This window comes from Tiliqua scincoides, chromosome 2 (genome assembly GCF_035046505.1).
Source record: "Tiliqua scincoides isolate rTilSci1 chromosome 2, rTilSci1.hap2, whole genome shotgun sequence".
In the NCBI taxonomy this organism is placed as follows: domain Eukaryota; kingdom Metazoa; phylum Chordata; class Lepidosauria; order Squamata; family Scincidae; genus Tiliqua; species Tiliqua scincoides.
This window is the reverse complement of record NC_089822.1, coordinates 140876710-140936917: the sequence shown is the minus strand read 5'-3', so window position 1 is coordinate 140936917 and position 60208 is coordinate 140876710. Positions and strand designations below refer to the sequence as shown.

At 45.0% G+C, this 60208-nt stretch overlaps 1 protein-coding gene across 1 annotated transcript; it reads right to left on the bottom strand.

The window, feature by feature from the left end:
* Window positions 1-12824: 12824 nt before the first annotated feature.
* On the bottom strand, window positions 12825-40464 carry C1QL4 (complement C1q like 4). Its single transcript, XM_066617565.1, has 2 exons — window positions 39880-40464; window positions 12825-13004 (listed from the first exon to the last, which is right to left on the bottom strand). Exons 1-2 carry the CDS (start codon window positions 40441-40443, stop codon window positions 12825-12827), a joined length of 744 nt encoding a protein of 247 aa, XP_066473662.1. The 5' UTR covers window positions 40444-40464.
* Between the last annotated feature and the right edge of the window lie 19744 nt (window positions 40465-60208).

Below are 60208 nucleotides of genomic sequence, written 5' to 3'. Positions count from 1 at the left end.
TTAGGCCGCGTTTCATGCTGCTCTGTGTGTGGCTACACACAAGGAAGCTTTTGCACAACAATGAATTATAAATTTTATACCCACCAGTGGCATGTCTTGTGGAACATGTTCTGTGTTGTGGAATGTGTTGTGAATTTGAATGTGATGTGCACATGCAAAGCCACTTAATTTGGCTTTCTGCGCATGACAGCCTTGCACTATTACTCTCATGTGCAAAATCCCCCTTATGCAAGAGGAAAAATTACTTGGAATCCACCTCAGGGGGAGTTACTTTGAGTAAAGATGAGCAAAATTGGGGTGTTCAATTTGCTTATGGGAAGTTTGATAGCTTAGAGTTTGTTAGGCACGTCGGATTTAAGAGAAATTTGCTGGAGTCATCTGGTGTGTTTGTTAGCATACTTAAGAAGTTATTGGCCTAGCCAGAATAGTCAATTTTTAATCAGAGGATAGTGAATTAATGTATGCTGGCCATACCTATGTTGCTTTGAAAAACACTGTATAACTATGCCTTGAAGGCATTCCCCTTTCCCTCCCTCTCTCTTTCTTTTAATTGCTGCATATACCTATTGGTTTGTGGCTTTAATTTTAAAACAAAAATGAAAGACATTGGCTGCGTGATCCTTGCGTGAGGTTTGGATGAACAGGGAAATAGCCAAACTTGAAAACATTCCAGTTTTTGGATAATGAAATGTAAAGCAGATATTGACAGATTTTGTAAGAATAGTTGAAGGAGTATAAAATGGCACGGAATGTGGGAGTTGAAAAAGAAATGCATGTTACAGGGAAAATAATCCAAGCCCTGAAGACATGCTCCAGAGTTGTGGGAAAGGAGAACGTGTGTGTGTGTGTGTGTGTGTGTGTGTGTGTGTGTGTGTGTGTGTGTGTCTGTGTGTGTGTGTGTGTGTGTGTCTGTGTGTGTGTGTGTGAGAGAGAGAGAGAGAGAGAGAGAGAGAGAGAGGTGTTTCTTTTGTGAAACATAAATGTGATCATATCTTTGAGTTTCTAGTCAACACTTTCTCACTCTCTCTCTCTCTCTCACAACACACCCATTCTTCCTAGTCAGTGATATGATCACGTTCATGTTTCATAAAACAAACAGCATCTATATTAATGAAGCAAGCAACTCTTCAGTTGAACTCTCTTATTCTGTTTTCTCACTTATTGGTGTAAGCAGATTTTGCATTGAGGATTGGAATTTCTCTGCCAGCTCCACCTGTTTGGATGAATTATTTCTTGTGGAGCATTTCTGGAAGTTACAATGAACAAATGGACCTTAGGCAGCAATAAATCTAATAGAAAATTAACAAATTGCCTTTTGCTTCATGAGACAGAAGCTAGTAGCCAGAATTTTTCTCCCTCCCCTGATCCCCCAGAACTGCAAATAGTAGGACACCCCTATCCAATGTATACGCTTATTTGGGTGTAAATCTCATTGAACTTGGGGCCACGTATGCACACTGCACAATCTTTATGCATGTCTATTTTGAAGCAAGTCCCACTGTGTCATACTCCCAGGTAAGGGTATTTAGTATTACAGTGTAAGGGCCAAATCATATCCAACTTTCCAGTGCTGGCGCAGCCATGCCAATGCGGTATGCCCTGCATTCTGTGGTGGTGGTGGGGCAATCACAGAGGTCTCCTCTAGGTAAGGGAATGTTTGTTCCCTTTTGGGGGGGCTGCATTGCTACAGTACTGGCACTGGCAAGTTGGATAGGACTGGGCCCTAAGGCTGCAATCCTAAATAAACTTATAGGGAGTAAGCACCATTGGACAATACGGGACTGATTTCAAAATAGACACGCACCAGTTCTAACCCTGGTTTTAAACCTCTCTTCATCTCTCTTCTGTCCCTGTCAGGAGTATTTCTAGCCAGTCATGCAAAAGGCGAGTGCTTGCTGAGTAAGGCAAGCCCCCTTGACAGGGCTCAAGCTTTTCTTGACTGGCTCCCAGGCTGCCAGCACCCTGCCTTATGTTGGTGCTGTTGAGGCTCCTCTTGGGACTTGTCCCAGGCCCTCCCCTGGCAAAAGCATTCTTGCCAGCTGGGGGACTCAGGCCCTTGCCATAGAGAGGCATGTATGCTTATTCCGCCTGGCTACCCTCTTCCAAGCTCTTTCTCCCCTTGCTCTGCTTAAAAAGGTATTCCTTGGTGGATGTGTGTATCTGTGTGAGTGGAATGACGGGTCTTGAACTCTGGTTGCAAGGGGTCCTAATAGTTCTTCACTTTTGTCCCTTTGCTGCTGATGCCACTGTAACTCTTGTAGGGCATGGGGGTGCCGGGGCATCCTTATGTGGTGTGTGGGCATGTGTGTGTATGCATGGTGTCATGAGGTCTCTCCCCATGGGCGGTGCTGGTGACTATTGCTCGGTTAGTCATTCTTAGGGGCTGCTGGGAGTGGTAACTACTCATTGGACCTGCTCCTGCCCCTCCCTTCTCCTTGGTTCACCCTGAGAGTGCTTCTCTGGCCATAACTGGGGCTGGGGAGATGTGGCATTTGGCTCCTTGCACATCGGGCTGATGTTACACTCATGTCAGGCTGCCACAGATGATGGGCTGTGCTGAGGTTTCCACGGATTCTGGCAGCATTGCTAGAAGGGCTGCTCTGGCATTGCATTGTCTGGGGTCTGGTGTTCCTCCTCCCCCTTTGTACAGGATGGGCTTTGGATACCTGCACCATTGTTGCTGTGCTGTTGGCATTGTACAGGATTGGGCCACTTGCCTCTTTTCCTTACAATTTAAAACGCTATCAAGCTGCTTGGCAGCCTCTGTACGAAGCCCTTTATTCAGTACCACACTGAACTGGTCTGTGTATTTGTCTTCCGTAGTGTTCATTTAAAAGTCTCCTTTTTGTAGGCATAGGAAGATTGGCCAAATACAGAGAGCTGTATTTTACTTTTTTTAAGTGACTGCTTTTATTACTAATATAATGGACTCCTCAGACCAGACATGTTGATGTAAACTCACTTTATCCAGTTTAAGAGATAAGGTAATATATTTCCTGACCTTGGCAATCGGCATTAAAACGGCAACAGGAAAAAGGTAACAATTTTTATTAGTTTGCAGGATAAGCTGTTGTCTGCTGCAAGCACGTACTCTGCACAGTGCATGAATGTGATGTAAAACCCATATGGGCCATTATCTGCAGCTGATTAGACTGGATATGGGCAACTGGAACTCGGGGCCATGGCTCAGTAGTAGCACGTGGAAGAGCGCTTACTAGGGTACAGTTCCTGGAATCCCTGGTTACAAAACGGAATCTCAAGGAGCAGAACTGGGGTAGCACTCTGCCTGGGATGCTGGGTTGGAGATCCATCACTCATTCTGCAGAGCTAATGATGGTATGATTCAGGTTGTGGTATGTACACTAGTCCCACTATCACCACTTGTAAACAGGTTTTGTGAGTCTTCAAGATGAGATTGAAGGACGTTACCTGAAGTTTCCATGCCAGAATATCCAAGTAATGGAAACTGCTTGAGCGTTTATAGACTCAGCCTATGAATGTTGAACAGGTGAGAGGAAGGAGGAGGAAACATGTACGGTACATCGTCAAGCGCTCCCTGCTTTTCTGAGCAGCAAGAAATCCCACAGACAGTGTTCCCTAGCTTTGGTCTCCTTTTGAAGACAGATCACTGGAGACTTACGCTGTTTTAGTAATACTTGTAGTTGGTTTATTTACAAAAGTAAAGCATCAGGTGGAGGCAAGAAGCACGTTCTCTTCTACAAGGCAACAGTGGCCCCAAAGGTTCCTTCAGCCAACACTTGGTGTGTATGCGCTCTCTCTCTTTTCTATTTCGGTCTCTCCTCAGAATAGCCAACTTCTCTTTTCTTCACTCACACCCTTTCCATACATCAGTCTCTCCCTTAGTTTGGGGAGAGGGGTTCACCTCCTCCAGCTCTGCTGTCTTTATCATTCCATGGAGATCTCTGGAGATCTCTCAAACAGCTTCCAGGAAGAAACAAATACTAGCCTGGCCATGAACGAAATGAACGAGGCATCCTGGTTCTTAACCAGGAATCCCTCTTACAAACAGAGTCCTTGGCCTTCCACTATAACAGAACAACTTTTCTGATAAGGGAGAGGGGCCAAGTCTCATAGCACCAGATCTTTGGGTCCTCTGGATGTTGGGCACCCTCTTCTCTGCACTGTATTTATGCACTCCAAGTGTATCATGTGACATGGAGGTGGTATGCTTATGAGAATCAGATGGCTGATATAAACAGCAGGGGAAGATAATTATGTTAGTGTCCTGCTGGGAGCTTACAGAGGCACCTGGAGAACAAAATGCTGCACTAGGTGGATCTTTTGATCTGATGCAGCAAGACATCTTATGTTCTTAATCTGACGTTCTCTGGGATCTGCTGCTTCAAATTTAGAGAATTGGGGCTTTTCTCCTATTCATAGGACCAGGTCCCTTGTGGGGCAATGAAAAAAAACCCTTCTAACATTGGATCAACCTTGCTGAAATCTTAGAAGGGTGGCATGAGTGAACCCGCTGATATGCAACTTGGCTTAAAGGTGTGGTACAGATGCCACAAGGCTGTTGCATGCTGGAGTCAAGCAGGTCCGTAGCCCCTTGAAAAAACATGCATTTAGTTCAGGCCTGCACAACAAGTGACCCACCAAGCTGAATGCAGCTTACTAGTCATGTATTTTGACCGACTAGATGCGTAATATTCTTTCTCTTGTTGCAATTCCAAACAGACAGCGAAACCAGGGCATTTCCTGAATTCAGCATGATGGGTCCAAACTATGCAGGCCTGATTTTGTTTGAATACATCTCGGGATGAAAGGGAGCAGGGTCAAGTCTGTACTGAGTTTTAGTTGTTCAGTACTATATTTGACATTGTGGTAGACCGCTCTGGGCAGGGCTGACAACTTAACAGTAAGCAAAAACTCTGGTTCCGGGATGAGGGTCTAGGAATGAAACCCTCTGAGTCGGGGTGGAGTCTAGAGGTGGAACCAGGACACTCAGCGTTTTTTACAGGGTTTGGTTGGACAGACTGGCACAAAAACTATCTAGGAAAAAATCACCTGGTCTTGCCTGTTTTTCTGGTGACTGGTCCCAAACTGGCAAAAAATGGGTATGCTGAGGTTTATCTGGTCAGTTGGCAATAATAATAATAAACTAAACCATGGGGCTCCTAAAAAGCATTTACTTTTCACGTACAATTCACTTTCATCATTCAATAATCCCCAAGGCTCATCTCCCCTTTGGTTGTGGCATGATTAATGGCTGAGGACCCAATCCTATCCAGTTTTCCAGTGCCAGTGCAACAGTGCCAATGGGGCATGCACTGCATCCTGTGGTGGGGAGACAGAGAGACCTCCTCAAAGTATGGGAACATTTGTTCCCTTACCTTGCAGCTGCACTGGTGTGAGAAAGCTGGATAGGACTGGGCCCTAAGTATCCTCAAACGAGTTTACACATAAGCACCACAGTGCGCCCACAAATGTTCACAGACTGTCCATCACACTGGCACAGTGTCACAGAGGCACACTGCCCTTTGCTTTCACAGTCTGTCCTGGCTGCCCTTCTGTGTTCTTTAAAGCCCATGTTTCGCTTCTGCACCCTCTTTTTGCACATTGTCATAGCCCTTCCCTTCCCCAGCATCCCGTTTGCCTAATGCAAATTCTGGCCATGAGACTGGCAATGTCTGCAAGTGGGAGGGGGGAGGAGGAGGAAAGAGGCAGGGATAGGTCAGGACTAGAGGGAGTTCTCTGTTCAGTCTTATCTCCCTCCCCCCCCCCCCCGCTTCTGCATTGATGAATTCTGCTGAATTATTCTTCCCAGCAGGCACCACATGACTCCCTGGCCCTTGGCTCCTTCTCCTAGCCGCTTCCCCAGTCTGATCAGTCAGGAAGTTTAAATCCCCAGCTCCCCACCTCGGCAGGGCTGGGGAGCTCATTACGGCAAAAGCGCCTCTCATCAGCTGTCAGTGCAGTGACAGGGGCCAGTGCACAGCACCAAAGAGCCATTGGTTGCAGTGGAGATGGAGAGTGGGGGGAGGGAGCACTCCACATAGATGGGGCCAGGGAAAAGCGACATCCACTGGGCACAGACACCCTTCCATGCCTGGGCGCTCCACACATATGAAGCGGCACAGCAATAAAAACAGCAGGGCGCATCTCCCTACAGCACTAATTGGTTACAGGCGTGTGTTCAAATGTTGACATACTACATGCGTGTGCATGCACTAAGGTATTCATTATTAAGCAGGCATTTCAAGGTAAGGCATAATGCCATGCCCAATTAACACCACTCTGATGCTCCATATGGAAGGAGACACTACATGAAGTCTGCACATGAACTTGTCAAACATGGATGGTTCAGTGCGCTGGTTATTCAGATGTGAACTAAAATGTGTTGAGTGTCGACACGCATGGGATGCATGTGCCTACATTGTGTCTTCTAATTGGAGTAATGCGTGTGAAAATGTGTGCATTTATACTGCCTGCCTCCTCAAAGCAATTTAAATGAAAGTCCTTGGTCAATACTGGTGTCCCCTGAAGGGGAGGAGAAAGTAACTGAGAGCAATCATGGAGTCAGAGAGAAGAAGTTGGTTGGTTGGTGCATGTGTGCACTGCTGTAACCAGTCCAAAATGCAAAGGGTTCCCGGACATGTCTCTTTATATATGGCATGGGGTGATCTGATAGTATGAGCCAGGATGAAGTTTGGGTGAGGCAGGGGGTGGGTTTTCCCATTATATCTCCCAATCTAGGTAGGTGGGGGTGTGCATGTCTATCTATATCTATAGACATATATATCTACCTTAGGGGATAACTTCTTGCCTCTGACAAAATGGGCCTGGCCTGTGAAAGCTGATGCTCCTTTCACCTGCATGCATATTCTACACATTTGCAAATGCCTATTTCACTGCATGCATATTCTGAAAGCCACCTGAAATGAGATTGTGTCCATGGTCCCCACCTCAAGGACTGGCTTCAGTCCTGACCACTGTATGTGTGTAGAGCTCCCCTTCATCCCTTCTTTCTACACACACGGAGGCAGCAGGCATCGCATATAGCGTGTGCTTGAGGCAGGGTCAATATGTTTGTTAGTCCTTACAGTGCCATAGGACTGGCAATAGACCAGTAGGACTGTCCCTCAGGAATCTGACCCCCCCTTTTCAGTTGTGAATTTTCCTTCTATTTTATTGGTCACTCCTAACATATCACGAGACCTGGTTGATACAAACAGCAGGGAGAGGTGATAGAATGTGCTGTGGTGGCTTCAGGCTGCTGGCAGGACTCATCTTTGAGTCCTCCTTTGCAGAAAACAAAAGCAGCATCAAAATCTGCCTTGCAGAAAACAGCGTGGAAAGAGAAGAGACTGGGTTAGAAGAACACTTCCTTCCTGCTGGGCTTGGTTTTCGCTTTTGTGTTTTACAAGAGAAAATATCCAACAACGAAACATTCAACCAGGCTTCGTGACGTGTCCCGGGGTGGCCAGTAAAATGGAAGGAGAATTCACACAATTTCTGAGGGATGAAGAAAAAAAGGGGGGATGAGATTCCAGAGGGGCAGCCCTATTGGTTCATTGCCATTACTTCAATCTAGTGACTCGCAAACATAATAGCCCTGCCACTCTCTGTGTTCTCAGTGCTCTCATCCTCTCGACTGCCTCAACTGTACTACCTCGCTCTGTTGTATTGATAGAGCAGACCTGGTTTTGTTTTTGTGTGTATGTGTGTTTGGATCATTGAGGAATGTAGTATATATGTATTCACAGAGAGAGAGAGAGCAAAGCCAGGAGTTTTCAGGATGCCCTCAGCTACCTGCCATCCACAAACCCTCTCTACTGGGTGAACCCCAAGAAAGTCTCTCCACCACCACTACATAAAGACTACAGGTGCAGAGATGATGATCCCTTGGGAGGGATCAACAAGGGACCCTTCAGGGAGCTCTGGGCCATCAGCGGCTGCCCAATGATGCTGACCAGGGACAGCTAAACCAGATCTGATGCCTGATTCATCGTCACTGTAGCCAAAACAAGCAAGCAACCAAGCAAACACCAAACTGCAGTCACTTACCCTGTTCTTCCTGCACAACTCTTTTAGTCAAAACAGGAAATGCAGGGAGCTTCCAGTGTGCACTGCGCTTCCTGTTTTATTTCATGGAACCACTAGGAAGGAGGCAGGTAAGTGGCTGCTCCCCCCCCCCGTTACTTCACTCTTCCCTCAGGTGGACCTTTTAAGTTTACAGGGGCCACAGGAGGGAAGAAGTGAGGTGAGTGAGTAGGGAAGCTGGATATATGCTCCCTGTTTGCCAAAAACAAGCTGGAAGCAGGTTGATGCAGCTCAGTTCATGGAAGGCTGGAGGGAGGTGGTGGTAGAGACAGGGTGAGGAGCACCCCAGATCTGCTGTTCCCTATGCTACCAGCTGCTGATGCAAGCCTCACTGTTCCATTTCATGCCTGGGCCAGTCCAGATGCTGGTCTTTGACACCTGCCCTTGAAGTGATGCTCCAAAGCACTTCTTTTATTTAAGAGACTGAGGGCCCGCCCAATCCTATCCAACTTCCCAACTCCAGTGTAGCCACAATGAAACCTCATGGTAACGGAACACGTTCCCATACCTTGAGAAGGTCCCAGTGACTGCCCCTCCACCACAGGATGCAGCACACACCCCACCGGCACAACTACACCAGCACTGGAAAATTGGATAGGATTGGGCCCTGAGTTGTGAATAGGGCTTTTCCTAATTTGAAAGAATCTCCCATTGGTCATGAGCTCATAAGGTGACCTTGGGCAAACCACTCCCTCTCAGTGTCAATTCCCTAGTTGGAATACAGGGATAATAATAATCACCTTACAAGATTGCTTTAAACGTTGGTGTTTATACACCAAGATAATACACATGAAGTACTTTGCAGGCTCAGGAAACACTATACCAGTGCCAGTGGTTCCCAAAGTGGAGGGTCACGGCCGACCATTGGGAGCCAAAACTGGGCCATTCCCCCTTAAGGGGAGTGACCCAGTAATGGGTGTCCCAACAGCACCACAGTGATCATGGTGCTGCAGGAACCCAGAGGCTTCCACCTTACCCGGGGGTCCTGCTGGCCTTGGAGAGGGTCCGGGAGGGCTGCACGGGCCTGCCCAATGCTAAAAATCGCTCTGTTTGGGGATCAAAGTGCATTATGGGCTTTTGATTGCTGCAATGTCATTGGGACACCTCCCACCCCAGGCCCTGCCCCTGTAAACACCCACCTGCGGTCCCAAAGTCTGAGTATCTTTGCGAACTGCTGCACTATACAGATGTTCAGTGTTATGATGATCCTTAAAATCAAACAGGATAGGATTGCTTTTTTGTGTATTTAAAAGAAAGCGCAGCTTCTCAAGAAGCTGAATTCTGCACCTAGTATCCCTTGGATTTTTTGCCCCCAGACTGGTTGTGCCTGGCTCTGCCACAGAGCTACAGGCATTTGCCCCCAAGCAAAGAGGCTTCTTTTAAGAGTACTCTGTGGCATGGAAAATATGAATGTGTGCAGATAGTGTGTGATTTTCTGTGCTTTATCGGGAGAAGCATTTGTATGCGTGCCAGGTGCTTCTGGGATTGTGTATGTATGTGCAAATATATGGGTTAATGCTTGGTAAATACAATATTTGCATTCAGCTAATGAGATGTCAGCCAAAGATAAGATATGAGTCAAAAACCAGAGTATCTTTATTAACGGATAAAACACAGATTCTGATCATTTTAAAGACACAGAGTCGAGCGGTCCCAGCGGTATTCGTGTCCTGGCAGTAAAACCATCCTGATGCTGAGTTTACGGCCAATGCCCTGGGGCCTCTCTGGCAGGTCTCTGCCTGTGTAGTATGTACCAGGCACCGTCCTGATCCTCAGTGGATTTGAAAACTGCTAACGTAAGGGCAGGCATGCAGTGGGGGCTGTGCAAAATAGCAAGGCTGCAGTGGGGTTCGGACTGCAGCCACCGGCAACAGAGGAAGTCTTTCTCTGTCCCTGAAAGGACAAGGGATGAAAGAGGCAGATGGGGTGAAATAGCCACAGGGAAGAGAGAGAGAGAGAAAGAGAGGTAATAAAAAAGCGCAGATAAATTGCACGTGGCATGCTTGTGCCCTAATACATGCGCACTCACAGGTTTGTGTGTGGGCATGTTTGTAAATTATTCTTTACCTACACATTTAGGTGCCACAAATAATTTACGGCCATGCTCAAATAAATGTGTGCCCATGTTGTTCCTCATAGGTTACGATGTGTAATTGGCTTGTGCTCAGGTATGATCTTCATTTCACATCTTCATCTGTGTAGTTTCACCTCATGTGTTCTTCCCAGACATGTACAGCTTCAAATTCAAATGTGTACACATGTACACCAGTTTGGAGATATGTGTATTTGTGAGTGCCATTACAATTAGATGCACCTTTGGGAACTCTCTGGACCCCAGTGAATGAATGAATGAATCCCAGATTGGCCGCAGAGAAATTTGTTTTGGCATGAAAATTTGAAATTGAAATACAAATTCAACCCTTTGCAGGGCTGGTGTGAAAAATCCGGTTCTGGCCATGAGGACTAGGGTCTTTTTCAGGCCTTAATTTACACACTTCTATCTATACTCTATCCATGTTTTATTCTTTGTTGTAAACCGCTTTGAAATATTAGATAAATTGGTTTATAAATCTTTTAAATAATTAAAATTAATATTGGCACTCGCATGTACAGCTATGCTAGGACTGCCAGATGCCACATGTAAACTACAGTTTCACAGTGGTTTGATCTGGCAACCTTAAGTATGCGCACATCTGCATGTATGTGTACACCCAACAGGTGAAAATGCATGCGTGTAGACCTCAATACATGTACACGGTTACATGTGCAAATGCCCACACACAGGGGAAAGAAGCTTACATGAATGTAAATGGGTGTCATGAAAAATCATTTCTTTTGTGGTACGGTACACTTTGCGGTACACTTGGCAAACCTAAGGGAATGTACCTCCGCCATGTGCAAGTTCTGTACCCTGATGTAATGAAAGTCTTGTGTGATTGTGCAAGCTGAGGGATTAGGGATGCACATGGGTGTGCTTTGAAAGGAGAATGTGGTTGTTGGAGTAGTAAATCCTGGAGTTAGCACTTGGAATGTAAGAGATGCGGTGATCTTTGAGGTGGCATCTAAAGTTGTACTGGTGCTTATTAAGGTGCTTGTGATCTATCGGTGTGGGGCTTTTTAATGGGGGGAGGGAATCAGGCATGATTTGTAATGTAGTAGTGTTGGTGATGCAGTATTAGAGTGGGGCAGGACTGTACCACCTGCTTTGCATGCAGAAGGTCCCAGGTTCAATCTCTGGCATATCTCAGTACAGTTTCTCTGACATCTTATGCTAAAATGCATTGGAGTGTGTGTGAGTTTCAATGAGGAGTGATATGCACTCAAAAGTTGATGATGATGGCGCATAGCGGGGTAGTGCAGTAGTATCTGAGGAAAGGTGTGGTTGATATGGCATATATTGAGATAGTGGGGCATGAATGGGAAAATGTCATTCTGATCATGCATCTTCAAACAGTGTTGTTATTGTGCATGAAGAGTAGTGATCATTTGGGGGAACAAACCTAATCCCACCATCCATCTTCCTCTTAATAACCTCTCCTGACTCCAAGAACCATGTCTGCTGTATGAGAATCACCTTTTGCAGTACAAGGACCTATGCCATGAAGTGGAGCAGGTCCCATATATATTTCCCAGATGCACGGTGGCCGCAATGAGATATTTACATACAAAAGTGCAGTGGTTCCCATAGGGTGTGGGCCTCCTCTGTCCCACTGTAATGACTATATGGATATCTATATATCATCATGCATGGAACTGAAGATCATCATGTGGACAGTAGCCTCACCGACCTGTGGATAAATGTACAAAGGCAAAGGGGGAATTGGAGTTTTAAAACCCCAGTTTTGCACATCTAGGGTTAGTTGAGCACCCATTCAATACAGAAGAGGTTATCGATTAGTTAGAAAGGATGGTTCTCTCTGACTGCTTAAGTGGATCAGGCTCAAACTGTAAAACCCTCAACACACACACACACACAAACACTCTCACACACAATGTTTATTCTGGTCTCTTCCCCCTGCTCTTATACAGCGCCAGAGTCGAGGGGATATTCCCCTCATATATGATTCTGATCTTGCTGGGGGGGACCACAGACTCCTACACGGGATGGATGGGCCTCCTCCCAGAGGGCACTTTTCCATTGGTTTTTCTGTTGTTAAATAATGGACTAGGTAGTAATGATGCCCACCTTTGCAACAGACGAGTAGAATATATATGTATATATATCTGTATATGTCTATGAGGCATCTTTGCTGTGAAAGGTGATGAGGGGGCACTAGTAAAACTGTCCCTCTCCAAATCATTGCTCCTTATAACTATCTAGGGAGGGGCTGATACAGAAATAGGACCCCACCTTCAATTTGCTGTGGGTTTGGACCCCATCCTGCATTCATCGCCCCATCTTTCAAGAAAAGGGGACTTCAGACCCAGATTTTGCCTCTCAGGGATGTTGCTTGTACTGTCCAGGGCCTCACCCATGATGATATTAGCTAACCCTGTATCCACCCCCTCCCTGTTTCCCCATGCACCCTAAATCCCTTAACTCACCCACCCTCCTAGCAGCATAGTAACCCAAGGGGGGGCAGCATCACCACCTCCCCAAAGTTTCAGTTCCAAACCCTTTTGAGTGGAACTTGACAAAGGGCCCACCTGGTTGGGGGGTCCAGGGAGATGGTAAAGCCAAGGAGAATAAAAGCTGACCCAAGGGGAAGGGTTTAGGTAGGCATAAAAGGGGGGACGGTAGGAGCCAGGAGGTGGGCTCAGTCTGGGTAAATGATGAACCCAGAGAAGGTGCTGTACTTGTTGGTGTTGCCCCCATGCACCTTCCCTCCGTCCAGCTTGATGAAGACTTCGTCGCCCACGTCCAGGTGGAGGATCACGCTGTTGCTGGCATAGTCGTAGTTCTGGTCAGCATCCTGGGCAATGGCACTGGCACGGACCTGGGAGACAGAAGAGGCTGTTAGTGGCCAGTGCTGAAGGACTCATGGAGACCCCTTACCAGGAACAGCTTTGAGGCTGGGCATAATCTGGTAACATTCAAATCAAAAGTAATTGAAAAATGATGCAAAGGCAAGCCAGCCTGTATGGACTGTAAAAATGGCCAGTGGTGATGGGGCTTCATCACGGCACATGTGAAAACCACACCTCTAAAAAGAGACAGAAAAGTAGCACCCATATGTGAAGAGCAAGTACTTGTGTTCTGTCCTTGGATTGTATGCTATTTGAGCAGAGGAGGATGAAGCCCAGAGAAAACATCAGAGGGCAATGATTTGCTGCAGATGCCCCATAAAAGTGAGTGAATAAACCGGCAGATTTTCAATTTCAGGATAGGCAATGCCTTGTCTGAAAGCACTGTAAGCAGGCTGCTCCCAGGTGCAGTCCTGTCCACTGGAACTTCTCTGGTTCATAGCTGGGAATGGAAAGCAAAAGTTAACTAAACCACTTCATTTTTATGTTGATATCATACTCTTAATATGCACAGAAGTGCCAGTACTCTCAGTTCTGGGAGGTTTTATTTGACTTCTTACAATCGTATATGTGTCTACAGAAAGTAGCCCCACTGACTTACTCCATGAGTCACTGCCAGGTGAATGTGCATAGGATTGCAGCCTAACAGGGCCCAATCCGATCCAATTTTCTAGCACTGGTGCAGCTGTGCCAACAGGGCATGTGCTGCATCCTGCAGTAGAGGGGGCCTCTTCTAGGTAAGGGAATGTTTGTTCCCTTTCCTCAGGGCTGCATTGCAGCTGCACCAGCATTGGAAAGTTGGATAGGATTGGGCCTGAAGTCTTATTGTGCTCAGTAGGATTTACTCTCAAGTAAGTATGTACTGCATTATGTAAAGATTGCAGTCTTAGGGTTCAATCCCATCCAGCATTCCAGTGCTTAGGTAGTTGCAAAAGAACATAAGAAGATCCCCACTGGATAAGGCCAAAGGCCCATCTAGTCCAGCTTCCTGTATCTCACAGTCGCCCACCACATGCTTCAGGGAGCACACAAGACAAGATACAACCTGGGTGCCCTCCCCTGCATCTGGTAATATGAAGTAGTTTACCTCTAAAACCAGGAGCTTGCATATACCTACCATGACTTGTGACCTGTGATGAACTTTTCCTCCAGAAATTTGTCCAATCACCTCTTAAAGGCATCTAGGCAAGATGCCATCACTACTTCCTGTGGCAAGGAGTTCTACAGACTAATTACATGCTGGGTAAAGAAATATTTTCTTTTGTCTGTTCCTAACTCTTCCAATTAAAATCTCCCAATTTTGTCTGTCCTAAGACAAAACTCTGCCAATTTTGTCTGTCCTAGACACTCTCCCAATTCCTCCTTGCCCTTGCCTTACTCTCCCAATTGGGGGCCCAATCCTATCCAACTTTCCAGCCCCAGTGTAGCCACAATGCAGCCCCAAGGTAAGGAAACAAATGTTTCCTTACCTTGAGGAGGCCTCTGTGACTGCCTCCCCACCACAGGATGCAGTGCACACCCCATTGGCACAGCAGCACCAGCACTGGAAAATTGGATAGGATTGGACCCTGAAACAGCCATTTAGCCCTGAGATAAGGCAACAAATGTTACCCTGAGGGAGGCCTCTGTGACCTTCCCCATCACTACAGAATGCAGTACATGCCTTTTGGCACAGCTGCATTAGCACTCAAAAGTTGGATAGGATTGGGCCCTAAGTCACATTTTTGCCCCTGCAGGTAAGAGTGCCTCTGAGCATAACTTACACATATTCTGCACATTTTTCAAAATTGAATTAAAATTTCCTGTACTAGAAAAAGATGAATTCTATGCTTGTTATAAATGATATGTTATGTGGATTAATTTGCATAATTTAATCATGTTTTCTAATACAGGGATGGTCAGGGAGGTTGCAGGGCATTGTAGCCTCTGGTTTGGACCATGGGAAATCTTATTCTGTCACCCCTCTGTATTGCCAAAGGGCATTGATTGTTTCCAGTTTGGAAGTAATAAGCACATAAATGGGTGAAGCAAAGGCTTTTTATTGCTAATGCGTAAGCAGTGTTAACAGTCTCAAGAAAGCAGAGGACAGATAGCATGTTTATGTCCCTTGGGGTGTTGGGAGCACCAGTTCAGTGACAGAGAACTCCTATGGCCACGGTGTGCTGATGGCCTCCAACGATGCTCATTGGTAATGGGCTTGGAGCTTTCTTATGCATGTCTAATAGCTATAGATATATTTGTAACCCCAGGAATTAGCAGGAGAAGAAAAACAGGTTAGGGAAGAAATAATCAAGCATGGGTCCTTCAGCTGCAGGTGTTTCACCTTGAAGCAATGTCCAATGCTTTCAAAGGTAAGATAAACAGGGGCAGGAAGAGGGCTGAATAAACTGTGTGGTCACATCTAAGTGCCCAGTTCTTGCCTGGGAACACTAACAAGACTTAGAAGATGTGCCCAATTAAGGGGTAAGAATAGGATAATAAACAGTGCTGTTCAGAAGCTCTACCAAGCAATAGAAATATACCCTTAAATGATCCTAAGAGGGTTAAAAGGGGTGTGTAGATATCACTAACTCCTTGAGATACAATAGTCTTCTGCAATGTGCCACACCATCATGATTTTGATGTTTATCCATATAATTCAAACCTATGTATCTTCAAGCAATAAGAACTAGAAACTTGGTTTAAAAAATATAATAGAAGACTCACAGGAAAGTGAAGTCTGAGCCCAATTCCACATTGTGGGATTTTTCTGTGGAATCATGGAACACACATAGCTCTGGCTTGGAAGGAAGAACAACCCCTTGAATGGCTTCTGCCTTTCTTCCAGCCTCAGCATCACCTCCTGCTGCCCTGATGTCAGTAAGTAACGCATGCCAGAGCAATTCAAAGTGAACAGTCATCCATGCCATTTCTTATTACAGTTTGGGACCTGTTTCTCCACTATCTTCCCTTTCGGTATTGTCATGGAGGGAGTAGTTGGCAACCTTCAGTCTCGAAAGACTATGGTATCGCGCTCTGAAAGGTGGTTCTGGAACAGCATCTAGTGTGGCTGAAAAGGCCGATTCAGGAGTGACAATCCCTTCCACACTGGGAGCAAGTGCAGTCTGTCCCTGGTCTGTCTCCCTGGCTATGGGCCTTCCTTCTTTGCCTCTTAGCCTCAGGCTGTTGGCCAAGTATCTCTTCAAACTGGGAAAGGCCATGCTGCACAGCCTGCCTCCAAGCGGGCCGCTCAGAGGCCAGGGTTTCCCACTTGTTGAGGTCCACTCCTAAGGCCTTCAGATCCCTCTTGCAGATGTCCTTGTATCGCAGCTGTGGTCTACCTGTAGGGCGCTTTCCTTGCACGAGTTCTCCATAGAGGAGATCCTTTGGGATCCGGCCATCATCCATTCTCACGACATGACCGAGCCAATGCAGGCGTCTCTGTTTCAGTAGTGCGTACATGCTAGGGATTCCAGCATGTTCCAGGACTGTGTTGTTTGGAACTTCGAACGTGCTGGAATCATGGAGGGAACCATCATGGTTTTGAAAGACAGTAAATGGGTGTTTGTTTGTGGCCCCACTTTATATGCCATTAAAGGTTTACTACTACTACTACTACTACTACTTGTGGCCCCACTTTACAGCTCACCAGGCTTCCCCTGCCCCAGCATAAAACAACAGCCCCATGAAAGTTTTACAGGCAGGAATAATCAGTGTAGTAGTTGTATTCTGACCATTATGAAAGCATGTGACTATTTTTGTGGAAAAAAATGTTGACTTTGAGTTGTTCCATGGAAAATGTTCAGACACATCACTCAAGTACTTGATCTATTTGGTACTGCAAAATTAAACCAGGATATGTCATTTATATTGTGCATTCACTTACGTGCAGTTAGATTTCATTTTGGATTTACGGTTGGGCCTCTTTGATCTGTGATCAAGATGAATGGGCACATTTTCCTGCCACAATCAAAATCCCTTTAAAAAGGGAGAGTGACAGGGCAAGCCTGTGCATATCTACTCAGAAGTAAGTCCCATTGTGATCAATGGGACTTACAGCAAAGTGTGTAGAGGACTGCAGCCTTTCTGCCTTGGTCTGTGGTTGCAATGTACATTGTGTAAGAATTGAGCGCCATCCTGAAGTCTGATTAGCAACATCCAGACTAGTGATACATGCCCAACACTTGCACTGACTACTGGTCATAGTACTTGCATATTCAGTGGTGTCTGCACTCTGCAGGCCAAGTCCTGAACGATGCAAAGACAGCAAGCACCATGGAATTCCTTCTCAACAGTGTTCTGAGATGTTATGTCTTTCCCAGTTAGACACTTGAAATATGAAACATTCAGGATGCAGCGTTCTGTCCCAGGTACAAAATTCTGCACTTGCAGCCATAGACCTATGGAACAAACATAGCTGTAAGCATACCAAGCAGCCATTAGACAAGGAGAAGCAGAGAATAATTGTAGATTGATGATGGGAAGCAGCAGCTCACAGACAGCGCTGGGGCTAGTTCAGGCATCTGCCTGCACATCCTAAATGGCCATTATTTCAAAGTCTGATCCGAGGGACGTGAAGGCCTCCAGTAAATACAGTCCCTTGGTCCTCGGACCTGCCGCCTGAGGCCCTTTTGCTACAGCAGCCTACGAAGCCAAGGCCTTGTAACTTTTGCTGCATCAGCAAGTTAGTACAAGATGATCTCAGGCGGCAAGATTAACAATTTCATTCTGGCCAAGGCAGGTTTTTTTTTTTTGTGGGGGGAGGGTTCACATGTCCAGTGGAGCTAAGCAAAAACTGCTTTATGACCCTGTGTGTGAAAAACTTTGTACACCTGGGAGTCACTTCAATGGTTTCGAATAGGCTTACTTCTGGGTAAGCATCCAAAGGATCCGGCTGTCTATCTACAGCTTTACATCTTGCCTTCCACAGAAAATACTGTTTCTGGAATCTCTTTCTGCTGATGTGATATTTGCCCAAGAGCAGGAGCTGCCTTCAGAGAGTTTGGGCCGGGCTAACTTTTCCCTGCAGCTTCTTCCCCACAAGCACTCATGCAGCCTCATGTTGATAATGATGTGCTTTGATTAGCTACTTTCTTTTCCTAGAGAAACTGACACAGCAGGCATTCATTCAGCCAGTGTGGTTTTGCGAGGGCCCCCACTCATGTGAACTTGCCCAAGAGTCCTTCTGTCTTATACATAAAGCATGAAGGAAGATTAAAAATGACCAGGACTGTTTATCTAAGAGAGAAGGCAATTAGGAGGAAACTTGATCAAAGTCTATAAATGTGCTGCAAGAAGATACCTTGCTTTGAATACAAGTTAAGCTTGCTCACATTCCACGAGCCCCAGCAAGAATGACAAATTGTGAGAAGGTTTATTTATGCCATCCTTTTCAGGCATCCTTTTCTCTATAAAGTAGCCCTTGAATGCCAGGCAAGTGTGACGGCCCCTGTAGTTTTGTAAAGTTCACATTATGCTTGTCACTGTGCTCTGCTAAGTAAGAATGTTTTGTCTTATTGCTAGCTAATTTTGTTGCAGGGCAGGAAAGAGTTAAGATGGTATGTGATTGTGGAATGGGTAGTTCATAATGGGGGGGGGTGTTATTTAGTGTATTTATTCACACAGTTGTCCCTCCTACAACTGTGGTACTTCTTTATTTTAAATAAATGTTTAAACTTATACTCATTGTAAACTTTTAATTTACTTTAGATTAATTAATTAAATTTTATTTAGTCATATGGGTGTGTTAAAAATTTTCTTGCTTAATGAAGTCACTTCTGACCATGACATCACTTTGAGGTTAACGACATCACTTCCAGTGAGTTCCAACAGATTGTCATTCTAAAAAATGGGTCCCTGTGCTAAGAAGTTTGAGATCCATTGCTCTAAAGCAGGGGTCTCCAAACTTTTTGGCCAGAGGGCCGCATCAAATACCTGGTGTGGTGTGGAGGCCCAGAAAAAATTTAAATATAAAATTTAAATAAATAAATTAGAGATGGAACTTAGATGAGTGAATAAATGAATGAATGGGCTCGTTCATTCAACCTCTCTGGCCCTCACGACACCCTCCAGACACAATCAGAACACAGTGCTGGTCACGTTCAGTTGAGTGGACCAGAGGCTTTCAGGGGACAAGAGGTTGGCCACGGGCCGGAAAGAGGCTTGCTGTGGGCCGCATCTGGCCCCTGGGCCAGGGTTTGGAGACCCTTGCTCTAAAGTATCGGTAACTTCTGGATTTGGGATTTCACTGCAGAACAAGGAGAGATGCCCAGTGAAACTGGTTAATGGCTCTAAAAGGCTGAAAGACCAGTCTCTGCCTGGTATATGTGATGACAGCCAGGAACAAATTGCCACAGGACTGTAACTTCACTGAGTTTCATAGCAATGTGAATGTCCTTGTAGTCAGGATAACTGTTCCTGAGTGGTAGCACAGATTTTAAAAACATCCCTCTGTATATATAAGCAAACATATAGCCAATCTTTCCTGAGCCAAAAGGGCTAATGTTATGAGAACTGCTGTTTTGAAGAGTGATATAAGTTTGGGGGCTGAACTTAACTGTTAGAGGTGCAGTACTATCTTTGTGGGACTAAGACGATCTCCCTTTACTAGGACTGTTGCTCATTAAAGTGTCCTTGGTTCATTTGGGTACCCAGGTATAACCAATCTATACCTGAGGACAGTATATTGTGTGAACTGCAGGCAAACTATTCAGGCATCCCTCACTAATACAGTGGGTTAGGCTCTAGCCCTCTGCCGTAAAGCGAATTACGGCCTTTTTTTCACTTGCCAGTGCATGTAAAACCCGAAAAACACATTGACACTATCATTTATAAAGTGCTAATAGTCCTAAACAAGATGCAAAATCAAAAAATAATAAATAAAAAATGCTACAGTCACAGTACATGAGTACAGGTAACAAAATGGCGCCAGTCAACTTGCTTGATTCAGCTCGGAGTAAGCTGATGCACACCTCACCATCAAAAACCCCCTTAAGGGCAAGGCAGGCACCACAAATAATAAACATGAATATAATTGAAAAGCGCTGTATTAGCGAAGTGCTCTAAAGTGAAGTGCCTTGAAGCGAGGTACAGGCGTTTTTGGAAGGTGATTAGAATTGAGGCATAGCTGCCTCTTCTTCAATAAGAACAGCCTGATATTTTTCTTTTACACAGAGCTTCCTTTTGGGCTTTGGACAGACTGATTGTTGTGGAGAGAGAGCCAGGGAGACCTTGGACAGTGATGGATAATTTGGCTGCTCTTTGCTGAAAGCCACATTGGAATGTACTTTGAATGACACTTGCCTGCAGGATGGAAGGGAGCTGCAACTGGTTGGCTCAGTCTGAATCCTAAAGAATGTATGTAAGCCAAACAAAAGCAGTTTCACATTTGGTGAGCAGAAAACAGATCTGAATTTTGGGGTACAGGTCTGGTGTTTTTTGAGACTAGTACTTGTCTGTGTTCCAGTAATTCCTGCTAAAGCAGATACACTGATTTATCATTACAAAGAAAGCTTTACAGTGCTCTCTCCTCCAAAGGAAACATATAGCACAATCCTATGCATATCTACTGAGAAATAAGCCCCACTGAGTTCTATGGACTTTACTCTATAAAGACCCATTGCTCCAGAAAATGTAACTATTTATATATAAGGACGATCAATGTGTAGTGGAAAAGTTTGCCTTTTTACAAAATTAGAGTACTGTGCTAATATGTCAATCCCACCTCTCTGCCACAGACTCCCCTTTTGACCTTGGCTAATGCACCTGAGTTATTGAAGTCTCAAGTTTGCCTAAGTTCTAACTGTGAGTTCAGAATAGCAAATACTCCTTGGTGTTTATGTGGCATTGTTGTTCCACCTTGTGGAACAGTGTTGTTGCCATTCCACAAGGAAAGACATGCTTTTTTTTTTTGCTGCTGTTTCTAGGATGATCTTGCACAAAGGAAGATTAGGCTCCTCTGCCTTTAATAATTGTGTAGAAAAGAGAATTTCAGCAGATGCAACATATTATTGGCTAGGGCCATGGGGAGAAATGTTCTGGCTGCTGAAATGTCTTCTCCTATACACCTATTAAAGGTACAGAAGTTCTGTCATTTTTTTTAAATTGCTTCTGATTGTCATAGGACCTTCCTCTCAGAATTTCACCACCATCAAAATGGCAGCTGCAAGAAGGTGAAGGAGTTTTTGTTGATTTGGCTTTCTCTCTGACTTATAAGTCGGTGTGATGGTGGTGCTTGAATCAACAGTTCAAGCAAAAAGTGTCTCCAGTGTGCAAGGAACTACAATAAGTTGCATGTAGCTAGAACAGGGGTGTCCTAACTCTGGCCCGGGGGCCACTTGTGGCCCTTGGGGGCTCCCAATCAGGCCCTTGGGGAGCCCCCAGTCTCCAATGAGCCTCTGACCCTCCAGAGACTTGCTGGAGCCCGTGCTGGCCCAACGCAGCTGCTCTCAGCAAGAGGATGACTGTTCAACCTCTCACCTGAGCTGTGGGACGAGGGCTTCCTCCATTACCTGCTGTTCCATGTCTGTGATTCAACAGTGGCAGCGAAAGAAAGGCTGGCCTTGCTTTGTGAAAGCGTGAGCTACTGCAAGACCTTCATTCATTCATATAAATTCCATCTCTAATATATTCATTTATGTAAATTTATTCAGATTTTAAATGGTAAATTAATCCTTTTTTTCCCAGCCCCCCAACAGAGTGTCAGATATGATGTCGCCCTCCTGCCAAAATGTTTGGACACTCCTGAGCTAGAAGATCAGAACAAAGTAACATGAGAAACTGGGGCACCAAAAGAAGCTTTTTCACCTTCACAAACAGGATGGTGTGTCCAGATTGGGGCTGAGGTGGGGGTAGGGTTAAAGTCCCCCTCACCATGGTCCTGATCCATCAGGGGGCTGCTCCTATTGCCATTTATTGCAAAAGACCAAAACCCAAGCACAAAGCAGATGCTTCCTAGGCTGTGCAGTTTGACCCACCAATTCAAGGTCAAAGTGTGAAGCAGAAGAGAAGATGGCAGCATATGGAGAGAGGCCTGTGAAGTCACGGGGATGGGGATGACACAGCAACACAGTGTGGTTTGGGACAGGTACGAAGCAAGAGAGCTGCTGGAAGATGCTGCAGTGAACTACTAGGGCATTTTGGGGGAAGGGAGCTCTTGTGAATCAAACTGCAGTTGACCTCACCTGCCTGTACGAAAGAAGATATCTCACTTCTTACCCACAATCGAAATGGCATAACTACAACGACATTAGATCTTGCTTTTCTGAACTGCGGGCTTCCACCTGCTAATTGGCCGATCGCTGTGGGGGCATTTCAATCACAAAAAGCCATCTCTCAGTTAAGCTGAATATTTGTTCAGAATTATCTGTGTTTGTATGTTTTCCTTGTGTCCCTTCCCCCAACAAGCTCAAACATGCCTACAATCCCCATGAAAGGTGGAAAAAAAAATGTTAAGGGTTTAAAAAAAAAAAATAACCTGATGGGTTTTGATAGCTTAGTAAATTCTATCAGAGAGATCAGAGACCCCCCCTTCTTCTTTGTTATTTCATTATGTGAAATGCAATTAATGCATGTTGTGTTAATTCCCTGCAATTTAATTATGCTTGCATTATTAATCATTTAAGTAGTACAGCATATGCTGCTTAGAACCATTTTTCTCTCTCACACACACAACGCAACTGAATTCAGTTTGCCAATCTACCACTTCTCCAGGAGTACTCACAGATCAGGATGCTCATACAGATGCCTTTTATACACACCTGGGCACACATCTGTCTAAACATAAATACATGCAGATGTGTGACCCACCCCCTCAAGGGGAGGTACACACAAGTACACCCCTCAAGTACACTTATTTATCTTTGGCATTTTCTTGCACACCTGCCTCTTGCTCTATCCCTGCAGTATTCTCTACTGGCTCCACGTGTCTACATAGTGTATTTTGAAAATACCAATTTACATAAAGTCATATGCTTATTTTTATTCCATGAAAACTGTACTACAAAGAAAAGAAGGAAATTAACACCACTTTTTCCTCTGCTCTGTGACAGCTTCTGTTGCTTGTTTTAAGTTTGCAGTTAAGTGATAGATATAGAAATTATGCAGTAATGTGTGGCACTGAATAAATACTGTAAATAAAGAACATGGTTCTTGAACTAAATCTGATAGTATTTTCAAAATTTACGGTGGAGGATATTGTGCTTCTGTCTTCTTTTAACCTTTCTGTAGGCGTAATCCTAATCCAAAAATACGACAACCTTCCACCGGATATGATTTAAAAACAAAATGGAATAGACAGACACTGAAGCTGATTAGTCACCTGTGAAGGGCAGAAAGATATATCCAGGGGGCATATGAATTGTTTGTGGAAAATGTCTCAGGTGACCCTAGATTGGGGGGGGGGGGAAATGGAGTGAAAAAAATGTATGTATTGCTCCCCTCAACTGCTGCTGAATGTAGTTGGCTTGCTGTTAATATAGACATTTGCATCTGTGATCAAGGGCGAAGTGGACAGATTTTATTCATTAGTTACTAGAACAGAAATGCATTGGTTTGCAATTAAATAGAGCCATTATACAGTTTGGGACATAATCCAAAATCTTTGGACATAATCTATTCTACATATTTTTTACCCTTCAGAATAATATACTCGGAGACAAAGCAGGCAATTGGAAAATAAAGCATTTCTGTTTGGTTTTCTCTTGTTCACATGTAAGGACAGTGAACACGATCACTTACTGAATGACTAATGATCCAACACCTTCCATAATCTGTGGTTGTTAGTGACTAGCCAGAACAGTATTTCTACACGAGATGGCAAGTAAGACCACAGTCTGCCAAATGTGAGCATGTTTAATGCTCCCTGATGTCTCTTTGAAATCAATGGGACCTAACGTTGTTTAGCTTAGGATGCTAATCCTATGCACATTTACCTAAGAGTAAGATCCATGGAACATGGCAGGGCATACTTCTGAGTGAATGGCAGGCATGCTCTGCACTCAGAAGTATGCACTGCCATGTTCCATGGATCTTACTCTTAAGTAAAAGTGCATAGGATTAGCATTAATTTGTGCCTAAATGTTCTCACTGTTCAGTGGAAAATATTCATAGAATAACATGATATGACACGTCATATTTATCCTTTTTAGAAGTGGCCCCTAAATGCTGCCCCCTCCTGCCAGGGGTCACTTCCCTTCTCTCTCTGTCTCTGTCTCTGTACTTCCTTCCTCCACTGTGGTGTGTCTTCTCTCCCACCCCATCCTGTCAGGGCACAGTTTGCATGTGTGCCCCCCCCCACTCCTAAAGGTGTCAGTTTATCCATCTTCTCTCTTCTCCTCCTTGAGGAAGAGGAAGTGGAAGAGAGGAGAGTGTTGGAGGAGATTGAAAAGCACATGCTTAAAGGAATGTCTAGTTCAACTCATAAAAGTCAGGCTTTTTCACCCTTCTTCTTTGCTTTCATGAAAAAGTAAGCTTTAACCCAAGGTGTTTCACACAGAAAGTCATGCATTCAGTTTTTACATGTTGTTGGTTTGTATGAAAGCCATATTTCATATCAAGCCTGCTCATTCTTAAAAAGAGAGGTCTTTCAGAAAATTTAATCTGACTTCAATTTTTAAAAATCCATTTTTATTATTTTTAAACTGATTTATTTTCTTGCACTATAGTACGAGAAAAAAACAAAAATGGTCTCCTCCCTTTGCTCTCAAGCATGGCAGTGCTACTTTAAATCACCCGATCTTTTTGCTCCTACTAACACTCACCTAAGCCCCTGTTTCTGATTCACACTCTCTGCTTTGGGTATGAGGTCATGATCATTTAGAAAACAATGAAAATTTCCTTTTTTCTTCAAGGAAACCATTGAAGTGACAAAGATGCAAGCTCACGATTAGCAAATGACTTGTGGTCACAGTTATTGTAGACTGACCATCAGTTTCCATTTTTCAAGTTCAGCCACTGGGCAGAGGAAACATGGCACATTAGGGGGTGCAGGGCACCCGCCACAGAATAGTATGACATGATTGGGCTATAAAAGGCCAGCTATTCCCTGCTTTAGAGTAGAACTGTCTCCCTCTTGCTCCCACAACCAACACCATGTGTGCAGGTTTCACTGCAGAAAAATTCTAGCAGCTCAAGAAGCTCCAGAGGACTCAGTTACAAGATGTCATAGGCTACGGGATGCTAAGGGATGCAAATTCTCTCTTCCAGATTCTATGGCAGTTCCACCCACCTCAATTTCTCCTTTTTCTTGCATCAACACCACCCAAAGTCTGTGTCTTTCAGTATTTGGGGTAGGGGGGAAGCAGGGGTGGGTGATTAGTGCTCTGAATGATCACAAGTGCTGATTTCTTTGCTGACAGGTGCTAGTCTTCATGAGCAAGCTGGATCAGTGCTGGAGGCAAAGTTATGGATGCACCAAAGCTGTGGCTGCTTGAAAGCCCTGCAATGGGATAACCACCTGAAGTCATTCCTGAGGCCTTTCTTGATTGAGTACTACAGTTACTGGAGCAATGTCTGTAAGTGGTCTTGCTGCTTGATCCTGTCTGTAGTTATATTTGGAAAATAACTCATTTGGATTTACTTTAATGCACATGCATATACGATTGCATCCTTAGATTCTTCAGCTTGGTAGAATGGTACTCAATAGTAATGGATACCTAGGCTTATCTTGGTCCAGTCATTTAATCTTACTCTGCATCTCGGTGCCATGGTCCTCAGGGAGAGGCACGTATCATGTTTGTTGCCTCACTGTGTGTGTATGAGTGCGTGTGCAGGTATGTTGAGGACAGATGTGCCAATGATGTGAGGTTTTCAGAGGCTATAGTGATAGCATCCAGGTAATAAATTCCTCAGATAGACAAATCAAAAGAGGCCAGCACCTGGCCTCTCCAAACAAATCTCTGACAATAGAGTGAGCTCTTACATGGATCAAGCTGTCACCAGAGGGATGAAATACTGCCTGTATCAGCAAAGAGAGGGATAAACCTGCCATGTGGGCTTATTCTAGGGTTATAAACATAGGGCAGCCACTGCTGGCCGAGGGCAGGATTTAGTGAGGAGTCTGCTGTGCATCTAGGTTGCTAGTTCAAATTCTGCTTGGGGAATTCACTCTGTGTTCTATAGTGTTTGTGAAATTGACTAAAAATCCCTAATAACCCCCCATGGTATTTCTTGTTTATTTTCCTGACTTCTAAGTGTGCTAGAGAAAGACCAGAACATAAAAATACTGACTCTTTTATCCCTCGCATGGGGAGAAAAATCTGCACAGGTGTTGCTTGAACCTTCCCAGCTGATAAAAAAGAGACAGCCAGAAAGGCACAGATTGTGGGGTGGATGAGTTGGTTTGTTTCAGTTCTTGAACACAAACCCCGAAAATAAGTGCATGTTGGGGTTGGGGGGGGCGGATAAACCTCTGAGTAATACGGACTTCTTTCTTGCTGTTCATATGCAGACACTCAACATGCCTTAATAGGTAAGGGCCAATCCTAAACAGCGCGCACTGGCTTACCGCCAGCGCACACTGATGTAAATGTGCCGTAAGGCATGTTTGTGAGGCCCTAGCACCAACCAGCGCTGGGCTAGCACCAGCAGAGCACCAATGCTCTGCTGCCAGTTGTTCAGACCGCTGGATGGCGGAAAGGTAGGTGGGGGTGTGAGGGGAGGCAGGGACGAGGCGTTCTGGGGCAGGGGGAGGCGGGGGAGGATGGAGAGAGGGTGGGGAGGAGGCGTGCCAGGGGAGGAAGCGGGACTGGAGGGAGGTGGGGCGGGTGGAGCTTCACTCTATCAGATCCTGAGCCTCCATGTCAGGCTGGCAGCCTGACCCAGAGGCTCTTGATTCTATGGTGAAACTTGGGTCACCGTAGAATCAAGTATCCCCCATTGCGGGGACTACTCATCTTACCCGGGGGAAGGGGATGAAAATCCCTTCTCCTGAGGAGCCACTGGTGCTGCCCAGTTAGCACGCAAGATGCAGTGGCAGCCATTTTCAGCGCCGCTGCAGCCCCGCCAGGCAGCTCAGGATTGGGCTATCAGTTCTTAGGCAGACCCACAGAGCTTGCACACCAGGTTGCACTGCTGGCTCACCAACTCGTCTTGGCAAAGTGATCACTGACACCCTGAGCAAAGTGGTCCATGCACTCTGATGATGTGTGCAAGCCCACACAATAGCGGAGAAAAAGACAACACATGCTCCCCTCCCCAAGGCACCTGTGAGAGTCGATGTCAAACTGGCACCACATACAACTTGATGTTGCTGAAATTAATATTTGAAAATGTTGCTGAAATTAATGTCAGCTCTTGTACCTTCACTTAGACAGACTTGCAACAACGCTGTGACAAACTCACACACAGGAACGCTAGAAGCAAAGACATTCTCTCAGCTACGGCACGCATACAGTTCATTCTGTGCAGAAGTGCCTCACACCTCTTCTCCTATCTCCTTTTTATCCTGTCTTCCTTTTGTACCATGCTTATTAGACTGTAAGCCTGTGGTCAGGGCCTGTGTCATTTTTGTTATCTGTATAAAATGCTTAGAAAATATGTGGCACTTTATAAGACATAGTAATAATCTCTCACTGGGGGAACTCCCCAGAAAGCTCGTATGCATTAATGAATTAACTCAACTGTGTTGATTGTCTACATACAGCCAATGGGAAAACTGAAAAGACACGTGGTGAATGGTGAGGGAGCCAAGAAAAGGAGTCTCGGATCTTTACAGCTGAACCCTATGCAACTATGCAACTCCCCTATGAAACAGTGCCACTGTGCCAATGCGGCACCCGCTGAATCCCATGGAGGAGTTTCAGCTTCTGGAGGCCTCCTCAGGGTAACAGAACATTTGTTCCCTTGCCCTGGGTTAAGCCCACACTGGCCTGTTGGGTCCACTTAGACCTACACCAACTCTATAGCTGGCACAAGTCCATATGGATCTGAGCTGGGGATTGAGGCTGGGAAGGGAGTTAAGATATCAGTGCACACTGCTGCCAGCAATACCACCCCCATCTGAGACCCAATCCACCCTCTTCCCCACTGTGTTCTTCCCCCTCCCCATCTCTCTCCAACCTCCTATGCTAAGTTACCAATGCTGGTAGATTCCAGTGCCAGTGCTGACAGGTGTTCCTGGTCAGCTGGTGACTGGACCGAGCCACACCAAATGGCTTACACCAAAGGGCCTTACGCCACCAGAGTGCGTGTTGTGGCAGTGCAAGATCGGAATAGGATTGGGCTGTTAGTCATTCAATGGACCACCTATATGTGGTTTGCTGGCCTGAAATTATATTATCCTATCAGGAGAAGTTTTGTACAGATTTCTTCCACAATAATAACCCCTCTTCCTTCAGAAGTATTCCTTCAGAGTCTCTTTCCTCTCTTGGTCATTGCTGATTCCAGTGTGGCAGTAGCCTGGACTTTGTTGTAGGGCCTGGAAACAGGGGTGCTATCAGTGGACAGTCAGGAAGGGCACTAGCTGAGGGTCCACTTGGCCAAACTCTGAGGCTCCAGGTTAGCAGTGACCATGGAAGTGGGTGGGACAAAGGCCAGATGTTGCCCCAGGGCCCATGGCAGCCTGCTCCAGCAATCCCTGGGAAGACAGTACAATAAGATCTGTTTTGCTGTGCAGAGAGCGGCAGGAATGCTGTGCCAGAGAGATAAGGTTACACTATACAGCCTCATGCATAATGAGGGAAGGAAGGGATAGATCAAGGAGAGGCATGCAGGAAATGGAGAGTAGCAGGTTCTAAGGAGCACTGGGAACCTTGGTGCGACTGGGCCTTCTTGGTTGTGGCACCCAGACGGTGGAACTCCCTCCCACAGGAGACCCACCTGGCCCTTTCCCTGCTGGCCTCTTGCAAAACTCAAAAGAACACTCCTTTTAGGCAGACTTTTAGTTCAGCCTAATTTTGTTGTCCTATTTGGCTGTGCTGATTGATTTTTTAATTGTGGTTCTCACTTGTTTCTGTTTTAAATATTATTTTGATATTATTTTCTGCCTTCTTGCATTTTAATCTGACTATATGCTGCTTTGGGGTTGCTTTGACAAAAGGTGGTCTACAAACAATACAAATAAATGAAATCTTTCTCCCTAACCTTGAGTTTTGTATGGAGGAGCATTCAGTTATGTGAACTCGCACCATAGGCTGATGAGGTAAAGCCCAGACACAGGTTCCACCTCAGTGAGGAGCCATCAGGCCCCAAATGTTGGGAAATAAAGGTTATGTGTTCTATAAAGAAACACAATGGAGTGACACCTAAGGGTGATCTGTTTACGTGTAGTGTGAATGTTCTGTGAAAACATGGAAGTTTGCACAAGTGTGGACTAATTCAAACATGCAAGAATATTGCTTGATTTTCCACAATTGCTTACTGTAGAGTTGGGAACTGACAGATGAATACGTGCACTGACTCAGTAGCAAAGCCCTGTGATTGTGATATGAATGTGATGATCTGTGAAGACCCACTTACGCATGCACCCTTGACATTGCAGTAATCAAGTGCGTGTGCATTTGAACCATAGGATGGTCTCTGGAAGATACTCACAAAGTATGCACATCCTGGCTCCTTCCCTTCTGTCTTGGGCAATTGGGGCATATTTGTTTATGGCGTGGGAAAGGGATCCATTCAAATAGACCATGTGCACTAAGGAACTTAGATTTATCAGCTTGTGCAGAGGGTTGGTTTGGAGGAACTAGACACCAGGCAGTTAAAGAAAATGCCCTGAATTGCCCTGGATGTCAGGGGAGGATGAAGACTTGCATGCGATGTAAGTGTGTACATCCTTTATTGTGTGGGGTCGGATGGATGGGATAAGGGATGGATGGGATAAAGAGCGTGTGAGCAGGTCCCATGTCTGCACAGGAGAAGTGTATTCTGGGGTATCTTTTCTATCAGCTATGCTTTTTCTAGGAATGATTCGATGGAGTCATCTGAATGTGTTTTTGTCTTTGGTGATAACCGCAATGTGTTCTAGGAGCCACTATTCACAAAATAAACATGAACATTTAGCAATCTCTGACTTATGGGCTTGCAGCCACGTCGTTAAGTTGGTCACGAACAGCTAGATGTGCAAGAAATTGCTTTTCATTCTTTAAAATTTCATTCATGATGAAATGAATTTGGTTTTCACTCATCCCACTTGTTCTGAAATTGAATGCCCATACTTGTCACTAGCATCTGCCCATGTGGTAAGAAATTTTGTTTTATGACAAGCCACAACCAGTCAGAAATCTGGGGAAGGAGGGATGGCCCTTTCCTCTTATTTTCTTTCCTGGCTGACCTACAATTTGCCATCTTGGTCTTCCCCATTTAGATTAACAGCCCAGTTCTATCTAAAAGGTGCGCTGACAGAACGCATGTTCCTCCATCATGGGCCGCCGCAAAGCAGCAGTAAAGCACTTCATGGCCGCACAAGCAGCCAATGCACCAGCAGGAAGACCAGAGCCTTCCCAAGCACACCGGCAGTTGTTGGGAGGCCCACCAGAGCAGGTAAACCCAGTGAAGGGGTGGGTGGAATGGAGAGGAGATGGGGCAGGGTGGTGGATTAGACCCAGGAGGAGGTGGGACCAATGGAGGCAGGACACACTGTATCCGGAACCCATTCCTGGGCCTGATATGCCTGCACAGAGCAATGCGGACATGTGTCAATGATATCGCTGGCACAGGTCAGAGTTGCCCTATAGCAGCTGCAGGGACTTACCCGTAGGCAAGAGGACAAATGTTCCCCTACCCTGAGGAGACCTTCAGCAGCCAAAACTTCCCCGTGGGTTGCAGCGGAGGTCATGCTGATGCTGCTCTATTGCCACATGGTAGGTAGGATAAGGCTGCTCCTTGCTAACAGGGTATAGGTAGGAATGGATACATCTCTCCCTATCCAGTTTTTAAGAAGAAGAGTGGGAAAAGTCAGAAGAAGCCTTAAGAGAGGAGGCACAGTGTGTGCGCACACAAGATGATAGGGGGAGCAAGCCAGAATGGTTTGGGCATACAGGGAGAAGGAGGGAGAATGGTACAGGTGCCAGAATTTGTAGCTGGGGGAAAGACAGGAGTTGACAGAGCATACACTACGTTGCTGTTTTATCGCCCATTGCCTCAAGCAATTTACAGGCAAGAGGTGATTTATTAATAGTACAAATGAAATGCTGGCATGGTTTTGTTCAGCTGGTAGAGTTTTGGGGCAAGACATTTGAGGGGAAGGCATTTCTCCTCTCCCCCCAACATTTGAACCGAACTCAGCTAAGAATACAGTATGTTGCACATGAATGATTTCTCTGACACAGAGATGTGCCTGGTCTAAGGTGGGATACTGTGCCTTCTCAACAATCAAGCGCAATTAGAGTAAGATACTGAGCGTGTGTGTCTCCATGTGTGCAGTTGTCAGCTAGCACCATGGGATCAGCCCTGACCCCCGGAACAGCTAGCCTGCTGGCTGCCAACAGGGAGAGCGCCCCCTGTTGATTTGCCAGAGCTCTCCTTAGCGGCCTGCTGTCCAACTAGTGAGGCAGCTAAGCTTGGATGAGCTGACAAGATCACAGCCTGAGCTGGCAGGGCTGCATTCGACGAGGGTGTTTATGACAGTGTGTCTGAGAGCGGCCCAGCGCCCAGGAATGTATATGTGTTTTAAAAATGACTCTGGAGAGAAGTCGAAAGGAATTGCTGTCTGTTGATGAACTGACTGTAATTCCTCTAGCGTTTTTTTTTTTTCCACACATGCTGAGTGAAGGTTGCAGACTGAAGAGTGCCCTTGGGGGCAAAATTCAATTAAAATTAGACATTTGGGGGCATTTCAGGGCAGTGGGGGGAAATAAAGTATATAAATAATAGAAAAATTTTTGTCCCTCCTATTTCCGGACAGCAATACAATGTAGAGTTGAGTGAATAAGACTGGGGGCCAGGATTCTGGCACTAGCACTGAAACACGACTAGAGGCAGATGAGTGTGGGCAACTGAAGCTTAGGATTCCTGGATTTTTCTCTTTGAAATCTAGAGCAGTGGTTCTCATACTTTTAGCACTGGGGCCCACTTTTTAGAATGAGAATCTGTCAGGACCCACCAGAAGTGATGTCATGACCCGAGGAGACATCATCAGGCAGGAAAAATGTTAACAATCCTAGGCTGTAATCCTACCCACACTTACCCAGGAGTAAGTCCCATTGACTATCATTGTTCAAAGCATATAAAGTAGCCTGTTCAAAATACAGATCTGTCACATTTCCCCAAATGCAGTCACATACCATGGTAGCATCATCTAATATATTAAAAATAAAATATTGAAATGAATGAGGACCCACCTGAAATTGGCTCTCAACCCACCTAGTGGGTCCAGACCCACCGTTTGAGAAACACTGATCTAGAGTAAAGGGGGATGAAGCCCTGGCGGGGGGGGGGGGAATGAATTAGAAGAGGTTAGAGCAAGGTCATTCAGAACAACCCAAGCCCACATACTGGTTTTCACTCCCACCCTGGGAGTGAGCCCCACTGCCTCAAAGTGGGAACTGGTGGTGAAAAATAAAGGGGTGGCTTCGGGCAGCCAGGAGTCTGCAAGGCCGCATTTGCAGTCCTGACAGAGAGTTGCGATGCAGGCTTCAGTGACTCCCTCCATTGCTTTTTCAGTGCTTCAGTTTCTGCAGCTCTGATTTTTGGCCCGTGAAGCAAAGTTCAGGTCCTTTGGGAAGAAGCTCTTAGTCTGGCTAAGAAACGTGCAGTTATTAAGAATGGCTTTTAAGCAGGCATTTCCACTTCTTCCTCACACTCTTTCTGGACTTTATTATTATGCCCACTTTTTGGTCTTCTCTGTGGAAGATTTTTAAGGCTGGTACATACAAATAAATACCAGAAGTGGTGTTCCAGAGGAGTAAACTGAGGAGTGTGAACTCGGTGTTTCAATCCTTGCCGGTTACGTAGATGCTGGCAGCTCACCAGGAAGGAAAAGGTGCTTGTTTCCTTAAACCTTGATCAATGAACTCTGCCTTGAAATTGCACAAGATTCTCTCTGGTGGCATGGAAGTGGTACACCAGCATGGGAGATGATTAATTTCTGAGGTATATTGCCAGGTGTAACGGTCAGTGCCTGTGGCATTCCCTTACTGCCAATAGCAATACTCTTTCAAACACCTTTGGCTACAAATGCTTTCTCACTCTCACTGTAGTTGTAACTGTTTCTTATTTATGATTTCTAGAAAACTTTTCTGCGGGCAGAATGTTTATGTGCACGATAGCCCTGCATGAGTAATGACTTCCCAAAGTGGCTTTCAAGGAAAGGAGGAATGGAATTTAGCCAGGGATTTCCATGTGCAAACCTGTGGCTGCGTCCACTAGAATCATGTAGCTTGATCACATGAACACTCCCATAAGGAGTTAATGGCTGTGGTGGAATACCACCAGGGCTCTACCAAGGTTATTCAGAGCTAGTGTGATGTAGTGGGCTGTGTGCTGGACATAGAACAGAGAGTGTTGTGTTCAAGTCCCCACTGAATATCGAAGCTCATTTTCTGTGACATTGAGATTCTTTTTTTTTTTTTTAAAGCCTAAACTATATCGCAAGAGTTGTTGTGAGGATAAAATGCGGAGTGAGGGATCTCATTCTGAGCTTCTTTGGAGAAGAGGTGGGATGCAGATGTGATAAACAAAAGGTTGCCATTTTTTTCTGGCAGGGTTCTGTGCCTTTGGCAACTGTTCAAAAATAGAAGTTCAACAGATAAAACAGACTTGCCCTGGTACAGAGAGATAGTGGTGGGATGGCTTCACCTGTGAAATTTCTGTGCGTTAAAAAATTCTAAAGGCTCAGCAAGAAAAAAAGTGACAAATACAGTATAAAAAACCACAATATACTTTGGGAATGCCTATTAGAATGCTTCTCCATTTTACAGGAGGAGGATTTATTTTATGGGCATTTTAAAAAACCTACATGTACCGCCTTGTGCAATTATTTTGCTTTTCATTTTTTAAATAGTTTGTAGCTGTCTATAGTACTTTAATGTCAGCTGACTCATCTCTGATTACTCACACAACTGACACAGCTGCGCAAGCCACTGACACCCGTGACCTCAACAGGGGACCTACTCTGAAGTGCCAGTGGAGGGCTAATTCTCCATGGCTTATTTAATCTGCATCTCCCCTCTGCTGAAGTTGCTAGTTAGTTCTGTCATTGTGAACATCCATCTCCTGCTAGCATTGGGGAGGACTGGATCCTAGCAAACTTGGCTCTGATTTGAAGTGTTTTTCAGACCCTACCAACTATGTACATGGAAGCTGTCTGTTCATCTGCCTGCGAAGGATGTTTTTCTCCTTTAACACTGATCTGGGAAATTTGCTTTGCATCTCCATAGAATTCTAGACCTGGGAAGGATATCCAGAGGCTCAGTTTGAGCTGGGGTTTGCAACTGGTCCTCAGAGCCATGATGAAGAGCTTAGTGCACCTGAGCATGTGCAGAGGAGCAGGCACAAGCTGCTACACTTCTAAGATTAGGAGAAATGTCTTGTAGGATGAAGCATATGATTTCCAGGCAGGTTTGAGAGCTAACACTGCAGGGTTGCCTAATCTCTTGCAAGATTTAAACCACACCTGACATCACCTATTACCTGGTAAATCTCACACGTTCAACTCCTTCTAGAGGTGAAAGTAGAATTTGAAAGCTAGACTGAGCACGGGAGGAAAAAAAACTACACACAAACACACAGCCCAGGGATAGAATCCAAGAATGTGTCCCTGTGGTGTGGGATTTGGGACTGACAAAGTGACGGATATCAAGAGTGACTGGCCAAGGAAGGCAAGAGCCAGTTTGATCTACTTGGGAAAGCTCCAGGGTTTTACTACCAGAAAGGTGCTGCCATACTTCTCCCAGCCAACCCAAACAGCATCCGGCAAGAATAGCTGCCTGAATCCTCCAAAACGATGGACATTTCTGCACAATTTCAAATTCTGCCCCAGAACTTCCTTGTCTTCTTTCTCTGCTCTCCTTTTTGCAGTGAGCTGCCATGGATGATTGAGAAGCATCACTAGGAATGTGACTCGGGTGTGGGAAGGGAGAAAAAGGGCCAAGTGAGATTCATAGATGTCAATTTTCAGTGGAGAATTTTTAACCAGATATATGCTGGTACTGTGATCTACCCAAAAGCTGTGCCCTCTGGCCCTGGTAGCCATGCTTCCTTACTCCAGATATTGGAGTCTGGCAGATGTTCAAAAGCACTCTTCTGTCATTTCTATATCACACATTGCAGAACTCAGCCCTAGCATTCAAACAACAAGTTTTGTAGTCCTAATCTATGTTTAGGAATGTGATCAGTGCTAAGAAATTATTCAACTCAGGACCTGCAGATCAGAATGTGTCCTGTATCTGGCTTGGCTTAATCTCAGATGGTTGGGTGAGTTGGGGAGTTCTGTGTATTTTGGAATTATACTACAGTGCTTAAAAACAAACCCCAAGGGCACCCCACTCACCCTGCAAACTTGCTTAGAACACTGCTGGATTTGTCCCAGAAGTTGCAAAATGCATACAAAATCATACAGTGACTTTTCTATTTTTTCATTTTCTGGTAAAATAAGCAACATAATCTTAAGAAAAGGGTAGGAGAACAAAGGGGGGGGGAGGGAGAGAGAGAGAGAGAGAAGAAGGACTTTATTAGACAGGGAGTAAAGGTAAAGACATGGGTATTGCTAGCCCCTGATCTCAATTGACAGGAGGCATTTTGGTATTAAAACTGAAATTAAAAAAAAGGCCCTTGCTGACAAATTGACTGCAAACAGTTCTCAGGGGACAAGTTGACTGAACCAATATTACCAGGTGCAGTGTCAGTTTCTATCCTTCCTGCTATTTATTATTTAATAAACAGGCAATTGTTCCTGTTCACCAAGCACAAATTGTGAAGGTGTCAATCTATTTTAAAATCTCTCTCTTAAAAAAAAAATTTAACCCTTTCACCCCAACTTTCATTTTTCTATTGCAATATATGTGCCTCTTTAAGGAGGAGGAAACTCTTTATTCTTAGCGAGGAGGTAGAAAACTCTCCTGAAGCATAAATCATGCCAAGCATTACTTAGCTGCTTGGATGCTTTATTATATCACTAGGGCTGGGGAGTTGGACAAGATATTGTTGTAAGTCGGCATTCAGATCAATGCCAGTTCAGATCAATGCATTCAGATCAATGTGCCAGTTTTACACCAGTAAGGAAAAACTGAAAATTTATCCCTTGGCAGCAGTTCTGATATCCAAATATTGTGATTAATTAATTGATTTTTTTTGGGGGGGGGGAAGGGAGACAGAACCATGATATTAATGTTGAAATTATTGAAGGACTATGTGAAATTGACTTCATTCCAGTTTTTGCTTAGGCGACTGAAATCAATGTACATAGTAAAGAGCAACTGGGACTCTTTATGCCAGTAAAGGTTCCATACAAACATACATACAGCTGGGAAAGAAGGAAGTTTCATTCCACTCCAGAACTCCTCTCCCCCCCCCAAACCCTATCATTGATTATTTTGATCAGTGTTGTGGGACAACTTACTAAAAGAAACTGATTTAGTTAGAAAGCCTTGTTTTAAATAGAATAATAAAAAATGAACTAGACACTATGTGGTGTTAGAGAACTTTTTAGAAACCGGGCCCAAATCAGGCATGGAGCATTTGCACGGGGTCCAATTCTGCTTCACACTTTGTGATGTCATTATGGCTTCTTTTGAGTTTTGAGTTTGCACCACACTGTTTGAAGTGGCTACACCTGTCTCTTTCACTGTGTGCGCATGTGGTGCAATTGACATGTGTTGCTGCTTCAAACACTCATGATGTATACTCTAAATCCACAATATGTGAAGCAGCCCACATTCCAGTATCAAAACTGCAGGCAGTGTAGACCAGTCTAATTTTTGCAAAGAGACTTATAAGGCATAGAACTATAGAAATGGATGCCTTTTGAATGTGGCCGGTCCGTAACGTTCCACAGCAGGATTGCCATTGGTTTTGTTAGTATATTATTGGCTATTAAAAGACCTTCACTGAACATATTAAAAAAGCTGGGTATCTGTGCCAAGGCATTTTTCTGACACTCCCGGCTAGCCCACGTAAATATGTATATTGATTCAATGAAGAGGGACGACAGATGCCCTCCTCCTGATATGCTGCTTTCATTAGCTCAGGTGGCTTGTTCAGGGCTAACAGGGATGCATTTTAAATTGCAGATCAATTGCTTCTTAATCTTTAGCAAATGGAAAGAGTCAAAGATGAGACTCTAACATCATCCTGTTAATAATTTGATGTTCTAGGCATTTAAAAAAAAACTTTTAAAATGTTATTCAGGTACTCACCTGATGCATAGTTTAGTTTGTCTCACATGCCTTTGAGACACATGAAAACTCATTCACTCAAATGAAATAAAAGAGAGTTTTACAACACCTTTAAAAATATATATATATAGAAAAAGAACAGCATCTCTTGAAAACTTTCCACCACCTACAGCTTCAGAGTGATTGCTAATACATATAAAAATGAGGCTGAGGTCATATAAGCTTATTGAAGGCTAGCAAAATGAGAAGGGCAAAAAGAAGTCGCCCAGTTTTGATGGACAGAAATGCTGAAATGGAAGAAGAAGTCATAAAATTTGAGCAGATATTGGAGTTGTGGGTCTCCATTGGCATTCTGTTGGCGTTTTTAAAAAAACAAATAACCCCTCCTTTGCTCATCACCCTGAGGTGTAGTAAGATCCTAGATGCAATCTTATTTGCACATCTAATCTGAAGATGTTACATGTAATTTATAACTATTAGTAAGTTTTTATGTGCATATATGAATGTATGAGATATATCTGGTGAATGTATCTATATAGGTATAGATGTAGATAATGCTACTAATTTTATGTTCCAATGTTATACATTGTATCTATTGTCAAAAATGTAATTGGAGCTAGATTATGTTCTGTATGAATAGGATGTAAAAATATGATGCACACTTTCTCTCTGCATCAGCTCTGTATGCTTTAATATGTCAAAGTTACAGTGCACTGCAGTTATATATGTTACTTCAATTATTTACGTTTTAACATGTTCACGTATGCTTATACATTTAGTGTAATACTCTATATATTTTTAGTAATACTGTATACTATTTTATGTTCAGTTCATACTGGATATCTATTACACTGGATTCATATGCATATGTACTTAAGGCATGAGAATGTAGGCAAACACATTGTGGACATTTTTTAAAAACGGAGATATACAGTGATAATTGGTACAAGAGATTCAATACATGCATGCTGCAAATAGCATTATACATGCATATTTTGTTGAACATGCAATGTATAGTTTCAGGCACATGTTTCTTGAGCAAATGCTTTGTTCATGTAATCTTATTATAATAAACGGTTAAATGTCCTCCAACTGAAAGAAGAAAATTGTTTCACATCTTTGACAGCCCCATTCACACTGTTTTCAGGAATCTCCTAGCGCTCCACTTCTTCTCTCATCAATGCAAATCCGATTAAACTTCACAAAGTGGGGGCACCGTATTTAATGGGATGTTGTGTTTGTATGCTGCTGTAGTTGCTGGTTGTGATGTCTGTGCCAAGTTTTGATTTCCTGTTTATCTGGAAGTCGGCAGGGAGCGTTTAGTTATCGTATTTTGAAGTAAAGTTTCCCACTGGACTTTTAAAGCAGTATTTAAAAGAAAAGATTTTCCTCCCAGGCTACAGTAAAAATATGTTCATGTTCATTGTGATTTCCTTTAAGGTTGCTTTGATCCTCACACAGAACTGAGAACCCCTCACCCTTATGGAATTATGAATGACCAAATAAAATTGAATTCCATATTGTCTATTGCTTTATAGATGTAGACAAAATATTAAAATCCGTCTTTTAAAAAATCATAAAATTATAATAAAGCTGTGGAGAGAAGGAGCAGGCAGGTTAGACCCCCCAAGGCACCTTCTGATTTAAGACAATTTTTAAATTCAACTGACAGCAATACTGGACTGCAAATCCAAAGGGATTTTTTTTCCTATGGGAAAAGGAATGTTAAACAAATCACAGCAGGATGCAAGGTTTGATATGCATTTTTCATTTGTTCAGCCTTCCCCCCCCACACACACTTCTCATAGAAAATGCTTAATATTAAAATCAAATTACTATTGATAAAGAAAGATATTTTTAACAGTCTGTAATTTGCCAGATTAATAGAATGGATTCAGCTTTGTAATATGTAACACTTGCATTAGTTTGGATTAATTAATAGAATGTCTGCCTGGGAAGCATTAAGAGTACATTATTTGCAGGAATGTCCTTTCTAATTGAATACAAAGTACTCTGAAATTAGAGGACTTTTCACCCTAGCTTCTGCCTTCCCTGGAAAAAAAGGTCTTGCTGACAAATTTCTAAACAGTCCCCAAAGTTGAGATGGGCAATCTCCCAGGTAGCTGATTGAGAGACACTTCTACCAATAAAGTAAATGAGGAGCTGAGGTGTATTCATGGGTCAAGAAGTCAGAGAAACAAGGTGAAAGATTTTTAAGGTGAGTGGGTAGAGTCAGAAGAGTAAATTGGGGAGTAAATGTATTTGCAGGGGAGGGGCTAATGAGGGTGGGTGTGGTTATTAGTAGAAGTGGGAGGGGTCAGGTATTTGAACAGGTAGAATGGGGAACAGGTGAGTATACTTTGCATGTGAAGTGGGGCACAGTGCTCAGAGATGCTACAGGTGGAACAGATGTGGTCTGGGACTAAAATGAGTGGAGGAGCCGTTCAGTTTGCAGGTGAAGTGGGAAAAGTCAGAGGGCATGGCTTACAGGAGAGGGTTGTGTGGTGGGTGGGTGTTTGCAAAGAGAGAGAGGGGGAGGGGAGCAGAGGATGGTTCTGGGAGGAAAAGGGAGCAGGCATACAGGGTTTGGGCATTGCCTTACCTGCCCATTCTTCATCAGGTCTGCCCACATGCTGGTGCCATCACCACCACGCATCAGCACATGGTAAGTGAAGAAGTAGATGCCAGGTAGTGGACAGGTGAACTTGCCACTTGATGGTTCATAGTAGTTCCCCACGTTTGTCACCACATCATCAAAGCGCAGGATCTCATACCCTTCATGGGGCTTCCGTAGTCCTGCGTAAAAGGCAATCTTGGGGCTGTAAAAGGATGGGATGTATCCTCCAGGCCCTGGGCCAGGTGGGCCTGGAGGGCCTGGTCTCCCTGGCTCCCCAGCTGGACCTCTGGGCCCAGGTGGCCCTGGAGGTCCCGGTGGTCCACGGATTCCAGACTTGCCCTTTCTCCCTTGGTCTCCTTTTCCTCCAGACACATAAGGAGGTGGTGAGATGACGGCCAACTCCTGGCTTGCCTCAGCTGAAGCTGCCCCATGGGTTTGGGGCGTGTAGGGGTCACAGACCATACGACAGCTGCCCAACATTTCATAGTGGGAAGTGGTTTTGGAGCTGTGCACCAGCAAGGGGATGGCCACCAGGAGAACCAGCACCATGGCCACCCCAATGGCGGCTCCGATGACCCTTTTTTTCCGGCTCAGCCTGGAGGCGGCCAGGGTTAAGAAATCGTCTTCGCTTTTAGAAGTAATGGTGGAAGTGTCTCTGGAGTCGACAACCACCCGGATAGAGGTCCCAACTTTGGTGCCTTTGGAGTGATGCTCCACTGCGATGCCTCGTCCTTTAAAAGCACTTGTTGCCGTGGAAGGTGAGCTGGGTCCCAAGTTTCTCAGCAGTGCCTTTTTCTCTGTCTTTCCTCCACAAGAAGATATGTGCTCCCTTTTACAGTAGACACTTTGGCTTGCTCACACTTCACTGAGAACAGCAGCGGCGGCAGCACCAGGAACAGCAGGAGGAGATGTGTTAAGGGGTGGAGATGGCTAGAAAGAAGCAGTGTATGTGTGCCTAGATGTATGTGTATGTAATTTGCCTTCCTTTCTCTTCTCCACTTGAGAACTCAGCTGGTGACCGAGTAGCAGCTCCAGGCTCCTTGTGCCAGATCATATGGCCGTCAACGGGAAACCGGAGGGAGAGAGCGAGAGAGATTTCCCAACCACCAGTTCATCCACCACCCCTCCCTACCACATGCAAAACCCTCTCCACAAACTCAAGAAGAGAAGATCTGACTGAGCTGCCCAAGATGCAAAAAGTAGCTTTAAGCCAACCAGAGCGACCTCTGGTGCTTCACAAAGGAGGCGAGGCTCAGCCACTGAGCGCTATCTCTGCCTGGAGCCTGGAAGTGTCTCATCCCAGCCAGAGCAGCTGGGCTTTCTGCTTACATTTGCATGAGCCAGGGGCGGACTGTCACAGATGTGGGGGGCTGGGGGCCTCCATCCTCAGGAGCTGCTGGTGGGGATCCATGTGGACAAACGTCGCTGTCACCTTTCTGTAAGGAAAAGGGACTCTCAAAGAGGCGCACACCTTCCTCTGCCTGGCTTGGGTACTTTCTTTCGTTGCTCTGGAATGACAGGTGTCTGCTGCTGTGCCCCTATTCCTCACACCCACTGGACTGTGCTCATTCTGCCTGCGTCCCAGCCAGCCACGAGCCCCGCTGGCATCTAGAGTCATGTTTAAGGATGTGTTTTATATTCTGGGGTTGTATCATTTTCCCCACGCAATTAAGTGCTTTACCTTTGTGCCTCCTTTGCCTCTCTCAGCGGAGATTGATTAACAGCTGACAGATCCAGCAGGAATCTCCTAGAGGGGCTGCAAGCCATCACATTCATTAATTAATCAATTATTTCCCCCTCTCCCCAAACACCCATCTTGCACACGCACACAGATGCTCTCTCGCTGTGTGTGTGTGTGTGTGTGTGTGTGTGTGTGTGAGAGAGAGAGAGAGAGAGAGGTGCCATATGCTCTAATGATTCAGTCTTGTGAGATGATATAAGCAGTGTTGTGGGGAAGGGGGAGAGGCTGTTTTTAGAATTTATAGGTGTATATCAGTGAGAGCGATAAAGCCAACTTACAAAATACATACACATCAGTGAGAAAGTGCACGTGCATCTCTCTCTGCATGTGCTAACTGTTAGAGCTGTGTGCGCGCATTAATAATTGTATGTGAGAAGAGATTGTGTGAATGGCAACATACGTGAGATAATTTACTGCTAGTTTGTGTACGTATAATGACATATTTGCATATATATGTATCAACTGAATGCATGCGTGTTTCAAGTATGTATCTTTGTGATATGCAATATGTCCAGGTTAGATAAGTGAGAAGTTAGCATTTAACTACTACACGTGTGTAACTACTACACATGTGTGCGCACGCACACACATACACCTGTACGTAGGAAACACAAATGGCCAATTGAATTGGCCATTGACTGTAAGAGATTTTAGATCAGGCTCTTACAGCAAAGGACTATTTCATTAAAAATATATGTTGCAAAATAGGCCACATCCGTTTCACCTTTTACTATGGCATTGCAATGAGCACCACTGTCATTATGCAGTCATTGATATATATGCATAGCTTTGTCTCTTTGCAAGTGTTAACATTTCATGCACATCCACTTGTTTGTCTGTCCACTCATATTGACATCCACAGTTATTTCTAGAAAACGCTATTTTTGTTAGGTATTTATGCAGGAAACAGGACCAAAACCTGGCTTTTCTTTAACTTGGGCCTGTGCATTCATGGGTTAGCATAAACATGTAGGTGTATGTGAGAGACACTTCATGTGTCTGCTTAGAAGGAACTGTATTTGCATATTTTTTGAAACACATACGAATTATGACTGCATACTTTTGCATGCCCATATTGAAGGATATATTTGACTTGAAATGTGTAAAATGGTGTGTGTCATCTGGGTCAGAGAAGTGTCTGTGTTACTTAATATAAACACACACACTATAAGCATGTGCTTTGTTCTGAGATGCAAACATATAGATATTTATCTGTAAGGGGTGTGTACGCAGGAGGCTAAATTTTGAAGACTATTTGATTGCTGTATATCTTTGTCTAGTCTGGATCAGCCTGTTACTATATTGTTCTGCTAGGTAGCTAATCTTAGAGCCCAATCCTATGCATGTCTACTTAGAAGTAAGTCCCATTATACTCAATGGGGCTTACTCCCAGGTAAGTGTGGATAGGATTGCAGCCTCATCATGGAAATTTAGATTCAGGCTGTCCTAGAACATAAGTAATCCTGCTGCCCATCCTGCAATGCACTTTTCCAAGTGAAAAAAGAAATGCCTTTTCTTTAATTAAATTGGATTGGAAGAAGTTTAGACACCTTATGGAAGATGAAATACTCAGGACTCTGGGTTGATGTGCCTGTGGAATTTTGAAAGCAATAGCAGCTGTTCCACTGAGATGCCAAGAGCTCTCAACGTTTGTGTATCTGTTAGAATGTTGCTCCTCAGGCAGTGTGGATTGAACTGCTTGAGCTGTGGGAAAGCCTCACATCTATAGTACAGGTTGGGGGGGAGCCAGTATGTGCTAAATCAGGTACTGCGAGGCTTGAGGCTCACTGAATTCTTGCAAGGTGCCCTGTGCAAAGGCTTTCTGTGAAATGAGCTTGTGCCTTTGCATGTGTGTTAGTGGCTTTCCCTGTGTTCATGTGGTTGGTGTATGTGTCATGCATTTGCTAGTTTGGCGATTGATGTTTGTGTTGCGTCCCTCCACCCCCCCCCCCAGTTCAAGTTCTTAAGTTATAGCATATCTGTAAATGCTCAGGCATCATGGTGTTTGCCTGCAACCAGTCTCTGTGTGAGTTGACCAGGGCTGATGATGTGGTGCTCAGTGGCTTTCATGTGTTAGCCCTTGAGTGTGTGTACACACCTGAATTTTCTATGCAATAAGGATATTAATGTGAACTTAGCCTATGTCTGCTGCTATCTGTGCTTGTGTATTAACTCATGTGTGAATCTTCATGCTAACAATTTCTTTTTGGGCTGCACTCAGAATTGTTTGCTCTGGAGGAGGGAGTGCTCTGGACGCTACCCTGTGTTTCCATTCTTGTACAGTGTGCATCTGTGTGTGTTTCTTGTGTGCATTGGGGATGGTTAATTCCATGCATGTTTCGGTGCACAACTTTTGAACATTTATTTTATTCACTCGTGTGTGACAAAACAGAGTCAAATTAGAAGTCTCCTTTGCTGAGTTTTTACCCAGAAGGCAACAACCCAGAGAGTCCAATACGTCTCAATCGCAACGTCTCTGCTGCTATCCGCTGTCATTTGCTCTCCCCCGTTCTGCTTCACTAAAGAGGAGGGCCATCTGATTTATGGTTACTCTCTCATAGTCTTTACTGAATTTAAGAATCTTTCCCAGATATGGCTCCTTTACGCAAAATTTAGCTTTTGCCCTTGGAATTCCCAGGAGTCTGAATTTCCTTTCAGAAGGATTAAAATCTGCATTTTCTGGGCAATTAAAAAAAAAAGACAGCATAAAAATATAAGACTGTTCTGCCTCCCCAACCTTCCTTCAAACTCTTGTTTCGTAGACATTGGTGTGGTTGTTATTCAATTTTGTTACATTCACTATGGCAATTCCCAGTCCAGTCAGTCTGAATGTTTCTTGAGAGAAGAAATAGTCCTGCATCTGCATTTATTTCTCCACATACACCAGCTTTTGCAAGGCCTCTACAGATGCGCTTGTTCCTATCTGTTACATTTGGGGCATGTGTCAATCAGAGTGTGCATGTGTGTGTGAACTGATATCCTGTGAACTGAAATACATTTACAATGCCTAGTAAGAATTACCCTAAGCACGCAAGAAAAATCTGTTTGATTACCTGTATATTTTAATTTACCTCTATGATACTCATGTTTCCAACAAAATGGTATCAGCAAGTATTGCTGTTTACATTTCTCTCACTTTTTGCCCCCCTATATTACCACTTATGCCCCCCCTGTGCTTTATTCTTTGAGTACAGGTGATGTTTTGTTTAACTGTATATACCTTCTGCGTATCTTTATCTGGGAAAGTTATTCCTGCTTCCATGTGTTTCAGTTAATCTACTCTTCAGCACATTCATGTTTTCTATGTGACTGCCAAGGGGTTGTGATCCCTGCTGCTGTTTGCATACTGTTGCCCCACCTGAGTAGCCCTCCCAGTTTGGCAATTGCATGTGTAATTTATCCCTATAATTTTAACATTTGCAGGCCTGGACAGAGTCCTTTCAAAGGGCAATAATCAATCAAGCCAGGATATTAGATGGATTTATGGGCGCTTTATGCACCGGGATCAATGCAATTCTTTTTTTTTTTAAGCCGACAATGTTTGTGCAGCAAATTACACTTGCCCCCCCCCCTTTCCTCCACACAACAACTGAGCAGAATATATTCTAGGGGATTGTCACAGGATCGATTCTCTGATCTTCAGCTCCACCTTGGCTAAAGACATTGCTATTCTCCCCCCTGCTCCCCGCTCCATCTGCTGAACTTAAGTGGGGGGGAGGGGGCTGTTTGACTGGCCACGAGAGTTGTTCCCTTCTTTGCCCAGGGGCCACCAGAAGAGCTGCATCCCAAGCTTGCTCTGAAGGCTGATCCTAATGAACAGCAACAGCAAATTAATTAGAGGGAAGGAAAGCAGGGGCGGGGGAAGGCCTCCGGAACCCAAGTTAATTAGCAGGAAGAGCTTGGGGATCTTTGGGATGTGGCAAGCACCCAGAGCCCCCAAAGGAAAGGCCAGAGCCAGCTCAACTCTCCTCAGGAATCCATTCCTCTGGCCAAAGAGCCAAGGGGGCAGAGTGGACTTTTCAGAATATGTGTTTGCTTTCTGCAAAGGAAGCACACCCAGGTTGTTGATAATTAGCTCCTCTGCCTGCATCCAGGACTCAAAGCTATGTTGCAATGCAGGCAATGGTGGCATCGTATGCCCCCATTGCACAGACTGAGAGACTGATGCATAAGGAGCGCTGGGTCCATACGAAGGAAGAGCCAAATGAAGACATGGAAACAATGAAAGTTCAATGACAGGGCCATATTAACCCATTGCCAGGCCCCTAGGCTGTTGGGCATTTTGGGCCCCCTCCGGCATGATAGTCTTTCATATCACTACAGCTGACAGCCTGCCTCTGGTACTAGACCACAGTACATAGCCCTATATCCATTTCGAAGTCTCCTCATGAATTCTATTCACAAGTTTTTAAAATGCTTTTATTGTGCAAGTAGAACACTTCAGGAAAGCACATTTTGGGGGTATATTTGTTCAATATTGTAATATTTTGAAGTGAATAAAATTTTATTTATTAAAACTATGTTATTTATGAATGATCACAATCCTGACGCTCGTGCACTATTGGTCTGCTCTCTCTCCCTCTTCATTGTCTCAAAACAAACCTCAGCTGCCTACGAGTGTGCCTTGCAACTTTTTTGACATAATGACGGCTTGTTCAGCATAAGGCCCTACAAAAAGGGGTCATAGGGATTCTACAACAGTCCACGGGTAAGTGGAGAAGTTTGTAACAATAAGCATTTCATGGAAATGGACAAGAATAGGTATATACAAACTGAAACGAAGCATCTCCCGGCCTTTTATTACTCTCACCTGAATATTGGATTAATGACAGGTATAGGTTCTCTGATCCCTGTTGTTATGCAATTTGATCATTAAGTGAACATTCAGTCCAATTTTATTGCCTTTGTTGCGTAAACAGACACTCCCTGCCAGGCGCTAGCTGGCTGTACAGGCTACTGGAGATAGATTGCCTCTTCTTTGCATTAAGAGCCTCTTTGTTGTGTAAACAGACACTCTGCTGCAGGCTATGGGAGATGTGATTGCCTCATTAAGAGCATCTTTATTGTGCCTTGACCACTGTCATATATGCGGTCTGTCATTAAGAGAATGGTTGTTAAGCGGTGCATGCCTGTGTGTGTGTGTGTGTGTGTGTGTGTGTGTGTGTAAATATATATGTACATGTATTGCTATGGTGCAGAGTGCAAAGTGCCTTTAAGCTTGGAGCCCTAGGGTGCAGGTGCCTCAGCTTCAGCGAAAACAAAGACAGCCTCTGTGGGTCCCCTAGGCTTCAGCTTAGTCAGCCTTATGAATAATATGGCCCTGTTCAAGGAGGTAATCATAGGATGGTTTCATGGTCCTCCAGCTGACAATTAATCCCAAATTTACCATGTTATGATTTAGCCTGGCTTTTGGGATGCACAGTTACCATTAGCTGAACACAACCAAGCAAAGCCCTCACAGGAACATTCTCTATATGCTAAACTCGCCCCACTTTCTTCCTGCTCTGATTTCGTGATCAGAGTTGTTTCTTGGGGTCTGGGCCTTTCTGGACTCTGTCTTTTCCTCTCCCCTGGAGGATTCTATGGTCATCTTTTATCTGCCCAGATGATGTCACCCTAGCAAATGATCCCATTGCCTCACTGTTTTCCAGGTGTTGAACTGCAAACACCTGGAAAACACTGTAGGGAATCAGTGACTCCTGCCCCAGCAAGTCCAACTGCAGGTGATTTTCTGTGAGGAAAGTTTTTTTGTGAAAGGCTTTTGTTGAGTGGCACCCATGGCATTGCTGCCCGGCATGTTACAAATTCCTCCTCTATCTACCTGGGGTCATTGTAGTGGAGCTAGGCAGTAGAATGCATGCTTTTCATGCAGAAGGAAGGACACACTTCCAGTCCTTGGCATCTCTAGCGAAAAAGGTCACAGACAACCGGATTGGGAAAGACCTTGCAAAGGCCCTGCAGGTTAAAGTCAACCCTGCTGGACTAGTTGGCTGACTCTGTACAAGGCAGTTCCACATGCCAATAATTCCTCCTGCCAATATCCCTTCACAGTGCCATCTGGTATCTTCTCTTTGTGCATGTTAATAATAGCTGGCCACGCTGGCGGATGGTTCAAAATTCTCTTCACTGCTGCAGAACGGGGAACTCGGGGCTGGGTTAACCTTTATAAGAACACTAGCAAAAATGCTGGTCATTGTGGTGGATGGAGTGTATGAGTATGTGTGTGGGGGGGAGAGAGAGTTTTTATACTGTAAAGCTCCTGGGGGAGGGCAGTGCAGCTCTGCACAAAGAGACCTATTACTCCCCTCTGCGATGGCCCTGTTGGTGGTAGCCAGGTGAGCCTGCATTAGGGGTGGTAGGCAGGTTTATCCCATCACAATGTTGAGATCCAACACTTTGGGCCAGCCCTTCATATTATATAGGAGAAAATACACAGTGCCCCCAGGCACGTTACTGGGGTTGGCGCCTAAACATCACTGCTCCAATCCCGGTGACCTCTGCCATTACAAATCAAACCTGCTCCTAACTTGCTGAACATGCAAGTGAACATGCTACCTTCTTGCTGGTTGGCACTGGGTCATCTGTGCCACGCTCCCTAACCACCTTGCACACATACTGTCTCCCTACTGGTTCATGGACCCCAGTCCAACTAATCAAAGGCACTGTGCATTGCCATCCAGCTGAGCTCTGTTCAGGCTTACATCTCCCACAAACTGAGAGTTAGGTCCAAATCCTAACCAACTTTCCACCACTGACATAGCTGTCCCAATGGGGCGTGTGCTGCATCCTGCAGTAGGGTGGCAGTCACGGAGGCCTCCTCAAGATAAGGGAATGTTTGTATCCTTACCTCATTCCTGCATTGCCCTTGCCTTGATGCTGGAAAGTTGATTAGGATGGTGCCCTTAGCCTGGTTAGACCTCAAATCTTGCCACATTCTTTTGGTTGTGAGATTTGCTCCTGAGCCTGCAATGGCCCTGGCCCTAGGGATCACACTCAGTCTTCCCCGCCAAGTTGCTGCACCACCAGTAAAACATCTGAAGGTGGTTTTTCAGCTGTGAACTGGACCTGCAATGGAACAGTTTCACAGTCACATTCTAGGCAGTGCAGACACATTCTGTGATATTCTGAATGTACATAAAAGTATGTGTGGATTGGCCTGGAGAGTTCTAAATCTGCTGGACTGAATTTTTGCTGTTCTCATCAAAGCAGTAATAGTCCCTGAACTCCATAAAAGGTCATTTAAAAAAATGGAAATGAATGGGGAGATGAGCAGAGACAAGCATTCTCTTTTGGGGGTGGGGGGGGGTGGGGGGGCCTATTTAAAAAGGCCCATTTTTTTTGGTTGGCAACTTTCAGTCTCAAAAGACTATGGTATAAGCCTACAGCACCCGGTATTCCCAGGTGGTCTCCCATCCAAGTACTAACCAGGCCTGACTCTGCTTAGCTTCCGAGATCAGACAAGATCAGGCATGTGTTGAACTCTACTATGAATATGTTAAGTTGGAAGTAGCTACCTCCACCCTTGTGCCTGAACCAGCAGTGTCTGCACTGCTAAAGGGGGCAATTTCACAGGTCTGAATGGGGCAGGATTCTGAAGCTAGCAGGGAGAGGGCTGTGTTGGTGGCAGAGAAGATACGTTGCACGCAAGTCTTGCATCCTCTTCCCTTGCCCCACAGTGTTTCCCTGTTCTGGCCCCCTGTTCAAATCTGAATTCGCATCACCACAGAGAACTGGAATCCTGGGTTGTTCTTTAATTCATGACTTTGCTATTTGTAATTCATGACTTTATTATTTTGATATTTAAGCGAGTAGGATTTCAGACAAATGATATATTTTACGGGGCTGCTCATTAAAGACCAAAATAGCAAATGATAAATGGTACACTTGCCAATTACAAATTATGACCCCAAACCCTGGTCCCATAGAGATATAGAGTTGTAATGGTACAGTAAATGGTTTCATGCTGGCATCACTTTTGCAGTAGGGGTACAGATTGCAATTCTAGGGCAACATATTTCTTTCTGCCCCAAGTTAGGCATGAAGAATTGCGCTAGTGATAGTGAAAAGCAGTTGAGGAGGGGTCCTTTTCAGCCATATCCTATATTGTGCAATAAATACCACTATGCTAGTGGTTCCCAAACTGTAAGCTGTCCTGCCCCCCAGGAGTCACGGAAACCAGTCAACAGAGCTATGGAATCCTCACAAAAATCTCCCCCCACCCTATACAATGTGTAGGATTGTAGCCCCAATGGGGAGCCAGGGTCAATGGCCAAGTAGGTCAAGGGAGCCACCAGTTGAAAAAGGTTGGGAACCACTGTGCTATGTCATATCTGGAGACGGTGGCTCCAACATATGACTTTCTATGGAGCAGCATTTTGTGCTGGCTTGTGGCACTGAGTTTATGCAGTAGCCATTGTGGCTCATTCAAAGTGCACACTGGCCACTGTGTGCAGCAGGGACAGGCTTGCTATGATATGAAATGAAGCAGTTGTCTGAAGGCAACAAACTCCACAGGAGCACCATTTTCTTGGATCCAACCTGTATTTTGAATTTCATTTTTTTTAAAAAAGAGCAATGGAGCGTTCTGTTTTGATTTTTCCCATCAAGTGCAAGTACTTTTCTATCAAGACTGGCCCTTGCTCATAGGCTGAGGCTGTGACCTGATGGTCTTGCATGGTCACTTTTGTGCTGGGTATTTATTGCACTTTCTGAGGGTGTTCTGGTTCAAGTTAGAGTTTTTGGTTCAAGTTTTTTGGTTCCACTTGGCCCCTGTGTTTCTTCAGTTAGCATCTGGTGCATGGCATTTTATTCCAGATGTTTGATGTAGCAATAAAGTACTTTGATTTTGAAAGATCTTGCCTGTTCTTCTGCAAATCCACACCGCACTTTTGTCTTTCTCTGGTGCTTCAACTGCACAGAGAAGAACTTGCAAGCAACCCAGCTGCAAGAGTTGGCCAAGCTGAGTACTTATCAAGTACCCAAGTCCGAGTCCAAGAAGGTCTGTGGCTGACCCATGAGGCCCTGCACAGTGCCTGCCTTGATGGGCAGTCACTGCCTCACCCTGCTATGCCCCCACACCTGCAAGTAGGAGAATCCCTTGAAGCCATTTGCAGATGGGGACAGCTGGGAGGAGATGATGATGGATTGACTCTGAGTCAATGGGAAGGGTGGGAGGAGGAGCTACCACTACCACCAAGGCCCCCTCCTAAGTGCCCCTTCCCTCCCTGGCACTCACAGGGTGAGGAGTCCCTTGGAGCAGGAACCAACCCTGCATACAAAGATGCTAACACTGCTTCCAATTTTACCATTGTGCTTACGGGAGGGGTAATTGGAAAGCCAGATCTCTTTTACTGTAAAAGACATTATCATGCTTTGCGTGACTGCCACCACTTGCCTCTCTGCAGGCAGGAGCACCACGCAGATGCCGAGTCAGCACAAAAGTGGTGTGGGAAAGTGCCCTTAGTTCAAACCCTTCTTAGATTCCTCCAAGTGTCAAAGCCATCTCTCTGTCTCGTCCAACAAGGGTCACAGTAACCAAAGGAGATGGGAGCTTTCCAAAACGTTAACCAGAAGTTTGGATAATTGGGAGGGTTATTATCAATGCAAGTTGTCTTTGCAATTAAACTAGGTGGGAGATCTGTGGCAAATTAGGATAATGGAGGTTCAACTATAACGCTACAGTTTCATCTGTGAAAATGAAAAGGCCCATTAAGTTGAACTCTACTACGAATATGTCAAGTTGGGAGTAGCTACTCTCTCCCTTGTGCCAGTGTCTGCACAGCTAAAGGGGGCAATAATTCATAGCTCTGCATGGAGCAGGATTCTGAAGCTAGCAGGGAGAGAGCTGTGTTGGTGGCAAAGGAGAGAAGATACATTGCTAGATAAAAATGGAAACAGGAGATGGGGAGAGAGGTCAGATCAGAAGAGAAGAATGATATAAAGAAGGCAGGAGAGAAACAGGGGATGTTTAAGGTAAATGAACAGAAAAGAGAACAATGAGGCCCAAGGAAGAAGGTGGAGGAAATTTCATCATTGTGTTCCTGTACTGCTTTCTGATATGCAGTTTTCTTTTGGTCTACTCACAGCATAGCTATTTCAGATCAGGGATGGAAGGATTAAGGAAGCTGAGGGATTTATGTTTCAAAAATGCCACAACATGGGAAGGGAATGGCTAGGTTCTCCTGATCTCTTCCAGATCAATCCAGAGACCTGGCTTCAGTAGAACCAGGGACTTTATTCTGATGCCTGCTGAGCAAGGGGGAGCAGGGGCCTGGGACTTCACCTATAGTAGCAGCAGTGACATCATTAGCAGGAACACTCTGGTGAACTTTTTTCAAAGGACTTTAGCCAAAAAAGAAGCATGTGACTCATCAGGAGGCATACTGAGAAATATGCCTGGGGCATATGTTAACGTCTAGGGCAGTGTTTCTCAACCAGTGGTACAGGTACCACCAGTGGTACTTGAGGTGGTGTCAGGTGGTACTCACAGGACCCCCCCCCCAGACACCTGCCACCCAGCAGTGAGACAAGGAACATGACACAACAAACAGTCGTAGGAGGCTCCAAAGCATGTTTTTTCCATGCTCAAAAAAGCCCTCCCGTCCACACTGAGCCTGGTGTTTGTCATGTCACATCTGGTCTCCCAACCCAGATGCAGCTGGTGATGATGTCATCGCCAGTTACTTCTGGTGGTACTTCGAATAGGTGGACCATGTGAAGTGGAGGATAAACATGGAGGATAAAGTGGAGGAAGTGGACCATGTGAAGTTGAGAAACAGTGATCTAGGGCCATTACCTTTTCTCAAGAGCTGCTTGAGGGACAATATATTGCTTATGTTACATTAAGACTACAATCCTAGGCACGTTGATTTGAGAGTTCTACTGAACACAGTGGGGCTTACTTCTGAGTAAACATGCAAAAGCTAGCACTCTAATACACCTTTTATAAGTGTCTGGGATATTTTTTAATTCAATTTTTCTTTTTATATTTTAAATTATTGCAACCCACTCCAAGAGTGTGGGATAAAATGAGATAGATCTGAAAGGAAGTATAATGTTTGAAAGGAGGAACAGATGGCAAAAGAAGACAATGATCTAATAAGATATTTAAACTGGTTTTTTGGTTATATGGTAGGGTTTGGGCACTTGAGTCGTGACAACTTGACTTCCATCATGAAAATGTTGGGTTTTTGCAACTTGTGTTAACTTGAGTCACAGACCTCACTGACTCAGACTTGACTTGCTATCCTGGGTAAGCAACTCAGAAATGAGTCATGACTCAAGTAATGACTTGCTTTTTGTGTGTACTTGTGACTCTGTTTTGTGTGCGTGTGTGTGCTTGCTTACTTTTTTCACCACTTCTGTGTCACCCCAAAGATCTTGTGGCCAGGGCCTCTGAGAGGAATGTTATCAGGGGGTGCAAAGTTTCTTTTGGGACCCTATGCAAAGGGGGTGGAGTGAAACAGAGTGGGGAAGGGTGATGATGGGCAAGCAGAATGGGGGCAAGGGGGTGAAGCAGCATGGGGGGGAGGGTAGAAACAGCTGGAAAAGTCTTTGGAGCCCAGGTCTACCCACCCATGTGGCATTGGCAGCTAGATACAGTAATACTGAAAGCCAAACACATTCCTAAGACTCTCTAAAATCTTTTAAATATAGAAAATCATGCAGAAAATTAGCATCATCATATTTAGGCTCACACTCGAATGGAAAGAGTGTATCAAAAAGTCCTTCTGCAGTTTCACAGCTGTGTCCCGGAGCTCTTATACACTCCTTCATGCTAAGCGGATCCACAAGCCAAAGTGCTTCTGTAGCAGGCCCGTTGCCTTTGATTTGACACTCTTTTTGGGAGTGTCTTGTATGCATTCCTCAGTCCATCATATATGGCTTGCCAGCAGCAGCAGTAGCTGCAGCTACACACTCATAGTAGTGTCCTCAGCATCCCATGCAGGCAACAAGTCTGAGTAGATAGGAAAATGTAATATTCCATGAAATTTCTGGGCCCCCTCCTTTGGCTTCTGGGCCCCCTTTTTGACTCTGGGCCCAGGTACAAATTACCCCCTTTACCCCCCTCTCCTAGGCCCTGCTTGTGGCCAATCCAGTAGCCACATTCAGATTGACAACAGCAGCAGATGTAGTGGGAGGAGGGTAGGCAGGAGTTGGGGTTGGGGGGGAGGAGAGGATGAGGAAGGCATAAAGGTTTTTGTTTTTTTGCTTCATGAGCTTGGGGGAGAGGAACCAGAAGAAGGCAGGGCAGTCAGGATACAGGGGAGGAGTCACCACTGAGTAACTGCAGTCAGCTTCTGGATGAACATTGGCTGTTTTGGCTCTCTGAGCCAGGCTTTGAGTCAGTCTAGATCAGTGATTTTCATCCTTTTTCATCTCACAGCACACTGGCAAGGCACTAAAATGGTCAAGGCACACCTCCAGCTTTTTGACAATTGACAAGGCACACTGTGTTGTCCATGGGGGCTCACATCCCCCAATGGTCCTATTGATAAATGACCCTCTCTCAAATTCCCGCAGCACACCTGGGGACCATTTGCGGCACACCAGTGTGCCACGGCACAGTGGTTGAAAATGGCTGGTCTAGATCTAGAAATGGACGCACTGGAGAGCATAATTATTCCATTGATCCTGCAGGAAGCCCCAATCTTAGCGTAGCTGCAGAATGTTCTCTAAAGAGCTCACCTGGGTGTCCACAGGGGAAGAAAAGAATATTCTGGTAGAAAGGGGGTGGCAAAGTTCTGTTAACCTGCTCCAGAGTCCTGAATCTGTCTCTTAATCTATCAGTGCAACAGCTGAATTCCCTCCAAGCTCACTAAAAATCTCTGCCACATGTAGAGATCCGATTGTGTCCCTTCTGTTCTGTAGGCAAGGGGCATTCCCTGTTGGTGCAAAAGTCACTGGGGTGGGGGTGGAACAGGAAATGTCTCTCTGTCACCACTTCCACCCCCACCCCCACAATGCTAAAATCCATCCCTCAATGACGACAAGAAAAGACAAACACAACCAACCGGGGTTATTGCAAACCCCAGTGCAAGAGCATAACTAACGCATTTTGAAAGAGTTCTCCAGGAAGAAAAAAAAAATGCCAGAGTGTCAAGGAAGGAGTTTTCTCAGTTCTGGCCCCCCTGGACATGGGAAAGTGTCTCAGAAAAAGCCCTGTACACAACGAGAGGATTGGGGAAACTTGACCTGATTTGTAGCCATGATGGTCAACATCTTAGCTTTGGGATCTCAGTTCTTAGAACCTAGTGGGCTCAGGTCAGTGGTCCGTTTCAGTTGCAATAGTGTCTGCTGGTGAGGACCCAACTGATTTTGTACATGGTGAGTTCCAACTCTCAGGTGACGCCATGGGGCCGAATCAGAAACATTTGAATATGAATAATAAATAGTGCTCTGTGTATCATCCTCACAAGCTGAGCCGAGTTATTCCATCTGCTCTGAGCGTGGGAGAATGGAGGCCAGGATGGAGGCCAGAGCAGAACGAAACATCTGAATTGTTGTAGCTCTTGAAAGATAGAGCCTTCTTTCAATTGTAAAAATCCCTACGGGGATTTAAATTAGCCTGCCTATGTAAACTGCCTTGAATAAAGTCTGAGGAGAAATCTGAGGACCTAGAAAGGCGGTATATAAATACCTGTATTATTATTATTATTATTATTATTATTATTATTATTATTATTATTATTATTATTGTGTATATTAAATATACTGGTATATTTAATATAACATAACATTTTAAGGACTTGGGTGGGGTGTCTAGGCTTAAAACAGTAGTGACAGTGACTCCTGCCAAGATTTATTGAGTAGCAGTTCCTCTGTTCACTTCCAAGGGGGCAGAGGGGCAGTCAGCACACCACAGGTAACCTTTGTGAAACAGTGCACTGGATCAGTGGTTCTCAAAACATTTTAGAGAACTTAGGGCCCAATCCTATCCAATTTTCCAGTGCTGGTGCAACTGTGCTAATGGGGCATGCACTGCATCTTGTAGTGGGCAGCGGTCACAGAGGCCTCCTTAAGGTATGGGAACATTTGTTCCCTTACCATAGGGCTGTGTTGTAGTTTCACCTGGGCTGGAAAATTGGATAGGATTGGGCCGTTAAGCTGCTGCCTGTTTTCTAAATGCCAAGGGGTGTGGTTATAATGGTAATTGGGCAGTAGTGCTCCCCCTTTCAAGTAGCAGCTTGTTTAATCCTTGATGCACATAGCATAATCTGCTCTGCCAGTTTTGTGACCCACCAAAAATTGGGCCCTGGACCCATAGTTTGAGAACTGCCGCACTGGATCAAACTTGCAAGTTTCTTATACAGTATCTGATTTTGAAGGTTTGAGCCTTTTGCCCTTCCAAGTAGCTAATCCAGGACAGGTTACTGAAGTCAAAATGGAGATGGATGCCCAAGCTGATTCATTTGAGCTAGCATCGATGTTAGACACCTAGGTGTTTTCTGTAATGACCAGCTCAGGCATCCAGAGGTGCTGTTCTAATGTTTTATGATTTCGGTTCTGAGGCAGCTCAGTTTTGGGCTTGGGGTACATTAATGTTGCACAAGCAGGTGGCATGGACGTAAGATCATCAGCATACTACAGGACCCAGGAATGACTGACAGATCCAGAACCATCTGACTCTGAAATTTTATAGGATTCCTGAGGATTGAATAGGGGGCATTTTGAAGGCAAAGGAAGGTGACAGAAGACGTCTTCAGGGTGAAGTCACTCTGGCTACCCAGGATAGGTGCCTAAGTGGGGCATTCACCTGTATAAGGAGGCCTGCAAAGTAAATAGTGAGATAGTAGCTACTGATAGTAGCTTAGGGTTTCAGGCAGGAGTCTTTCCCTGGCCTTCCTGGAGATACCATGTAAAGCATTTGCTCAATTTCAGGGGTGTCCAAAGTTTTTGGCAGGAGGGCCACATCATCTCTCTGACACTGTGTCGGGGGCCGGGGAAAAAAAGAATTAATTTACTTTTAAAATTTGAATAAGTTTACATACGTTTACATAAATTAATATATTAAAGATGAACTTATATGAATGAATGAAGGTCTTACAATAGCTCAGGGCCTATAAAAGGCCTTGCACAAAGCAAGGCTGGCCTTTCCTTTGCTGCCGCTACTGCATCACAGATGTGAAACAACAAGCAGTGGCGGGAGCCCTCATCCCACAGCTCATGCAAGAGGTCAAACAGTTGCCCTCACGCTGAGAGCAGTTGCGTCGGGCCAGTGCGGCTCCAACAAATCTCTGGAGGGCCAGAGGCTCATTGGAGACTGGGGGCTCCCTGAGGGCCGCATTGAGAGGCCTCAAGGGCCGCAAGTGGCCCCAGGACCAGGGTTTGGGCACCCCTGCTCTATTTGGAGGTATGGTTTCTCCACACATATGCACTGTTGTAAGGGCCACAATAGCTTGATTGAACTCACTCTCTGGTTACTATCTGTGGTTATTGCCTGATTCAGCTGTGAAATTGTTTCTTACATGTACAGGGTTAGGAATCTTGGAGCAAGCATCTAGTACTGGGTTTTGCTTCATAAGTTCAATTTTAGTAGCCCAGTCTCTACCAAATATTCTCAAATGTGTTGTTATTTCAACCTTGCCTCTCCAAAAATGCTTGAGGCAGCTTACAAGAATAAAAAAAGAATATACAAACATAATTTTTAAAGAAACGGAATAACATTGTAAAGGTTACTTAGGATAACCTTGTACATTCTAGCAAAGCAACAGAGATTATTCATTTATTTACAACAATGCTTTGAATATTAACCACGAGCAAATATAAGTTGGTTGTTAGCAAATATTAGTCTGAGAGCAGATGAAAAATAGTGTTCAGAGACATAGATGACTGCTGAGGGTTAGCCTGAAAGCCTATACTCCAGTTACCTGGGAGTAAAACTCATTGAACTCAGTGGAGCTTCCTTCTGAGTGGACCTGCATGGGATTGCACTGTTAGGCTCCCCACTTCGTTCTGGCATCTCTTTGGGATATGCAGATCCTCTACTTCCTGGGACTACCACAAGAGGACAGATTGTTGGGGAAGCTTGAATCTGTGGTGGTTCAGCGCCTGCTTCTTCTAGAACACCTTGATCTGGAGCCCCAATTTTATCTTCTGTCATTTGGAGATGCTCATTGATGAAGTGACTGTGGTGCAGTCAGGCTGCAGAGTCAGGCTGTTCCTGAACTGTTCCCAGCTTGGCTTTTAACCCACTATGTGGCACTGAGACGCTGCTTATGGCCTTGGCTTGATTGTTTTCTTCCTGAAGATCAATAGAGGAAATTGTTTCTCATTGATCCTATTAGATCTCGCAGTGGCCTTTGCTACTCTTGGTCATGTTGTTGGTGTTATAACTGCAAGGCCAAGTGTGTGTTTATGGGGGGTTCTGCTAATGCTTGACAGGGAAACCCCACAGGGTGTTGACAAATGATTTATGCTAGATCCTGTCTTACTCTCTGTCTTGTTTAGCATGTATGGAGCTGCTAAGTGAGAAGTGGGGAAATGCCCTTATCAGTGCACTGACAACCTTTAATTCTCCTTATTTTCATCTTCTTCCAAATGGAATCGGACTGTAATCAGAGGGTCAGCCTAGATATTCACCTGCGTGCTTTCTAAAGGGAAGTGCCAATAACCAGAAGTGTCTCTTCTTAAAGAGAAAACAGCTGTGGGGGGGGGGGAACTTTGTTAGTACTTTTCTGTCAGAAGTTGCCCTTCAAAGCTGCTATTTGCCCCTTATGCTGCTTTTCTGGTATACTGTCAATTTGATTTGCAGCCTGCACTGTGTTAAGGGTGAGTCCGTAATATGTTGAAATTGACCTCATCCTCCACCCCTCCCTGGCCACCAAAAATACAATTTGACATCAGATCATCTCATCTGGAAAATTCTTATCTGGAATCCAGATAATCTATTTTGAATATCATCTAGAATATCCTGGAATACACAGATCCTGCAGGAAAACCAGAGCATTTTTTTTAATTTTCAATGTGCTACCTTTTGAAGAAGGCTGCCGAGAACCCTTATTCCTGGATTCTTGAGCAGCTTTGTTTAACTGCTTTCTTTGCAGACATGTTACACTTGGCCAACAGACTGAGGCAAAGAGGCAAAGAAGGAAGGCCCATAGCCAGGGAGACAGACCAGGGACAGACTGCACTTGCTCCCAGTGTGGAAGGGATTGTCACTCCCGAATTGGCCTTTTCAGCCACACTAGACGCTGTTCCAGAACCACCATTCAGAGCGCGATACCATAGTCTCTCGAGACTGAAGGTTGCCAACAAGAAGAAATTCATTTCACATCATGTCTGGGCATCTAATCTTTGGGAGGGAGAGAACTGAATCTGGAGGTCCAAATGGCACCATAGGCAGATAGTTTGGCAGTCGTCTCAACTCACTTGGATACTTATCTCTGTGTTAAGCGGCTTGTATAAATGACCATGTGATTCAGGTAACTCTCACCCTTGGGAGAGCTCCTCATCTGCAAGGGCTTTCCCAGACCTGGTTATAATTAGCTTGAACCACATGCATATTTTCCATACAAACAAATAATGGTCTTGCCACAGCAGCCACCATGCTGCAGTGTAAACTTACCATATAAATTGAATTTGGGTCTCCAGGGAAAGTTGAGGGGCAGGAACCTCTGAGAGTGCCTCTCTGGTTGCTCTTGTAGTCTCAAATTGGTGCATAGATGGTGGTCTTCAAAGGGCATTGTCAGTTGAGGGAGAGTGCATAACTCTTTGTGTTATGTTGGGTATAAGTCTAATAGAACTTCTGGGGTCCTCAGTAGCATGTTGAATTAAGCCTGTATTTATGCATATGCTGATGTACATGTAAATACCATAAATACCAAGTAGATGATGAAGCACTGGCTTAAGGTGCTCCCAGTGATCCACCTCCTAGCCTAAAGCTAGCCACAGTATTTTGCACCAGTTAAATCTTCAAAACAGCGCTCAAAAGCAACTTTAGATAGACACACTGCCTTATTTCACCCCCAAAGTTGTGAAGGTATACTGTACATGTGATGATTGCTATGATGGGTGTCCAGATCTATGAAAGGTTGCAGGAGAATTGCTTGGAGTTGTGTTACTCAAGGTGCAATCCGTACCTGTAGATGGGCCAGCACAGGTCCCTTGCACTGGCCCACAGGTGTCACAAAAGTGTTGTAAGTCATTTTCATGCCACCATGTGAGAAGGGATGTGAGTGGCACATGGATGTGCGCTGGCCTCCAGAGGCTGACGCAAGCCCTGTGGTGCCAGTGGAATGGTACAGCTGTGCCAGCCAAAGCAGGCTGGCGTAGGGGCTTAGGGAGGGTGGGAAGGAGGTCTTCCGGGGATGGGGGAGGGCAGGCAGCGAGTGGGCCCTTAGGCAGGCCATAGCCAAGTGGGGGGGGGCAGGATTTAGCACTCGTGCCGGAACCTAACCCCAGTCCCATGCAATCTGGAGCAGCTCCTAGATTTTTGGATCTGCGCTACCTCTTTAATTGGCGCAGATCCAAATAGCTCCTTTGGGGCTGCAGCAGCATTACCAGGGATAAAGGGAATACATTCCCCTTGTCCCGGGCTGAGCCGCAGGCAGCCCCATCCGCACTCTGCCCCAG

Coding starts and splice junctions, on each gene's coding strand:
- C1QL4 (XM_066617565.1), bottom strand. CDS start 40,443: ATGGTGCTGGTTCTCCTGGTGGCCATCCCCTTGCTGGTGCACAGCTCC. Junction 13,005..39,879: donor ACCTGATGAAGAATGGGCAG/GTAAGGCAATGC, acceptor TCTGTCTCCCAG/GTCCGTGCCAGTGCCATTGC.